The sequence below is a fragment of the Notolepis coatsorum genome (assembly GCF_963971535.1).
Source record: "Notolepis coatsorum genome assembly, chromosome: 1".
Taxonomy (NCBI): Eukaryota; Metazoa; Chordata; class Actinopteri; order Aulopiformes; family Paralepididae; genus Notolepis; species Notolepis coatsorum.
Window position 1 is genome coordinate 234,465,327 of NC_140165.1, and position 70,565 is coordinate 234,535,891.

At 44.7% G+C, this 70,565-nt stretch overlaps 2 protein-coding genes across 2 annotated transcripts in view; one reads left to right on the forward strand and one right to left on the reverse strand.

The window, feature by feature from the left end:
• sae1 (SUMO1 activating enzyme subunit 1) overlaps window positions 1-1,815 on the reverse strand; it is a 31,858-nt gene extending 30,043 nt beyond the window's left edge. Inside the window, exons 1-2 of the mRNA XM_084330932.1 lie at window positions 1,618-1,815; window positions 1,318-1,429 (exon numbers count right to left, since the gene is read on the reverse strand). Of these exons, the coding sequence (XP_084187058.1) occupies window positions 1,318-1,429; window positions 1,618-1,718 (213 nt within the window). The 5' untranslated portion in view covers window positions 1,719-1,815. The remainder of the gene's footprint in view (window positions 1-1,317; window positions 1,430-1,617) is intronic.
• Window positions 1,816-14,984: 13,169 nt separating this feature from the next.
• On the forward strand, window positions 14,985-54,914 carry zc3h4 (zinc finger CCCH-type containing 4). Its single transcript, XM_084309214.1, has 15 exons — window positions 14,985-15,269; window positions 26,891-27,269; window positions 27,382-27,495; window positions 32,624-32,663; window positions 32,706-32,954; window positions 33,156-33,337; window positions 34,195-34,288; window positions 37,900-38,057; window positions 38,928-39,065; window positions 39,674-39,785; window positions 40,885-40,994; window positions 41,140-41,615; window positions 43,453-43,784; window positions 45,309-45,548; window positions 52,958-54,914. Exons 1-15 carry the CDS (start codon window positions 15,190-15,192, stop codon window positions 54,679-54,681), a joined length of 4,428 nt encoding a protein of 1,475 aa, XP_084165340.1. The 5' UTR covers window positions 14,985-15,189; the 3' UTR covers window positions 54,682-54,914.
• The last annotated feature ends 15,651 nt before the right edge of the window (window positions 54,915-70,565 follow it).

Here is a 70,565-nt window from a genome sequence, read left to right on the forward strand (position 1 = left end):
TATATATATATATATATATATATATGACAATAAATTTGAATCTAATCTATTTGATCATAGTCAATTTGCACCCACTACCACACTGTGATTATTACATTATGATTATTGTATTGTAAATTAGTGCTATTTTTATCATCACTTATGGTGCTATTTCTTACACTATTTGTAGTGCTTCTTTCTTGTGCTACTTTATGTTGATGCTGCAGCTAATTTCACTCCTCTATGTGCTGTAACAGTAATGGAAGATGTGACAATAAGATCTGAATCAGGTAGTGTAGGAAACAGAGGGGGTTACAACTTGTGTGTGTAGCCTGCATATAATTCTTGATAGTCATTAAAAATATATATATAATATATAATAACGTTAGTCCAATTGTTAGTCAAATGTTTCATGGACTCACAATTTTCCCAAAATAAAAAACACAGAAAACATTGCAAATTGCAATAGTCACAAAATAAATAAAGTCAGATTTCTCAGATTTTTTTTTCTGAAACAGCTGAGAATGGAAGCTGAGAATTGCAGCTTTAGTTTTGATACTGTATCATCAGTATTAAAGTTCCAATATCAAAGATCTCCATTTCATTGTCTTTGGTGCCACCTATGGCGAAAAGCGGTAATATATACTTATTTGTACACATTGTACATTTTCGATACAATAATGTAAATATATGACTTATGGCTATAACGGAATACACATCGTCTTGTGTACCCTTTTCCCTGTGGTCTATTAGTACTTTATTTACATTTACATTTTATCTACTTTATTTATGATGAATTGAAAATGGGGGACCCTGATGTAAACAAGACGAAAGTCTTTCTCTGGTCTGCATCCCCTTAACAATTGTGTGTATTGAGCTGTACTGTATTGTACCCATTCTGCAATCTGTTAATAAAAATGTTCAATCAATCAATCAATACAGATTTTTTTGTTATATCTTTTCCAGGGAATGTCGCCACAGAAACCCAGTTCATAATACTTGGTAATGCTGCATAGGCAAGGGCTTTCATCAGTGGGTCATAGTCTCATTCACCATTGTGGGTGGCACATCATTCTGTGATAGACAATGACTTAAAGATGGGGGACCCTGATGTAAACAAGACGAAAGTCTTTCTCTGGTCTGCATCCCCTTAACTTAACAGTACAGTATTGAGCTGTACTGTATTGTACCCATTCTGCAATCTGTTAATAAAGTTTTCAATCAATCAAGACATTTATCTAATATGATCGTCGAGCCCTAGGGCCTAGTTAGTGTGATACATCCTTCAACAAACCATAGAGTTCTACAGAGTGCCTGTGTGTGTACTGTAGTGTGTACCTGTTCATGGTCCAGCAAGGTGATTCCCTTGACTCCAGCCAGGATTAGATTCTTGGCCACTTCAGCTCCCAGACCACCCAAGCCCACCAGCAGCACACGCGACCCTCGCAGTCTGGAACATAAACACAACAAGCACACAAAGGCAATGCAACTTCCCACTGCCCCATGTATGTGTGTGTACAGAGAGAGAGAAAGAGTATCGCATAGCCACCGGTCAGACAATGCAAGCTCGCTCACTGGGAGCAGACACAAGCTAAATTATGATAGATAGCTTAGCATGCTAGTTAGCTACCGACATACCTCTTTTGTGCATCCAGACCCCAGAGACGGATCTGCCGATCATATTGTGCCGCCTCTTCCTCGCTGATGATCGGGTCCTCCTTCTCAATCATATCTATCATTTCAGGTGAACTGTTGGATGATAACTGACGTGTAATGTATACGTTTATGGAGGTAACGTTAGTTTCAAATGCTGCAAGAGTCCCGCTGATATTGGTATTGAGGCGCTGAATGATGACGTAAACGGAATAGCCAAAACGGTCTCAGATCAGTTTGATTTTGGAAACAACTAATTAGGTAGTTAGGTTTGATTGATTGATTGATTGATTGAAAAGTTTATTAACAGATTGCAGAATGGGTACAGTACAGTACAGCTCAATACATACAATTGTTAAGAGGATGCAGACCTGAGAAAGACTTTCGTCTTGTTTCCATCAGGGTCCCCCATTTTCAATTCATCATATGACACACACAACATACAGATAGACAGTACTGCTACATCTATACATTTATGACATACCAAATTTTCAAATACAGTACTGTTTGTGATACTAAAAAAATCCAGAAAAAGAGTGTATATACATTTGACATAGAAACTGTGCATTGGAGGAGGTTGGGTAGGTGGGGTGGGGCTGTCCATTGGAGGTGGGGGTGGGGGGGGCACTGTACATTGGAATACTGACATACATTTGACATAGAAACTGTACATTGGAGGAGGGGGTTGGGTGGGGCTGTACATTGGAGGTGGGGGGGGGGGGGGTTGGGTAGGGGGGGGGCACTGTACATTGGAATACTGACAAAGCCATGTTTGGTCTTTATTGTACAACTGGGTTAGGACATTTGTATGGGCCAGTTTCGAATTGCAGTCTCCCGTAGGTGTTCTTTGAGAGTATTTTTGAAGGTGGGTAGTGATTCACATTCCTTTACAGCTTTGGGTAGGGCGTTCCATTGATGTGGCATAATTGCGAAACGTGTTTAGTCCCTTGTTTGAGCCGAATCTGGGTTTTACATGATTTGTGGAGCTCCCTCTGGTGTTGTGATCGTGGTATTCACTGACCTTTGGTTAGGTTAGGCTACCTCATTCCACATAATGTGTTTGTAAAGGTTGACGGTTACACATGTTCCATTTCCAAACTTCCCACGAAATTATCACAATTTTACCAGCAAGCTCTTCCCTCATGGAAGTTATGTTTTTTTTTATCTTTTTTATCACACTTCACTTTTCTCTCTAATGATGATGATGACTTTATTCCAGACTCAAGGTCCATTATACACATAAAAACAATACAAAAACAAGGACAATAACGTAGATTAAAATACATAAAGGCATCGATTCCAATGTTTCCACAAACCAGAGGAGTACCTTGTATCGCTTTGTTTGACATCAGTAATGGCACATATGATCCTGTTTTTTACTCTAATAGTCGACACATACATTTAAACATCAAGTTCCTCAGCAGAGCATGGAAGATGGGGACATTTTTTGTCACAAACATAATAGCTTGCACTAGTCCATCTTGGGAGCTTAATTAAGGAGGATCCTAAATGCATCTGCAACTTGTTCTTGTTCGCGGACGACTCAGCCTTGCTGGTCTCTGACAAGAACAAGTTACAGGTTGAAAAAACCCTCAGCTCAGAACTCGGCAGAATCTGCACCTGGCTCGCTGATAACAAACTATCATTACACCTGGGTAAAACAGAGTCCATTCTCTTCGGATCAAATAACAAACTCAGCAAGACAGACGGCTTCTCAGTTACAGTGGGTGACAATATTGTCACAAGTGAAGGAATCTATGTTTTTCAATGTGTATATAATGTATATCGGTGGGTGACAGCATCTACTCAGACGGATCTATAGATCTTAAAAGTATCCAGCAGACTAACAGCAGCAGATGAGGATTCGGGCTGTGCTGTTTAACATCAACAGCTGATAGCCACAGCATCAAGGTCACTCGATCTGTTGAAAATGCATTATCAAGCCACAGGCAGGTTTGGTCAGAGAGAACTAGGATAATATCAACATCGCCGTTGCTATAGTGATTTGGGTCAAAGAGCCGTTGACAGCGTGTCACGTAGTAACAAGAAGAGGGGGCGGGCCTGTTGTTAGGGGGAAGACGTTATGATGTGAGTTTATTCTGGGACAAGTTAGACTGAGATACGAAGCACAGATGAGCAGACGTGGATCAGAGACTTTCATCCCTCCCCACCCTCGCTGGGTGGGGGAAGAGAAATAGTGACACATCATTAGCTTCGGCTAACAGGAAATGGTGGTTGGCTACGACGAGAGAGAGAACCATTGGATTGAAGAGAATTAAGACTGAACAATGACAATACAGAATGGGTGTGAGGGCTGTGGGTGTGTGTGGGTCATGAGCAGATAATAGGGACTCTTAAAGTTATACGTAAAACGGATAACCACTAACTGCTTACGCAGGCATTTTAGGAGAAGGGGAAAAATAAACACAAAACAACCTTTACAGGTGGAAGCCTCAAAGTGAGTATTCAAGAAAATAAGTAATGTCCAAAAAAACAGGACGACACTCATTAAGGTATTGTAGAGAAAATAAATAAGCCACAAAGGCAACTCCTAAAAACAGAGTTTATATTGCAAACATAAAACAATAAACCTCCACCAAGGGAGTTTATGTGCAAAGGGCAGTTCCAAAAGAACAAAAGAAAACACTACCATAAAGGACTCAGCCTTTATAAAATAAAGTGTAAACTAAGCCAGTAGACAAAAACGAGTATAGCTACAAAAGAAGGCTAAATGCTGAATAGGGCAGCACTACACTTAAATATAAGAAGCCTGACCAAAAGTATAGCCAGCACAAGGAAATGAAAAAGCAGTTGACACTGCGATCTCCAAATTTAAATAGACTCCACATGGCCATAGGCACAGCTGCACTGCATCAGGTGCAATCAAGCCCACACACCTGGCGACCCATGAGGCAATTAACCACAGGGAACAGGGATTGATAGCTATCCCTCACAGAGAGGTGAAATAAAGCAAAAATAGACAGCTGTCCCTCACAGAAAGGTGAAATAAGGCAAAAACCATGACAATGGGTTACATCGGGTACGGACTACGGAGCTATGTTTATGAAAATAAACATGAGGATCTAAGAAGATCACGTTGCAGTGTCGTTTCTTATGACTAGCGGATGTACTAACAGGGGTTGAAAGAAAACACAACGCAGGACAGGGAGAGTCACGAAGGAAATGACCAGATGAGATTGGCTGATTACAGAAACATCTAACACAAGGAAAGATGAAATTACATACCTGGGTTCCATCCTAGAGGCAAATCTTTCCTGTGACAAAATGGCATCCAATGTAATCAAAAAAGTCAACCAACGAACTAGATTCTTGTACCGGATCTCCTCTCTGGTAAACAAGAATACCATGAAGACTCTGGCAGGAGCACTCATTCAAGGGTACTACGACTATGCTTGCACCTCATGGTACCAAAGCACCTCAAAGGCGGTAAAAACAAGATTACAAACATCACAAAACAAACTGGTCAGACTACTACTTGACCTTACTCCTAGAACCCACCTCACCCCGGCCCACTTTGACTACCTAGGATGGCTTAGAGTAGACGACAGAGTACAGCAACTTGCAATATGCCTGGTCTACATGGCATGTCAAAATACTTCCCAAAGGTCAGTGAATACCACGCCCACAACACCAGAGGGAGTTCCACAAATCATGTGCAACCCAGATTCGGCACAAACAAGGGAGTAAACACATGTCGCAATTATGCCACAACAATGTGGAACACCCTACCCACAGACGTAAAAAGATATGAATCCCTACCCACATTCAAAACCGCTCTTAAAGAGCACCTACGGGAGGCTGCAATTCGAAACTGGCCACCGTAAATGTCCAACCCCCACCCCCTCCTAATAGATAGTCTCCTCCCCACTGTATGTATATATTATTCTCTCCCCACTGTATGTATATTTTTTCTCCCACCCACCCACCCCCTCCTAATGTACAGTCTCCTCCCCATCATATGTATATATTCTCTGTTAGGATCTATGCGTAACAGTACTGTATATTTGTATATTGTATATGTCACAAATGTAACAGTATATACCTGTATGTCATGTATATCCCATGCCATAAACGTCATGTTGTCATGTATGTTGTGTATGTCATAAATGGCAATTGAAAATGGGGGACCCTGATGTAAACAAGACAAACGTCTTTCTCTGGTCTGCATCCCCTTAACAATTGTGTGTATTGAGCCGTACTGTATTGTACCCATTCTGCAATCTGTTAAATAAAGTTTTCATTCATTCATTCATTCATTCATTCATTCATTCATTCATTCATTCATTCATTCATTCATTCATTCATTCATTCATCATTACCTGCAGTTTTTTCATTTTTGCTGTGCTATAATTACACCAGAGGTGGGCAGTATAAAGCAGAGTACAATAGGCTTTGAACAGGCTTATTTTCACATTATCTGTACACATATAACATTTTCGTGCCAGCATATTGGCCGGTGCATACATTTTACAGCACTGGCGCTGCACATCAACATCATCACACAACACATGTCATCAGTGATATTGTGACCCAAATATTGCACCACATCTAGAACGCAGTCAGACAACAAGAAGGAGGGAAACTTTTGCTTCTGGTCCTCCTTAGTTTTCACAATCATAACTACACTCTTGTTAGGGTTGAATTTGATATCATGTTGTATACCATACACAGAGCAGACTTTAAGCAATTGCTGTAAACCAGCACTATAGGACAGTATGACTAAATAAATCATCATAAATCAGGTGATTGATAAGACTCTCCCCCACCATGCATCCAGTCTTACATTCTTTAAGTTTTGTGGAGAGATCATCCTCATCTAATGAATACTTCACCATTAAAAACAAATGTATCTTCCACATTGCAGAGAGAAGAACATTACATTAAGTCCATCTAACACCGTTATCAAATCCCTGTTAACCGTCTCCCATTCTTTCCTTTCATTTGCCCTAGGACATAAACTCTAGCTTTTTGCCCACAGCTCTTCTCTCTGACCGGCAGGCTGGCCTCAGTACCATCTACCTCGCCCCTCCTACAGTGCTTTCCCCCTCCTCCTCAGTGATAGGGTTACTGATATCCTGCAAGCTGTGGTTTATCTACCTGTCGCTGGACTTCAACCGACTGACGGTTCTCAAGAAGTATTGATCAATGCAGCCAACCTGCACCGCCTCTATAAAGTGCTTCTTGAGCACACACACACTCATGCTGCACACGCTCACACTATGGACACTTTACAGAAGGAAAGATCACTTTAAGAATAGTATAGCTTGAGATCGTATAATATAGCATTGTATAGCAGTGTACATAAAGACCCAATGCCTCATCCGTAGCTAACAGTGTACTGCACTGCCACAGGACCTGTGGCATGCTCTGTAAATAGCTCATGTACAGATACCGATATGCCTACTTTGTTTACTTGTTTATTGCACTATGTCGCTCTATTGGTTGGACTCTTATATTATTACTTGTATTATGCACATCGTTGCGGGCGAGACCCCCCGCATTTCACTGTATACCTGTATGCTGTGACAAATAAAACTCTTGTATCTTGTATCTTGTTTCCTTCCCTGATGTGTTGTATGTACTGAGGCCTTTCACTGATGTTAGTTTCTGCCACAAGGACAGATCTGGAGCTCCTCTCCCTCTACCGCTTGACCCCTGCCCTCCATTGATGCGTTCATCCGACTCATAGTTCTGTTCTCTATGGTTCTAGTTCTCATCATTCTAGTTCTCATCTCAACTGTACATAGCCATTTTTTTTATTCAATTTCATATAGTATATCTGATCTGCAATGCACACTTTTTAGAACTGTATATAGTAATCTTTATTTTAGTCATCTTATTTTATTATATGCTGAATTTATTGTATTGCACTGCACACTTTTTAGAACTGTATATAGTCATCTTTATTTTAGTCATCTTATTTTATTCTATGCTAAAATTATTGTATTTTATTATTGGAAGCTGCTATAGTCGAGGGACCACAATAAATAGTTTCACTCTTCTTGCTGTAAAGTACTGAAATAAGTGACAATAAAGGAATCTGAATCTGAATCATCCAACTCACAGTCTTGTGTAATCTGCCTGTGAGACATCTTTCACAGACTCTAGGGATATTTTCCCTGTATTTGTCATAGCTTTTTGGGTGCAGCGAAATTGTTTACAGTCTGTGCCACCACTGTAATGAGGTGCGAACCCATGCCAGCCCCGATGGTGTCCATTCCCTCCTCTGAGCCGTCTTTCCAAGCTGTCACATGGACTTTCCCTAGTTATCAGCTGCTCTATTCACAGCAGTCACTAGCTAGGCTAGATCTGAATTGATAATAAAACACAAGATATTTGTGCCCTAAGGATAAGTGCTCAATATGTAACTCTATCCCAAGTCTGCTTTGGTATATGTATACAGAACATACTGTAACTCTATTCTAAGTCTGCCTCAGTGCAAATGTGCATACCTCTATAACCTAAGTCTACCCCGATACAATATACCCAACTCCTCCTGGTACATATGGGGTGTAAAAAGTACCCAGAAATGATACTTAAGTGAAAGTATGGGTACCGTCTCAAAATCTGACTCAAGTAAAAGTCAAAGTATCTGGCTAAAAACACACTTGAGTAAAAGTAAAAAAGTCCTACTTTTAAATGTACTTTAAATGTACTTAAGTACTAAAAAAGTAAAAGTACTTATTTTTTTTAAAGGGATACACCAGGGGTCTCAAACTCATTCCATCGTGGGCCAAGTTTTCATTTTAACTATACATTGCACCAGGTGAGTTAGTTGAAGAGGTGAGCTAATTAGTGAAATCATCAGCTGGTGTTTAGGCAAGGCTGGAATGAAACCAAGTGTAGCAGGGTGGATTATCCCTGCTTCGTGGGAACTGTGGTACACGGTCACTAGGTAGCGAGACACGGTAGCACTCTGGCTTGCTGCACTTCCGGCTTTGGGGTCAGGAGCGTCAACTGGAGGCTGGCAGTGGGGTGTGTGAGGCCCAGGATTTACAAACCTAGTCCGGTACTCTGGTCTTCCTCCCTCTCTCTTGGGCAGTCAGCAGTACTCCCCAACACGCCCTCACTCTCCCCGATTGTCCCCTAGCACCCCCCCACACCTAATGACCAAATGGTAAATAAATAACTGGGTTCCCCCCGCAAGCAGTACCCTCCCTCAGTAACACCAGAAACCTTACAATGGGAAAAGGGGAGATTGAACAGGAAGGGGTTAATAATAGAGATATTACCCGCATCAAAGGATTAGAATCAGACTCAATAAAAGACACACACACCGTGCTCCCGTTCTGTCTGAGTGTTATTATACCATGGCCTAGTTACAACATTGCTACGTCTGGTGATTATTGCACCATGGGTATCATCACACAACGATTACAATCTGGTAATTATATAATTACACCTAGGCACCAAGTGCTCTCACGGTACCCGGACTAAGTACTGTCCACTGTACACAGACTAAGTGCTGCCCACGTCTGGGCTGGACACAGTATCCACCTTCCATAAGGGATTACATATACTGCTCCAGGTCGGTAATATGGGGAAGGAAAGGGGAACATAAGGGAGGAAATAGCAGGTTTCACCGAATGGGAATTATTAGGAAACACACATTTTATCACGCTCAAAGAAAAGGAACGAAAACAAAAGAGTGGGCCCACAAAATACCAGTAAGTCCTATCTTAATGCCGGCATATATTGTTTGGGGTACCCCTATGGAATGGTAGTAGCAACGTTACTTTCGCCCGCAGACTGCACCACACTGTGTACTGTATAATAATTCGGGAGCGTCAATGCTCATTTGTACTCATCCAAAATGGCCGCCTCGCCACTCCACTGTTGTCCGGGAGGCAAGATGGCGTCGAACGCTCTCGTTGAGGATGTTAGCAGGCGGAGCTGGGCAGAGAGGCAGCGCCGGCTGAGGGCGTGTGCTGAGCGATGACGACCCCTGCTGTAAGCTGTAGGCAGCCTGGTGCAGGTCTGATTGAAGTCAGCCGGAGCAGACTGATTGCAGGCAGCCGGGTGCAGATCTGGTTGAAGTCAGCCGGAGCAGACCGGTTGTTGGCCCACGCTCGTCCTGGGGCTCGCACTCTATACCGCACACAGTAACTACTATAACTCGATGGTTAAGCTTAAGGACTTGGATACTCAGTTAGCCGCACGTTACCTATACCGCACACAGTAACTATTATAACCCGATTGCTAGTGCCTGGCTCTGCACTAATTGTTCACACACTATCGCTGGTACTGCTAGGATATCGTGTCCACTAGCCAGTACTTCCTATCACCCGTGGCTATCTCACGGGGCCCTCTGGCATAACTTTAGCAACAGGGCTCTCCAGAGCCCCCGTTCGCTGCGACTGTTCGTTGTTCAAGTTCACTGCCGAAGAGAGCGTCTTCCGTTTCTCTCCTCCATTTATCTCCTCCAAACTCTCTCCGCCACTCTCTGCCTGCTACCGCCCCCTGCTGGTCCCGCCTGCCAGTCACAAGGGAAAAGCATGGTAGAATATGATCCAGTACTGTCGTTTATAATCCATATTCCAGTGCTCTTCGGAAGGGGACGCTTGTGTCATTGTTCGTGTGAATATCAATGATGTCTTTGTGTACAAAGGGAATATAAAACACCAGTCAGCAGTCCTGAATAATATACAATGTTTTCAGACTGCTACACAAGCATACACTCTGCCCACAATGGAATGTGTTCTGCGATAGACAATGCTGAAATGAAAGAACAGAGGACACTTTTTTTGCATTAAAATTATTTAATGCACTTCTCCATTGAAGGTAAACTAACATGGACGGCATTCCCATCACAGCATCACAATATTAAAGACAGAATACTTGAGTACCCAGAATATTATCACAATATTAAAGACAGAATACTGGAGTACCCTGAATAATATCACAATATTAACCACAGCATAATGCGGATCTGACTGTCTATTATTCTGATAGCAGGTGTTTAATCAAAGATCCCCGCTTTCTAGTGTTGCACAAGGACCAATCAGCATGGGTATGGGCGGGTTCATTTTCCATTGATGGGGATTTGATTGGCTGTTTACCTATGGTCGCAGGATTAATAACGTTAACGTTAGTTCGGCCAGATAAACAATTAAAATATACTAATTAAAATGGTTGGACCTGTGAGATTTGTACTTTGTACTTTGTAGGTCTGCATTTTAAATGTAAGGAGTAAAAAGTATGTTTTTTTTCTCTGAAATGTAATGGAGTAAAAGTACAAAGTATACAAACCTAATAATACTCGAGTAAAGTACAAATCACCCAAAACAGTACTTAAGTATTGTAACGAAGTACAATTACTCAAGTACTTTACACCCCATATATAACTAACCTAAGTCTATCCTGTGCAAATATACAGTACTCCATACTAAGTCTACCTTGGTATAAATAAACATAACTAGTCTCAGCCCATCAATAAATATAGATGTACACATACAAGTATGAATGAAAATGTGAATATATGAAGGGATTAGGCCTAATAATATATAACTCCATATGCAAAGTGCGCCAGAGTCCATGGGATTCAGTAGTCAAAAGACTATCAGTTCTTCAGCAGTTTGCCAAGTCAAGCCTTGCCCTTGGTTGTGTAGCCTGATGGCTACTGGCCAAGGCATTCCGTGGTGTGTCTGTGGAAGATGAGTCTATGGATGAACGTGCTCCTTATCTTCACTAGCTCATCATAGAGGGGATGGGTGGAGTTCTCTAGGATGGCGTCCCATCTTCTCCCTCATCCTTCCCTCCACAACTACCTCTAGACTGTCCAGTTTGGCTCCCACTACAGAGCAAGCCTTCTGAACCAGTTTGTTGGCATTCCTTGTGTTGATGTCACTGACAATGGAGGAGTCATTGGAGAACTTCCGTGGGTGGCAGGAGTATAACGGAATACAATGTGGTGGTGAAAGCAATTGCTAAGTTTATCTCATTTAATGAAATGTTGCATTTGTTTCAAAGAAACACTCAAATAAACAAAACTTTAAATTTATGTTATTGATCCACATAGATCCAAAATGCAGTAACAAACACACAAGACAGATTTTTCACCGAAATAAGAAAATCATTCCTATAGGGGTAGATGCTTTTGGAATTGGCTCTTACCTGTGGCAGAAAGCATGGTTAAACTTATTACCATTTTTAAAAAAGTCAGAGAAGTCCACCTCAAAGTGTAGCACGACATATTACCCCATAACAAGCATTGTTGTAACAACATAAATTGTGTTCATCGGTTTTATGCATGTGACCTCTCGCATAAACTATGGCTGACCTCAGGGATTTTCTGTATGTAAATTGAATGTCATATGTAAAAACCTTCCCCACTGTACCATAATGAATTTATAATGTATGTCACATCTTCCACTACTAGAGGAGTGAAATTCTTTTATTCTTGGCTCCTCTGCCAAACACACATTTCCACAAATGATCATACATTTTACCATTTATTTTTACATTTGTATAGATTAGCCACACACAGTATTGAATTTACACATTGTATTGAACTGTAAACGTATTAATGTCCTGGAGGTGCATTACTGGACCTTTTCATGGGTCAAGCAATTTCTTTATTTGGTTACGTCTCTACTCCTATCTGTTATAGTAGGGGCCCAGACTCCCAGTCATCTTTGTTGAGGCCTGGTGCGGCACAGTGGTGTAGTGGTTAACACTGACGCCTCACAGCTAGTCCAGGATTCGATTCCAGCTTGGGGACCAGGTTTCCGCGTTGCCAGGTACCCAGGTGGGGTATCTCCCAGGCCTTTCTGTGTGGTTTGCATGTTCTCCCCATAAGATAAACCCAATGGAAAAACATGCACAAGAGATCGCTAACGCTGTCGCGTCCCTGACGAAGACAGACAGGAGCACTTGGATTGGTCCCCGGGGCGCGGCCCCACGCCAAAGCCCCCATCTGCCCTTACATTTTATTTAATGCTATTCTGGGAGAAAATGTTACCTCTGGGTAGAAGGTAGGTAGGTAGGCTATATATCCAGCACAACAGTGTTTAGTTTAGTAAAGCTAGAAAGAGCTACCTGTATTTGAGCAGCGCATACAGACCCTGTTGGTAGTTCTTAAAGTTGTATTTTATAGTAGACCCCCAGGCCCTTCTAGATGTGGCATGGGATGTCACAGGTGTTCCTTTGTGCTATGTGACATCCATCTAAAATAAAAAATGTGTGTCTCGTGTCATGATGGCCCTCAGTCAGACTAGTCCAGCATAGACCAGATAATGTTTCCGTTCCTCTTGACTGGACCTTCAGAGATAACAAGGGTTCCTTCATGGCAAAGGACCCCCAAAATAGATAGCCGATACTTTAGGCCACACTCCCCATTTGAGAAGATTTTATTTGGAACTTCCAAGAAGAATTTTGCTGTTTGATATGATTTTGTACAAAATTGCATAAATACAGGCTAAACAATAGTCACTTCTAGCTTATAGGCTAGTAGTTAAATGTCTGTTTATAATTTTGTTGAGGAATCTCGGCTGTAGAATACATTTAAATATTGGAAATGGCTTGGTAGTTACAGGGGGGTCTCTCTCACACACAAACACTTTTTTTTTTTTTTTTTACAGTATGTCGCTTTGGATAAGAGTCAGCTAAATTAATTAATGTAAACGTATGTCGCTGTCAAAATTCCTCTGTGCTGAATTGTATTTACACAATTCTCGAAGACACTCTGACGTCACGAGATCGCCGCTGTCTATTCTCGAAGTCAACTTCCTGTCTGTTGTTGCTAGGCAACTGCAGCGTGGGGGGAAACTGCCCCGCCTGGTACATTGTGTACGCTTCATTTAGTGCAGAAACGGATCGTTAAAGCGTCAAATTAAAGACTATCAAGCTGAATTTTCTTCAGTCCTTCACAATGCCAAAGAGCTGCTGTGTTACGCGTTGTACTAATGACAAAAACAGAAATCCAAATCGCAAGTTTTATACCATCACGGAGGAAAAAGTGGCTGGTGGCTAACGTTCGGCTAACTCGCTCTGTGTTGTGGTCGTGGTAGCTACATGCTAAGCTAACGTTAATTACATAATATCAAACCGATAGGAGCTTATCTTATCTAATCTTACGTGGATGTTTGATCGGGTAGTGGCACACGTGGTACCACCACGTAAGATTAGATAAGATAAGCTCCTATCGGTTCGATATTATGTAATTAACGTTAGCTTAGCATGTAGCTACCATGACCACAACACAGTGCGAGTTAGCCGAACGTTATAGCCACCAGCCACTTTTTCCTCCGTGATGCATCAGCTGGTATTATATAAAACTTGCGATTTGGATTTCTGTGTTTGTTATTAGTACAAAACGTAACACAGCAGCTTCAATTTGGGTATTCGAGAGATGGCCATGTCTGCAGGTGTTTTGTATGGATATTATGTCAAGTCAATCAGGGGGAGATCTTTGACTCATATCTCGCCTTAGAATCACCAGAAAGGCTTTCGAAATAGTGAAATGCCATGTTGGCCTCAATATTTTCAAAACAAATCGTATGAAAATGTTATGAAATGAACAAGAATGTGATAAAACATGTAATAAAAACGGACCTCAACGCATGCATTTGATGGTAGAAGTCCGTATGGTCCCCCTATACCAAGATGGCGGCGGTCTCGTGACATCAGTGTCTTATGTCGTGTATGTCATATTATGTTATGATGAATTGAAAATGGGGGACCCTAATGTAAACAAGATGAAATCTTTGGTCTGCATCCCCTTAACAATTGTGTGTATTGAGCTGTACTGTACCCATTCTGCAATCTGTTAATAAAGTTTTCAATCAATCAATCTTGGTATTGGGAAACAAAACGGATTTCTACGATCAAATGTATGCGTTGAGCTCCGTTTTTATTACATATTTTTTATCACATTCTTGTTCATTTCATAACCTTTTCACATCATTTGTTTTGAAAATATTGATGTCAACATGGCATTTCACTATTTCGAAAGCCTTTCTGGTGATTCTAAGTGCATGTTTCGCCCCAAGCCATAGACATGCACTTAGACAGAAAGTTAAAAAGACAGGAAGTTGACTTCGAGAATGCCTATGGTCCTTGTTTCCATCATTTCAAAATCTGTGAATGAAAAGCTTTTTTAATTATCAAAAGAAAGGGGGGAAATACGTTTTATACATAAAGTTGTTGGTTTAATGATCGCAGAAGAACAAAAGTCAACAAAGAACGTTCCAACAAACGTCAATAAGATGGTCTCGATCATTTCCGTCAGCGTACGAGAACGTCGTGCGTTATGACGTCACTCTCGGAGAAATCCGCCTTTTCTCTTTGGAGAAGACGGTCAGCCATTTTAAGTCAATAGTCTTCATTTCACATCGCTACTGTAGGACGGAGAACGTCAGGACCCAATTTCATCATATTTCTCTTACAACTGTTAGTTGGGAATTGGCGGCTATGATGAACTGAAACTCTTCCTTAAGCCAAATAGCCAGTAGATCCAAGTGAAGTGACGCATAAGCCAGTAGAATCCAGTGGTCGAGTTGTAATTTTTTGCACCTCAATGTACGTTAGCTAGAGGAAATGGCTGTGGAAAGCATGACTGTCCATCCAAACTCCCCAACCAACAACCACGAACACAACAGTCTTCTCACTGACGAAAGGTCGAGTAATTCTACAATCATACTTAAAATGAAACTCATTGATTTCTCCTGTGCTTTTTAAGACAAAAAAGCCTGGGTTTCCTTTTTCATTTTTTTTTCTTTCAAAGGGATTAAACGCCTTTTTCTTGGAAACAAGTAACAGAGGTAACGAGCGCCATGTTGAAACGCAACAACGCAAACTGGGAGGTCAAATAGAACATGGGACGACATTCCCTGTCTTTTTATTCACTTTACTTTAATCCGCGGTCAATCGAAGCGGGTGAACTTGTCCGAAGAAAACAAGACAAACAAGCAAAGTTTCATCAACATAATTCGCCAATTGAACTAATACAGCGCCACCAGTTAGCTGCTCGCCCATTGTTACCCAGCAGCTAACCAGCTCCATGTGAGCGTTAGCTACTTTAATCACCTTGGTGGAGGTAACGTTAATAACACAGTGATTATGGCACATTGGTGAAGGTAACGTTAATAACCAGGTGATTATGGCACATGTGCGACATTTCAGTAATTGGCAACTGACTGCGAACATATTGTCCAGCTAGCTAACTTAGCCAGTTTAGCTCGTTGGCTAATAGCAAACAACTGGACCATTTGCAAAAGAGACAAGCTATGCTAATATAAAGTTAGCTAAACTAATTTACGGACACTTGTCGGATTTATAGCCCGTTCAAGCGAATTAAGTCCAATCGACATATTTAGATCAACTTTAATACTGTCATTTAGCGAACGGTGAGTGGTAAGTAACGTTAGCAACAAATGCCCACAACCCGTTCAGACGTAGCTAGGCCACAGCTAGTTAGCGCTCATAGCTAGTTCAGTACGGAGTGGAACCTTAACGTTAGCTAAGTAACGTTGGTCAAATCATAACCTTTCAGCATTTTTGGCCGCAATCAATGTGCAATTTAACCTTACCGTTAGCTACATCATACATTGAATTATTGGCGTTGAAAATGATCTAACCAAATCAAGTTTTAAGGCCATAACTTCGCTTAAAACGTTATTCAATTGAAAATGTCTTTCAATTCACAGTTGTGCCCATTTTTTTTCCACTGACTTGCCCAAAACCCCCACCAAAGTCCCCGAAATGTGTTAAAAGCAAACGTTTGCAAAGCATCCCAGAAGTGCTTTTAAAGTCAAAACACAAAGTTTCCCTTTCTGATGTCCCCGTTTTGGAAAATTCTTCAATGTTCCCCTTCTCTTAACAGTTGACCCCACTTCAAGTCCCCATAAGCCCTCTTGTGTGTCCCTAGAATTTAGGGGAAACCCTTTTCACAATGGTTTTGAATGCAAAATGTGAAGAAACCCTCTCACAGTAAGTATTCCCCATCATTTTAATAATGGCCCTTTGCTTGTAGCTTTAATAATTAATGGCTCATCCTTTCAGTTTGTATTGTAGCATAATGCACGGTAAATATTGGCACAGTTGTACTTGGTAATAGACAAAATTATTTGTTCTTGAGAGTTGCCTACTTTAACTGTTGATTCTTAGTAGGGTGTGTCCAAGGTACGTAGAGTCATTTTTATTACCCCTCAACTTGGCATGATCATATTTTTGAAGGGTGGCTCACAGAAGTTACTTCTATAGGTTGTGTTGATACAGGCCCCTTGAAAGTAATCTGTTGTGTTAGTGCATACAAAATGATCATTACAAGTGTTTTGTCAAGGTTTGGGGTGCATGACTTCCTAACTTCCATTCACACAAGTGTCACATAAGTGTCCTATTTAATCTCTACACCTGAGATTAGAATGCTCAATTAAGTGTGGTTAGAGTTTGTTTGGTCATTGGAGTGTGGCACACGCGTAGGTTCAGGTTGGCACGGTGTAGGTCCATAGGGTGTGTGTGTGTGGCACCCCAACAGGCTAGAGAGAGGCCAGCAGTCAGCTGTGTCAGTAGAGTCTTTGTTCCCATAGTGAGTCCCAGCCGCTCCCCTCCCACAGCGGCTTCGTTCCATATAGCCCCCCATGCAGTGACAGAAAGCTCTCCACTTTATAATGAAAGGATTCCTTGTGTCTAGTGAAGGACAGACCAGTAGGTGCACTATTGGACTGCACTAATACTGAGTTTGCGAGGGGACTTGGCAAGCTAGGCAACATTCCTGAGTTTGTTTGGTTCGAGGGCAGGTACTACTAGGTATCAATCTATTTTGGACACTTGACAAGGAGAGCATGTTTTGGAAAGCGAAAAGATGACTGTTTCAGAAAGAAACTGTTTTGGAAAAACGATACTTCGTTAAAATAGCTGAACTGGAATAGGCTAATTGCTTTTTCGCATTGAAATTCTTAAATCCATAATCGATGGAATGATTAAGCTCTGAGTCATCGATTCCTGAAATCAGTCCTAGAGAATGTCACGTCCCAATAAGCAATAGTGAAATCGATCAATAAAGAATCAAATTGATTAGCAGAATCGATAACAGAACTGGAATTAATCAAATCCTAGCTGTGCTCACCCTTAGTGGATTTAGTACCAAAGTGAGTGAGTACAAAATATTTTGTAAATCCTTGATTAACAAACATTCAGACTAACTAACTTGCCTAGACATTTGAGTTTTCACTTAACAGTGATTTATGAAAGAGTTCAGAGCAACACAGAGAAAGAAATGGGTAAAAAGGTGTGATGTTTGTTTTCAGTCACTGTCATTGGTTGATGGAGGTATAAGTAGAGGAAAAAGTAGAAAGTAATACTGAGATTGATAACTTTGCAAATTTGTCTATTTTAACTTGCTAATGTCAACCAGCAACCTATAGCCCTTAACAAAACACCTGGGGCTATTTTTTAACACCTAAATAGCAATGTTCAGTTTTGAGTCATGGCTAACCCGCATAACCCTAGGCCGCGTGTATGCTTTCTACAACGCAGTTCGGCGATTTACGAATCTGATTGGCCACTGACCACGTTTCTGGTCATGTGACATGTGCGCCCAATAGCGTGACGAGCTGTGTCTTTGCCCATTTCCGTGTCGAACAGCCTGCAAAGCACCTGGCGTTCTATCGCCATGCTCTAAGACAAAAACTCTAACCTTAACCAACTCCGAAAGAGTGCCTAAGCTTAACCGTCGAAAGAAGGCCAGGCGTTCTATCGCCATGCTCTAAGACAAACTCTAACCTTAACCAACTTCGAAAGAGCGCCTAAGCTTAACCAGTGTAGACACTTGCGGTCCCACGATTGGGCGTACGCGTCACATGACCAGAAATGACCTGGCCAATCAGATTAGCAAATCGCCGAACTGCGTTGTAGAAAGCATACAAGCCCCTAGGCCGCATACTGGTATTAGACCATGCAACACATTATCCCAACACTGGGAACACCTGTTTTGTTCATAATGGGGGGCTATGAAAGAGCAGTTAAAAGTGTGTATTGCCTCCACCAGTGGAAGGTTGACTGAACCTAAATCACCAACTGCTGCAGTGGTAGATGGAGGCGAGACCCTTTTTTGTCATCTTGTTGGCAAAACTCTGCTCCTGTTTCCAAATTGTGCAGGCATCTTTTGGGGAGGGAGTCTAGGAACATTCTGGTGACTAGGTGACAGTAACAATGTGAGGGTTTCTTCCAGACTCCCTGGAGACTAATGTGAAAACGAATTGTGCACACATCCCAAAATGCCGTCATTGTTTACCAACAGTAAAGGTCTCTATTGCCGGTTGCCAAATATCTTGAGGTTGTGATCACCTTATGCGTGATGGCATTTCTCCCTTTAGTAGATTATGTAAGGCCCTCTTAACAAGATTCATACCAAGCCCAAACGTTGGGCAGTTTTCGCATAATCTAGTCTGTAACACTTAAGTCATTCAATATTAGAGGAATAGTTCCTGTGGCTCTGCCTGCTCCTTCAGAACAATCCTAAGCTCCATGAAAGTTCACCAAGAACAGCTCTCCTCCTTAAGTACTAAAATGCTCTGTGAATAACTCTTATCTTTAGTGGGAAGAATAAATCACCTTGATCGTTGAGGGGAAATTCTGAGAAGACATCCATCATTTTGAGAATTTGTTCAGAATATCACCACTTGACAAAAACATTTGGTGCCAGGAAGGTTTGTGAATACCGACCCTGGTTGTCTTTCCTCTGCAGATTCTGTCTGAGAGACGACTCTTGATGAGATAGTTGTTACGAAGGAAGTCTGTTTCAGGATGTGGTGTAGAAACTAGTGAAATTAAAATCGCAGCAGTTTCCCCGTCGCCACCAGCAGGCCTACCACGTACCTACCAGGTTACTATTGTGTGTTCTGCTTGGGTTACAAAACCAGTCTGTTTGAATAATCAAATACAGTAACGGAATCGTAATTGTCACCGCCCCAAGATTCTCAGCCTTGCCCGATTTGCCTGTATTATTCCGGTAGAGCAGGTGTTTTAGGCCAATATGCTATTCTAAAACAATGTTGACGGGAAGACCGTTCACATCAACTGACATCCTTTTTTTCCCTTTCAGATTGCAGTTGTAAGCCTATTTTAGTGATATGCCTGTGTTTAGAAGGCTAGGACCTAGTCCTTCACATAATTTTAGAATACTTTTGTATTTGCCCCGCCTATTATAGAGACCTGCACTGAGATCTACTGCAAATTGTTTCACTTAACCCTTTCACTACCACACTACAGACTGTTAACCGTCTGTAGTGTGGTAGTGAAAGGTTAACCTTCTGTAGGGTGGTTGTGAAAGGGTTAACCTGTATTGTCGCAGTGAAAGGGTTAACAATTTGGTCGTGTGGTAGTGAAAGGGTTAAGCTTCACCTCTTATCTCCTGTCAATGGAAAAGCGCAGACAAAACAGTAACTACGCCCACTGTGGCAATAGCATCTTTATGATGTGTTTTGCCATTAAGTGTGTCGCAATGTCACAGCTCATTAGCCACGTTGTCATCTAATGATAATCACCTGCTATTTGGTTACAATAACATGTTTACGACCAAGATGTCTGCGATCAAATAATATGAATAGACTGTCTTATATCGTATCTTATCAAATGCCTGGCCTATTCAGTCATTTTCTATTCCATCTGATGAGCTTGTTGTAATGATGTCATGTTTGCTTAAGTTAAGCCACACCTTCCCTCTTCTTATTGCGCCCCCTCCCCCCCTTCCCTATCTGTACACACAGTAATGGAACTACCCAATCCCCACAGTCCCCCGTCTGCCAGATGCTCTTGGCTTACATGTGATCCACGTCAATTAGGATCCTGTGATTTTGCTCACATTGCTTCTTATGAATCCATTGCCTTAGCTTGGCCACAGTAAACAGCACATTATTTACTCCCTGCTGTGCAGTCTGTCCCTGAAGCACTCGAGTAACAAGTAGGTTTCGTCAGTACTGGACAATGTTGTGGTTCGACATTCGGAAACTATTCTAGACTTATTGATTGACTACAGATGGAACTGGTTTTTGTATGGCCACATGAGGCATATATGGTGGTAGTTGTGTGTCTCTGCGCTTAATGTTTGACCAGTGGCGGTTAGACACGCGAACAGCTGTGTGAAACGGTCCTGTGTAAACACGGCTGACTGAATGATCCTTAGAACCCCCTACTGCCAAACAAACAGTATTCACACATATTTTCACCACCCTTTCTGTGAAGTCATTGAAACCATAATTTAAAGGGCCACTCTGCCGATTTTCAACCTTAACCCTGTTGTGATGAGGAAATGGGATAATTGGACATAAACTTACCAACGTGTTCTGTTGTTCTGTATTGGCCCCTGATAAGCTCAGCCCGATGACCTCACGTCAGGAATAAGGTTAACACTTTAATCGCCGGAGACGCCGAAACTCGTCTTTCCCCGCCATGCTCATTCTGCCGAAGACGCCGTAACACGTCTTTGATATCAATATTTCAAAAATCTGTGATCGAAATCATATTTCTCCCCCGGGGACCTGAGATATACTGCTGAGCTCCACTCAACTCTCTAACGGTTCAAGAGCGCCATCTGGTGGCCGATCGCCCAGGGGAGAAACAGGATGTAGAAGCTGGTGCTCATTTCAATTCGGTCCGATCACTCGCTATAGGTCCCGGGACTCGAGCTCGACACAATACATAGCGATCCGTTGCCAGTAACTCGATGAACAACATGATTTGGACGTATATACTATTATACAACCTGGAAATGGATCGGGTATTTCTCCATCCCATAATAGAAAAAATTCTGTTCCACGCTCATCTGCCAACGGCGCGAGGAAGCTACGGTGAGTTTCAGCGTTATTCTAATGTCCTCTATACTAACTGCTCTAATGATCATATCACCCACACTAGATGAATGATATAACGTTGCCCACGGAATTATAAACGACCCCCCGCCCATCCGGTCAACATCAGATGATAAGTAGTAACTTCTAGAAGCACGTCTATTTGAAATTTTTTATCTGGCACCGATCGCTATCAAACTGTATTTGATCATCAATATAATGCATTTAGGGCTATAAATCAAGTTCTGGAGAAAGCTGCAGAAAACGATAAAAACATACTTATACTTTAGACCGTATTTTAGTATGAATATGTGAATAAAAAAGTATAACGTTGCTACACCCTGAACAATAGATATAGGACATTGAATGGGCCATAATAATGTCAATTTAGCAATACAATTTAAAAAGTTATAGCCCTGCAAAGAAGGGGAACTTCTCCATAGACAAATAGAGCTGGCTAGGGATGGTAAATTATGAATTATGAAGTGTTAAAAAAGAGCAAAATGCACCATAACCTGTTAAGCCCTATTTTCTGAAAATCTGCCTAAAATGGAAGATTGCTCCACTTCTACAAGGACCATTTGCATGTTCTTGGTATCTAGGGACATCTATGGATATCATGGAATGTATTCCCAGTGTCAGAAATATTGTGTCTGTTACTAGGCTTGAGTAAATTGTGATGAAACAAAGGAGAATATGAATTATGATTTTTCTTTGCATCTTTGACAGTGAATAACTCCATGCTAAAAATGACCAACTGCCACTGAGCTCATTCAGCACCTTCTTGAGATCACGTGTACAAAAAGATCTAAGCAAATGAATAAAGGGAAGATGATTAAACAGAAGGTTTTGTAGATACAGTACTGAATTCTTCCATCTGGACACATGTAATTTGAAATATTATTATAGAATACCAGGCCTATAAATTACCTTATTATAGCCAACTCGCACATCTATGGATCGGGCCAAATCTCTTTCAAATGGCAGAGTTCAATTTGGATTTAGTATCTCCAGGCGTGCACTGAAGAACCGTGAATGAAATCTACTGTATGTACAGTTTCATTCTAATAATGGATATGGCTCCGCCATTTTGAATCCGTTTGCAACGCGGATTGTTGCTAAATGTTCACAGAAGGTAGACACACTAACTGCTCTCCAATCTATGCCAATAACGTTCAGTTTTGTGGTAGAGAATCCCGAGAAATAAGAGAAATATAAAAAGAAAATCATACACAAGTCATTGCTTGCAGGAAGCTAGAATCGTCTGGGTACTGTAGTTTTTTCTAAATTTCAACGCTCATTGAGAGCTCTGGATGCCCTATGCTCATGAATACAACTGGCGATGTTTCGCTACTTCAAAATGGCGGATATTAGCTAAATTATAAACACATTCCATAAACTAAAATCTCACTAATAACACTTAAACCTCTTAACCTGCGCCCCCAAAAGTGGCTATTTTAGTTTTCATTTTTGAGGACTGCACATTTTTTTTGTCATAAATCAATCTCCAAAAAATTATCGTTTTTATTTTTCAAACGTATTAAAGTATAAACATCATAACCATGTCACAACATCAGTTATAATGTATATTATCATCAATACGTTAGTTTACCAATAGGTTAAAGTGTTATTGGATAGATTTTCGTTTTCCTTTGGGTGTTTAGTTCGCGAAAGTTGACCATTTTGGAAAATTTGAACGTTGGGAATTGTAGTTTTTTTGCGGCCATTTTGTAGAGGACACAGAGCTTTCGATGAGCGCTGGATTTTTTCCGAATGACACTTCCCAAAGGCCTCTGATGGTTCAAGCAAATTAGTTCTGTATGAATTTTTTTAATATATCTTATTACTCGGGATAATAAACCACAAAACTTAACGTTATTGGTATATATTCAAGCTCAGTTAGTTTCTCTTCCCTATTTTTAGCATGTAGCAACAATTAGATTTGAAATTAGTTTCAAAATGGTCCCACCCTGGCAAAAATAAAAAAGCTACTGTACATACAGTAGATTTCATTATCTGTTTTTTATGCACGCCTGGTTATACTAAATCCAAATTGAACTCGGGCATTTGAAATATAAGATTTGGCACAATCCATAAATGTGCAAATTGGCTATAATAAGGTAATTTATAAGCCTGCTATTCTATATTCTATAATAATATTTCAAATTGCATTGGTCCGGATGGGAGAATTCAGTACTGTATCCAGGGGAGGAAATTAGGCCATTTGACTCGCCAAATGCGAGTATTCTTTATGTTTGGCGAGTGATTCATGAAGAACACTCGCCACACTGGCGAGTAGTAAACGAAACAAAAAAAATCATTCTGCAATCTGCTGATTCGCTCACTGGCACAACCCGAACTCTGACTCTCCCCTTATGATAATAATCCATAACCAATGAACATCATTGTTGCGCTCTAAGCTCCTCCAATGAACACTTGTTTTCTAGAAGATGCCGCCCATCTAGGGGAAGTGGATGAATGAATGAATGAAAACTTTATTTAACAGATTGCAGAATGGGTACAATACAGTACGGCTCAATACACACAATTGTTAAGGGGATGCAGACCAGAGAAAGACGTTTGTCTTGTTTACATCAGGGTCCCCCATTTTCAATTCATATAGACATTTATGACATACTCAACATACATGACATTTATGGCATAGGGACATACAGGTATTTAGTACTGTTACATTTGTGACATATACGATATTCAAATATACAGTACTGTTACCCATAGATCCTGACAGAGTATATACATATGATGGGGAGGGGACTGTACATTAGGAGGGGGTGGGTGGGTGGGAGAGAAATATACATACGGCGGGGAGAGAATATATACATGCGGTGGGGAGGAGACTGTCTATTAGGAGGGGGTGGGGGGTTTGGACATTTACGGTGGCCAGTTTCTAATTGCAGCCTCCCGTAGGTGCTCTTTAAGAGCGGTTTTGAATGTGGGTAGGGATTCACATTCCTTTACAGCTTTGGGTAGGGCGTTCCACATTGATGTGGCATAATTGCGAAACGTGTTTAGTCCCTTGTTTGAGCCGAATCTGGGTTTAACATGATTTGTTGAGCTTCCTCTGGTGTTGTGGTCGTGGTATTCACTGACCTTTGGGAAGTATTTTGACATGTACATGGGTATCTTAGTCGTATAGTGTATCTTGTAGACCAGGCCCATTGCAAGTTGCTGTACTCTGTTGTCTACTCTAAGCCATCCTAGGTTGTCAAAGTGGGCAGGGGTGAGGTGGGTTCTAGGGGTAAGGTCAAGTAGAAGTCTGACCAGTTTGTTTTGTGATGTTTGTAATCTTGTTTTTAGCGCCTTTGAGGTGCTTTGGTACCATGAGGTGCAAGCATAGTCGTAGTACCCTTGAATGAGTGCTCCTGCCAGAGTCTTCAGGGTATTCTTGTTTACCAGAGAGGAGATCCGGTACAAGAATCGAGTTCGTTGGTTGACTTTTTTTTATTACATTGGATGCCATTTTGTCACAGGAAAGATTTGCCTCTAGGATGGAACCCAGGTAGGTAATTTCATCTTTCCTTGTGACAATATTGTCACCCACTGTAACTGACAGATCACTGCGCGCGGACCTACAGACTCCTGTCACCGGCTTGACAACGTAGACAAACTTAGACAAAAACACATCGTGGATGAAAATAATTGCATGTAGAGTCGTTGCTTTCGGATATAAGTGCGGTCTGTCTGACATGGGGGCGAACAACAGCATGCGACGCGTCTCCTTCGAGTCGGATGAGAATGACAAGTGGGCGTGAGGCTCACTCAAGTCAACCAGCATTAGCCGGCTAGCTACCTAGCATGTAACAAGCTACCATAACGCGCGTTCAACATAGTGGACTATACTGAGCGGCTTTGCTTAAATGCAGCCGAGTGACATTTTATTATTACGGAATTATTATTTCCCCCCATATTACCACTCGCCCATATGCCCTTCACAACGGTGATGGTGTCATACTTGTCATTCAGAATACACCTGCTGAACCCCTAGTGTTGACATGAGATTCGATTCCAATGTATTGTCATCATACAGCACAAGTACAGTACAACCAGAATACGTTTGGCATCCAACCAGAGTGCAAATGTAACAAGTCAAGTTCAAGTTTTATTTAGCTATTACATTACAGTGAAATGCTTGGTTCTTTCACTGCCCAGCCCAGTCCAGCCCAACCCAGTCCAACCTAGACCAGCCCAACATTCCCTGCCCAACCCAGCATCTTTCACTGCCCAGTTCAGCCCAACCCAGTTCAGAATAGTTCCCTCTTTCACGTTAATATGTGATATCCTAATATTTTGAAGAGTAGAGACGGTGTGATTAATATATGTTTTATGCTAATATTGTGAAGAGTAGAGACACTTATTAATGTTTTTATGGTAATAAATATTTTAAAGAGTAGAGACACGGTGTGATTATTACTATGATTGAAAATCAATTTAGACGAAGACATACAAAGAAGTGGGGCGCCCCAGTGGCGAACCACATAGCGCGCTCAGCCGCGACACGGCCGACCCGGGTTCGACTCCCGAACCCGTCGTTATTTGCCGAATGTCTTCCCCCCACTCTGTCTCCCATTCCTCCTCTGTCTCTCTCTACTGGACTGCCCAGTAGAAATAAAGCAATAAAAACGCCCAAAAAAAAAAAAAAAACATACAAAGAAGTAATTATCACAATTAGCGATTTATTTATGGCTGGTAAAAAATCAGTTTGGCTGGTAAACAAAATCATATACTCGCCAGTTGGCTGGTAAGCCAAAAAGTTAGTTCCCTCCCCTGACTATCTACAAATCCTTCTGTTTAATCATCTTCCCTTTATTCATTTGGTTAGATTTTTTGTACACTTGATCTCAAGAATGTGCTGAATGAGCTCAGTGAGCGAAATCAGAAGCACCTCAATGTTTCCATGGTGTTATTCACCGGCAAAGATGCAAAACAAAATCATAATTTATATTCTCACAATTTACTCAAGCCTAGTAACAGACACAATATTTCTGACACTGGGAATACATACCCCCAGGTCCCTAGATGTTCCTAGATATTAAGAACATGCTAATTGACCTTGTAGAAGTGGAGCAACCTTCCATTTACTTAGGTATGTATTTTAGGCGGATTTTCTGAAAATAGGGCTACAGGTTAAGAAGAAAAAACGTCATCTCCAAATCAGAGTGGGCCGTGGGTGTTGGATTTAAACAAATCACGTACTGACCGATATTAATAAATGCACGCCTCTGTATTGCTTCCTGGAGAGAGAGGCTCATGGCTGATCAATGAACATGGACTGCTTTTGAATCCCAGGCCTATCCCCATAGCTGTATCTGGTAATGGAACAGAGCGGCCCAGTGACTGCTCTTTCCGACCCTCAGTGAATATGACCCAGAACTCCACTGGCTCAGTATGTGGTCGTATCGTTTACTGACGTATCCCATCTCCCCCTACAGAAGAGAGGATGGAGAGTTGGAGGAGGGCGAGCTGGAGGACGATGGGGGGGAGATCGAGGAGGAGGAGGTGGGCACGGGTGCAGCCGTATCAGGTGGTGGTGGAGGAGGAGGAGGAGGAGAGGGAGATGAAGAAGAAGGAGAAGGAGGAGGAGGTGGTGAAACAGGAGGAGGAGGAGAAGCAGCAGCAGGAGCAGCAGGAGCAGCAGTAGCAGTGGAAGAAGGTGGCGAGAAGCCGCGTCACAGCAGGGAACGCCACAACAGCACCGCGTCTGACGACGAGAAGTCCCACCGGCGCAAGAGGAAGAGGAAGAAAGAGAGAGAGAGGGAGAGAGAGAAGGAGAAGAAGAGGGCCAAGAAGAGACGGAGGTCTAAACACAAAGTAAGTGTGTGTGTGTGTGTTTGCGCCTACCTCTCCCAGTCCCACCCCCACCCCACGCTCTCGGCCGCCTCTTCCCCTCCATCTCTCATTAACTTCTCTCTGTCTGTTCCAGCGCCACGCGTCCTCCAGTGACGACCATACAGACTTCAGTAATGATTCAGACTACAGTCCCAGCGAGAAGAGGAAGAGAGAGTATAGAGAGTACAGTCCTCAGTACCCTCCTACTGTGAGTCCCAACAACATACCTGTATCTATACTAAACACTATAGAGTACAGTCCTCAGTACCCTCCTACTGTGAGTCCCAACAACATACCTGTATCTATACTAAACACTATAGAGTACAGTAGAGCTGCCGCGATTACCGCATTACCGCGGTATCGCTGTTACATCACGGCCACCGCAGAGTAGGCTGAATACCGCGTCACCGCTGTTTTTTATAATAATAATAATAAATTATCCTCCTCTCGTTGGGCTTGCGGCTCTGCAGATATACCCTACTCCTCTCTCGAGGTTCCAAGCGACCCTATTGGGTACCAGAAAAGTCACGTGAAACATTGCAGACCACTGATTGGTCAGAAGAGAGTCGCGTCACACGTTGTAGCGTCATGCAGCTACAACGGCAAGCGAGTATTAGGTTTTTACTTCCTGAATGTCAGATCATCACAACACGGCTAATAACGTTAGCTTTAACTCTCCGCCGGAGTGGACTACGATCGCTCCTAAGGAGTACTAAACGAGACATAATGATTTTACTGTCTGCAACGAATGTTATAATAAAAGCCCTTCGTTCTATACACTTGTCTGATTGAAAACTTTATTAACAGACCGCAGAATGGGACAACTCGGCACGCTCTGAGCAAAGAAAGGAACTGAGATATGAATAGAGTATTGCTTGCCTTGCTATTGTCCGGTAAATACGCTGATGTTATTGAACGTATAACTATATAATGTTAATGCCACAAAACGAATGCCTTTATTATAAAGTAGTAACTTTATAGTAATAATAATAAGAAAGGGTCGGGGGGGTTAGGGGTAACCACCCCTGCCCGCGACACCGAGTGAACGGCGCACGACCAGAGGGTAAACTTCGAATCCGTGTTTCACTTTCAATAACTAATGCGTGCTTGCCGAATCCCAAACAATATTCATGCTGCAAAGTCATCCTCTAAAAATAGACATTTAGACTAGAGGCAGGCTATATGCTATAAAGAGTAGACTACTACTAAAAAAAAAATGCATTCAAACTTTTTTTTTAAATTTTTTGTGTGCATGCGGTAATAACCGCGGCGGTAGGAAATATTTTGCAAATTTGTGCGGTAAGGAAATAATCAATACCGCGGCAGCTCTAGAGTACAGTCCTCAGTACCCTCCTACTGTGAGTCCAAACAACATACCTGTATCTATACTAAACACTATAGAGTACAGTCCTCAGTACCCTCCTACTGTGAGTCCCAACAACATACCTGTATCTATACTAAACACTATAGAGTACAGTCTTCAGTACCCTCCTACTGTGAGTCCCAACAACATACCTGTATCTATACTAAACACTATAGAGTACAGTCCTCAGTACCCTCCTACTGTGAGTCCCAACAACATACCTGTATCTATACTAAACACTGTATAGAGTACAGTCTTCAGTACCCTCCTACTGTGAGTCCCAACAACATACCTGAATCTATACTAAACACTATAGAGTACAGTCCTCAGTACCCTCCTACTGTGAGTCCAAACAACATACCTGTATCTATACTAAACACAGGGCTGTACGTAAACTTTTTTTACACATAGCACTGGTGCTACAGAGGTTGATAGTTTTGTAGTACAGGCCAAAATCTTGTAGCACAAGTATAAAACGTGTTATATTTGTAACAGTCACAAATGTGCCTATTGTATTTGTGTTATTTAGTTGCAGTGCCATGTTTGGCTGTCATTTTCATGCTGACAAGTTGACGTCACACAGCCAGACACGTTACGTGTAAGGAATTATGGGATTTGGTGTTGGGTGTATGGACTCTACTAGGGGTGGGAATCACCAGTTTCATCACGATACGATATAGATTCTTTGGACAACGATACGATATTTGCCGATATCTGCCACGATACGATACAATGCAGGTGCCTGCAATCGATATGCGATGATATCATAAGCCCATTTAACACAATCAGTAACATTTAGATCAACTCAAAAAAGGTAACGAATCGGTCAGGTGGCGTAGCGGAGATTGCGCTCTTCACCAATGCAAGAGGCTGCGGTCTCGACTCCCGGAGTCAGCATTGCCCTGCGGCTTGGGCTGATCGCTATACTAACTCGTTTGGCTGAGTTAGGGGGGAGGGAAGCCGTGGGTGGGAAACTGGCGTTGTGGACAGCGACGCCTACAGGTCAGGTCTGGGCGCTTGCTCAGCGGAGGCAGGACTTGAGGAAGGCAGCGTCACCTCCCACGCGTTACACTTCACCAATGAGAGCCCTTGTTGCCAGGTGAGAAGAGAGCCACTGGCTGTCGCCGCACGTGTCGGAGAAAGCGTGCGGATACTTCAGGGTTCCCTTGTACCGACCAGTAGGAGAACATGCGCACAACAACCAGGTAGGGGAGGGGGGGGGGGAATTGGCACAACGACTAAGGCTGCGGTTACACCTTTCGTATCATTTCGTATTGTTTTCTTATACGTATCGCCGCGTATCGCCGCGACGTCATGCGCCTCGAGTCACACTTTCGTTTTTTTTTTCGTTTTTGTCAGCCGAGCACACTGATGTAGTACACTGCCAAAGCAGTAGGTGGCAGTAGGTGGCAAACATGAAGGCAATTTCAACCAATCAGAACGAATGTGCCAATACACTTCCTGGTGGAAGCTCCAGCAAAGAAAATGTCAATAAGGCAGGCGCCTATGCCGCGCCACCATCTTGCTTTACTCAATGCAGCAATAATTTTTCAGCAAAGCCTAATAAAAGTGCAATAAACAAAACGGATACATTCACTGTGTGTTCTGCCTGTCATTTGTTGATGAAACAAAACTAACATCAACACAAGTGACCACCAAGAGCGGATAGTTTAGTCTAAAAAACGCTCGGTAGCATTGTTAGCTGCATGCTAACGTCAATGGAGTATGCCATTATAACAATATAGCATTGTGGCTAGAAGCTAACGTTAGCTCACGCTACTTAGCCAGCAACAAAACTGATGATATCGCGAGCTATCAGTAGTTAGATAACATTAGAGACAACGCTGTGTGTATTAAACAAAGGTGAATAGATGACTGGGCCATTTTGTTTAATGCTTGTTAAGTTGAAAGAGGAACTCTGAGCTAACAGGGTCTGAATCCTGATAGCTCACGTTAGCCAGCTGCTCATGCAATCGGTAATGCTAGCAGAATGAATGGATGTAAACTTTATTTAACATATTGCATATGGGTACAATACAATACGGCTCAATACAAACAATTGTTAAGGGAATGCAGACTGTTGTAGCTTGGACTGGGGTCCTTATAACAATAACTTGACAACACATGGTAGCTGAAGCTATTTGGGACATGGAGCTCTGTCCCAAACACACACACTGTACACAGGAAGGGCACGCAGATGGTATCTACTGCGCATGGGCGTTTTCGCAACAACTGCTCCGTGCTGACTACACGCTGTTGTCGAAGCGTTTTTTTTGCGTATCTCCAAACGCAAACACAATTTTGCGTTTCAGCCGTATCCACAAAAAAACGCCAAAAAACGCATTTCTGTGTAGATAGGACATGAAACGTCGTCAAAAACGTATAAAAAAACGCCAGGAATACACTAGTCTAACCATAGCCTAAATTGGGACGGGGAGAAAACAAAGAAAAATAGGAGAAAGAGAGATTCAAAAAAAAAAGTAACAAATATTATTTGACTATTTTTTTAAGCTCTTCCAGACATTTAAATGAAAAACTATTTATTGTTTTTAATACAAATAGACCTCCTGTTCACTATAAAGTGCCACGTTTTGATATATTGAGCTTTAAACTTTAAGAATTTTTTTTTGGAACACGCAACCAAAAACCCCTTCCTCTCCCAAACCGTTCCTGCAATTGTTTTATGTTGCATGATGATCATGAATACATTTATTATGTATTGTATTTTTTATGTTTAAATATCAACATTATCTGTCCACCCTCAGTACATTTACTATCAATATAATATACTCATCTGACTTCGTCATATCATTTCAAACGCACACACACAGAAGGGAGAATGCCCCCCCCTCCTTCCCAGTCCCCACTCTGCTGTTCTCTCTATCACTCTGAACAGGGTTTTAGCTTGTTGTTAGCTTACGCTAACGTAACGTTAATTCCCATCTTAAACACAACGTTGTCATAAAGGAATGGCGAGGATTGCAAAGCATGTTAGATGCATTTGACCCGTTGCGGAATAAAACAGCAGGGATTTGTTTTGGGTGGCGAAATAGGCACACTAGCCTTGCTATGTTGCAATGTGCGTGTTCCAGACACTACTGCTACTACTGAGACGAGTACTGCTGTCTGTGTTGTGAGCCGAGCGGATATGAGTCACGACACCACGGGATTTTCAAAATAAGAGTATCGATATGAACTGAGCGTTGCTAGCTGCCGGAGCCATTAGTTATTATAGCTGGAGCTGCACTTAGGCGGAAATGAGACCCGCCACAGGATTTTCAAAATAAGAGTATCGATATGAACCGAATGCCTATCGCACCAGTGCTACTGAAGTAAATCCATTCATCGCACAGACCGATGTTGCTGTAGCACGTGCAACATATATCTCTCACTGTACAGCCCTGCACTATAGAGTACAGTCCTCAGTACCCTCCTACTGTGAGTCCCAACAACATACCTGTATCTATACTAAACACTATAGAGTACAGTCCTCAGTACCCTCCTACTGTGAGTCCCAACAACATACCTGTATCTATACTAAACACTATAGAGTACAGTCCTCACTACCCTCCTACTGTGAGTCCAAACAACATACCTGTATCTATACTAAACACTATAGAGTACAGTCCTCACTACCCTCCTACTGTGAGTCCAAACAACATACCTGTATCTATACTAAACACTATAGAGTACAGTCCTCAGTACCCTCCTACTGTGAGTCCAAACAACATACCTGTATCTATACTAAACACTATAGAGTACAGTCCTCACTACCCTCCTACTGTGAGTCCAAACAACATACCTGTATCTATACTAAACACTATAGAGTACAGTCCTCAGTACCCTCCTACTGTGAGTCCAAACAACATACCTGTGTATCTATACTGAACTCCATGTAGCAAGTGTTTTAAAGTGGTTCATCCATTAGTACATTAGCAGAGAGTGACTTTCTGTGCCTTCTCTCCTCCTCCAGGCTCACGGAGGCAGTGGCGGCGGTGGTGGTGGTGGCGGCGGTGGTGGTGGTGGTGGTGGTGGTGGCGGGGGCGGGGGCGGGGGGGGCGGGGGCGAGGACTACAGGCGCTCTAAAAAGGGCAGCTACATGAAGATGGACAAGCAGGGGTACGGAGGCTACAACGACTACGAGGAAGATAACTTCGAGGGAGAGGAGGACGAGGAAATGGGGGAAGAAGAGTACGGCGACGACTTCACCAAGGAGCTCAACCAATATCGCAAGGCCAAGGAGGGAGGGGGCGGTGGTGGTGGCAGCGGCAACAGGGGCCGAGGTATCAAATCTAGAGCCAGAGGTGATTCATTGGCTCTCAATAGATTACATCACCCTCTTCGGGGTCATACATGTTTGTTGTCTGATCAGATAGTTTGAATTTTGTTTTGATTTGAGCTTTAATGCTCTCGTGGAAATTATTTGTTAATTAGATTCATTAATACATTTTGGGATTCTTATTAGCCATAGATTACTGACGGGGTGTTTCCTCCTTTTCTTGCAGGGGGTAAAGGTCGTATGAAGAACCAGAGAGGCCGCGGGGCGAGAGGAGGGATGAGGGGAGGGAGAGGGGGAAGAGGAGGAGGGGGTGGAGGTAGAGGAGGAGGGGGTGGAGGAAGAGGGGGGCGAGGAGGAAAAACGGGAGGAGAGAATGATGACGGAGAAGGATATGGTGAAGAAATGGAGGTAAGAACACGTTCCAGAATGTCTACAAGCATCTGTTAACACTTTGAGTGCCGCGCGTATCGCTTATCTTTACCGCTAGATTGCCAGCTTGATAGTCGTTTCCACGGTGTTTTAACTCAAAACTGTGATCGTGTTTGCAGAGCATGTTTTTCATCCGGTGAAACACATAACTGTGATTGTTAGAAAAACACATTTCAGATTCGGTCAAATAGACATAGAATATACCTTACCTTAGCCAGAAGGTATTCCAAGAAGAATAATTCCAAGTGATCGCATCGCCATCGCGATTACCAGTGTATATGTCTATACACGTTTCGATGGTAAAATACGCTTAGGCAACAGAATTTTGCGGCGATCAATGTGAATCTATGTTCAAGCAGGAGGAGGTGCCCCTACCAAGAAAAAAAAAAGAGGAGGCCGCGTATCAACACCAAGCCATTCCAGTTCAGACACAGACGATACTGCCACCTGGTGATAGTCGATCAGCATTGCAGTTCTAATGTATGTGAATGTGCCACAGTGATGCAGATCGCTCCGGGCAAGTCTGTAGAGCGGGGATCAAAGTAAAAAGATCAAACGATCCAAAAACGTAATCTCTTGTTTTTGGCACTCAACGCTTGTCGAGCAAACACGTAATTTTCCGTTTTTGGCACTGAATGTGTTGAGACCTGCCTGATAAGAGATATCATTGGATTATTCATTATTGGATTGGATCATCTCCCTCTCCATATCGCATGCAGTGTAACAGACGAACACTATCACGCTCCACAGTATTGTCCTCAGTCTGTTGCAGAGGTCTGTTGCTTCCATGTGGTATGTTTCGTCAAACTCACGTCATTGGTTTCTGTCTGTTCCAGTTTGGCGAAGAGGACTACGAGAACATGGGAGAAGAGGAATACGAGGACTATAAAGACGTCAACCAGTATAGGAAGTCCAAAGACAGAGGCAGAGGTCAGCTTCCACCTCGGATCATTAACACTTTGAGTGCCGGCCACGACATATGTCGTTATTTCATGCCCCCCGCTGAGTGCCGACGACGCGAATTGTTGTTTTTTTTTTTTTTATTAGCGATCTGAATTCATATTTCATCAACCGAGTCTCCCGTTGGTACAGCAGCCCCTCTAGGAGCTCCGATGGGAAAATACCGCCCCCTATCGTCTATCCCTGTGTAACTGCAGGCCATTCGATTATACTGGTGGATCTGTGGGGGGGGGGCCAACTCGCTCCACTATGCTGGCGAGGGATCTGATGTAGAGGGAAGTGACCGCGAGATGGAAAGCAGCCTGCAATATATATTTACAGCAGCCAATAATCAATCAATAAACGCGATATTCGATCGATATTTGGAATGGCGATCAGGAATTGGAATAATCTTTTTGGAGAACATCTGATCTAAGGTAAGGAGTCTATGTTACCAGTTTTAGGATAATCAGAGCTGTATTCACTGAGATAACAAGCGTGTCCCGTATGTGTGTGTGTGTATCAGGGTTTCCGTTAGAATTTTTTTTTGCAGGTCTGAGTGTCTACCGGACAAATGGGATAAATTCCGGTCAGAGTTTATTGAGCTTAAAAACAATTGATAGGCCTATATAAAGAATGACATCAGCAAGGCATTTATAATATTTTAACTTAAAACTAGGCTACTTTTGCGTATATACAGTCATTAATATATTCCAAATAAAATAAGTCCCTCGAGACTTCGTGCTGCTGCCGACTTGAGGTGTCGGTGGGCAGTCTGCCCGACCTTAATAAACAGCAGTCCTGTTATAATCACATTTTTATGAGCTAACGAATTCCGTTATATTGGACATTTGTATTAACTATATCAAGCGAAGAACTGAGAAATTTGGCAGAGAGAGACGGCAACATTATCGTGGGTTTGCGTGATGTATATCTCCACCTCCCAACGACTTGGTGCTGGTCATAATGTCCTGTGAAAATAATTCCCTCTAAACACAATTTGATTATTTGAATTGTATTAAAATAGGCTAAAATTAAATAGCCTATGCGATGAACGAAACAATCATTTGTTTCATCGTTGCTTCACCAAGCAGCCGGTCTAATAATGACATCCTGTTGTCAGCGCGAGCTGGCTGCTGATATATTTACGTGAAGCATGGAGCAGCAGTGTTTTTAGGTCCGGTCTGGAAACCGCTCAGCAGCGCCCCCACCCAACAGCTGAATTGCCAATGGCTGAATTGGAGTACTACACCCTGCCGGCCGGCAGATGGATGCTTCTCGCAAATATATCAGCAGCCAGCTCGCGCTGACAACAGGATGTCATTATTAGACCGGCTGCTTGGTGAAGCAACGATGAAACAAATGTAATGATTGTTTGTTTCGTTCATCGCATAGGCTATTTAATTTTAGCCTATTTTAATACAATTCAAATAAGAATTATTTTCACCAGACATTATGACCGGAGAGATTAAATATGTCGGACTTCAACAGATTTTGCCGGTCAAATACCGGTAATTACCGGCTAACGGAAACGCTGGTGTGTATGTGTGATGTTGAGGAAATGAGGTAATCGATTTCTCAGCTCGCTTCTATAGCGTGCATAAGTACACATATACTATCGATAATCTAGCGTTTATTTGAACGATTCATAAATAGGCTGACAAATGACAACGTGTCTAGTGTATTCGAGAATATTCCAATAAATGCCGTTTAGGAGGGAATCTTTCTATTTTCCGGAAATTTTCGAGAAAACTATAGCTTTTCGAAATGCTATAAAAAGGATATGAACCGATTAAGAAAACAATCCGTTTTGACAATGTTGACTGCAAACAAGTCATTGATAAGCGTCGGGCAGATTAGACACATAGCCATAATTTAAAACATAGATTATGTGTTTTTAACGCTATCATTGAAGTGGATGCTGGCATCCAAGGACATTAATCAACGTTATGGCTGGCACTGAAAGTGTTAACAGTAGTGCAATAAAATAGCTCTCATTTACAATTAGCAATAATCATAAAAATAGATATAAAATGATCATAAAATAGACAGAATAAAATAGTTGCAATAGTGCAGTGCAATAAAATAGCATTTACAGTACAATATTCATAGTCTGGATGTAATGAGTAAGTAGCAGCATGTATTAAAAGGCTAAGCTGAAGATGTTTTAGCTGCGTTTGGATGTCAAAACATGAAAACTACAGTATATGAGTTCATCATCAGTCTAGTTATTAGTCTATTGTATTGTTATTTTTAGGGATGCCCCGATCACGTTTTTTTGTCACCGATCGTCTATGAGCCATATCGGCCGATACGCTGCCGATACCGATCGTTTTTGGTTTTGTTATAGCAGCTGGCAGTATTATACTGTAGGTCTAACACAGGCATTCTCAAAGTCTGGACTCCGGTCCAGATCCGGGCCGAACCACAACTGTCTCTGGACTCTGAGCAAATTATACTTTTCATATGCATTATCTGTATTATCTACGAGACAGCTCCAACACGCAACAAGTCAAAATTCTCCGCTATCTCAACTGCAAGCAGCGTCTCTGTCTGCTCCACTGTCTGTGTGTGTCTGTCTACTCTGCTTTGGTCCAATCACATTCCCCCACCCACAGTCTGCGAATTAGAGGCAGAGTAGGGCGGGTCATCACGGAATGCTTGTTGTCTCTCAGCGACCTGGGGCAGTGTATTGTATGGGTTAGCGAGGCTCAATGTGTGAGTAGTCTGTCGTCTCGACCATAGATATATATCTATGGTCACGACTACACTTACTCCCTCTCATGCTTGCTCGCACACGCACGCACGCTCTCTCTCACACACACTCGCTCTCTCATTCCAACTCCGCTGAGAATTGGATCATGTTTTTTGCGCGCATCATCGATCGGTTTTCGCAATCGGCGACAAGAAAGCATTATCGGAATTTCCTAATCTCATATTCATACTGAATATCGGCCGATACCGATCGCTGCCCGATCGAACGGGGCATCCCTAGTTATTTTGACTTATTCTGTTTCTTGAAGTGGCATTCCTTTTAGAGTGACGTTTTAACATTGAAGTGAAAGGTCTCTAGTATTTAAAAAAAAAAATTAACAACAGATGTATGTTTATTTTGCAGCAATTCTTTGTTGTTGCCGCCATCTTTAGTGTTACAGCCCCTCACAAACCATTGCACATGTGACCCGCGACTGGAGACTAGCTCTGCTAGCACACATAGCCTACTGTGTACAGACTGTTTCAAACTGTATTTTAAATTAGAAAGCAAACTAAATAAATGGACGAGAAAAAGGAATCTCAATTTGGTCAGTATTGTCATTTGGACAAGCAAATCCATTACTTTAGTTGCAGGCAAGAAAGACAAGTCTGTCCACTGTCTCTGGTTTTAAAACTGCCCTGTTGTATTTTTTTTAATTATCAATCGATATCGATTATTAAAATATATCGCGATAATTATCGTTATCGTTTTATCGCCCAGCCTTACGTGTAAATAAGGTGAACGCCACACCGTTGATCTCGGCTGTGGTTTGTGACCTGCCTCCTGCACAGATTCACGCTCTCTTCCCCTCTGATCTCTGTCTCTCTGTCGTCTCTCTCTCCGCCAGGCGGTAAAGGTGGCCGTGGTCGTGGGAGAGGTAAAGGAGGACGTGGTATGAACCGTGGAGGGAGGGGCCGTAACCGAGGGAGAGGAAGAGGCGGTGGTAACGATGGTGGTAACGATGGTGGTAACGATGAAGACAACAATGGAGACATGGACCTTGGGGTGAGGCTTGTTAACGTCACGAAATGGACTAAAAACGGCTGGGAATTTGGGAAAAGTGGAATACAAAGACATTGGCATCACATCATTGTTCCTGATGTGAGCTAGACAAGGTCCACTCCTGTATTTTCATTTTCATCATAGTTCAACATAAGTTGAATCCGTAACCCAGGAAGCCAGCAAAAAGCTACAAGTGTCCAAACTGTTAAGTGTGTCTGATTCTTAACCACCAAAACCTGCACGGACTACAATGTATGACGTATATCATGCCAGTTACGGTACCTTGTGTATACTGCACCTTGTGTATACTGTTTACTTTTACTCTTACTCATAGTTTATTTAGATTCAAATTCTTTATAGGCTCTATCTATTGTAACATATAATATAACCGACAGGGCACACAGACCCTCATCTGCACCTTTGTTTACACTGTTTATTTTTCTCATATTCGGAGTTGATTATATTGTTTACACTGTTTATTTATAAAAAATATATAATATATTCAGATATAATTTTATTGCCTATGTTTATGTCTTTCTACTACTACCCTTCCCATACCTGTACCTCCCCCTCCCCTTCCCCCATGCTGCTATGATGCCTGAAATTCCCCAAGGGGATCAATGAAGGAATATCTTATCTTATCTTATCTTAACTTCTGCAGCGAAATCGGACAAAATGTCCACATTTTGAGAAAGGAGCACATGCTGCTCTGACAAGAGCTGAAACACCGCTAGGAATTTGCCCTCCACTTCTAAATAGATTAAAAACAGCTAGGAATTTTCCCTCCCCTTCTGAGAATCTAAATCTGCTCGCCTTCTCTTGTGTTTTGCTTTAGTTGACACTTTGCTCTTTCTCTGTGTGTTTGTGGTTCAGGATGGTGGTGGAGAAGGAGGAGGAGGAGGAGGAGGAGGAGGAGGAGGAGGCGGCGGGAGGAGGAATCAGCACGATAAGCACCAGGATAAAAAAGGAAAGGCCATCTGCAAGTACTACATCGAGGGGCGCTGCACCTGGGTAAGACTTAATAACCACTAACTATTTACTTCTCAGCAGGACATCATGTCCCACACAGTGAAGGAGCTACAATATGTTGCCTCACATTTATTTTAGATTAGATTAGACTTGAATGTATTGTCATCATACAACGAAAAGATGTTTGGCATCCAACCAGAGTGCAAATGTAGCAGTAAAGTGGAATAGAAATATACAATGTACAGGTGATTAAACTGGGTATAAAATATATAAATAAGTACTACTGAGTATAGTGCTAATCAGATGTATGTATAGAGTTGTAGTATTCATATGTATAGTGATATGGGTATAACTATATTCATACTGGCCAGCAAATATATACAGCATTATTGTACATGCTATCATACAGAGTTATATGGGTTATGTGCAGGTGGGTGTATAAGTAGGTATATAGAAGGATTATATGCAGGTATATTCAGACAGATATGGATATATATGCGGTAAATATAAATATATAAATGTATATGAAACATGAAGTCACATGCTCCATGTGACTTCCTCTTCGTATTGTTTACAAATGCCAATGTTATTCCCTTGTGATGCGAATATGTTGTGGTCTCATTATTGTTGTTACCTCTTTTGGCCACCAGGGGGACCACTGTAACTTCAGCCATGACATTGAGCTGCCCAAGAAGATGGAGCTGTGCAAGTTCTACATCACTGGCTTCTGTGCCCGGGCTGACAATTGTACCTACATGCATGATATCCTTTGCTGCATCGCAGGCACGTTTACTTCAACAGTTATTGTAGCGACTATCCTGATGGCGTGTGGCTTTATGACAGGTCATGAGTGCAAGAATGTGACAATTTGACCATGTGACCGCGGCAACGCGGGAGAGCGGCAGTGCGGAAATAGGCTGTCTCTAAGACAAACTCTAACCTTAACCAGCTCCTTAACAGCGCCTAAACTTAACCGTTCTAACCTTAACCAACTCCGAAACAATGCCTAACCTTAACCTTAACCATGCCTAACCTTAACCATAGAAAGATTATTGCCATTCTCTTTGACAAACTCTAACCTTAACCAGCTCCTTAACAGCGCCTAAACTTAACCGTTCTAACCTTAACCAACTCCGAAACAATGCCTAACCTTAACCTTAACCTTAACCATGCCTAACCTTAACCGGCGAAAGAATACACGTTAAAAAAAAAATCACGTTAAAAAAAGAAAAATCATGGGATTCGAACTCGTCAACAACGAACCGCAGGACCGCGGACCGCTGCTATGCCAGGTGAGCTGAAGCGCTGAATGAAAATCATGGCGGATTCCTGCGGCGGTTACCTAATTCCGCTCGCGCTCTGCCGCTCTGCTCTGCGGTTGCCGCGCCTGCCGCGGGGCATGGCGCAGCCAATCAGGGAAAACGCGGAAGCAAAAGCAGCACTACTGACCTGTCATTAAGGAATAGGCATCCTGATGTCCTGGTAGGCGCTCGGCTGGGTGCGGGAAATCGCCTTTGACGCGCAATTAAAATAAAAGTAATGTCCAGTCGGTGTCACTTGCCGTTGGGTGAAGTTCCCATTTAATTCAAATATTTAACTTAATACATGGTTGCTGAGCCAAACAATAGTTATATTAATAATAGTGAAAACGAGCGAGGGTACCTCTCCGTCACCCATACCTTGATTGCAATAGCCTACACCTGTGCCTTTATCCAAAACCCATGCGCTCCGCGCTGCCACCCAGTGATGAACTTAACAAACTACAAAAACAATCAAATAGCTCCTACAGTTATCATAAATCACCTTTTGTAACTGAGTCAGTGAATTATGTTCAGCATGTGATCCTTGACCCTCCGGCTACGCGACTTCCCCTGTAAGCTGTTCCACACCACAGGGAGCTGCGTCAACGGAGACGAGTGTATGTTCTCCCACGACGCGCTCTCCGACGCCACTCAGGAGCTCCTCAACAAGGTAGGATCCTCTCCTTTTCCCTGTTCCTCTCTTTCTTACTCCTCCTGTGCTCTTTCATAACCACACTCACTCTGATGGACTGTTTTCGATCAGATTAATTGACTCTCACGTCTTTCTTTCTCTTTGCGTCTCCCCACTTGTCTAGATGTTGGCTGAGGACGCAGAGGCGGGAGCAGAGGACGAGAAGGAGGTGGAGGAGTTGAAGAAACAAGGGATCAACCCTCTCCCTAAACCCCCTCCTGGCGTAGGCCTCCTCCCCACCCCTCCTCGACCCGGTCCGTCAGACGGCACGTGTCCCGGTGGGGAGTTCGGTGAGCCGCTTGGGGGTGACTTTGGAGGTCCCCCCGGGCCCAACCAGGGCCCCCCGGTCAACAAAGTTCCCCCAGGACCAGGGCCTATGCCTGGGCCTGGTCCCTGTTCAGGTCCCCCTCCCTCTTGCCCTGATGGAGGTCCCTATCCAGGAGGTCCCCCGAACCCCAATGGCCTTTCACCCTCAATGGGCCCCCCACCTCCCTGTGGTGGAGGAGGAGGAGGAGGAGGTGGTGGAGGGAAGAAGATCCCCTCGTTGTTTGAGATCAAAGTCCAGCCGACAGGACAGCTGGCTCAGAAACTGGCTGTCAGGTGAGCGATAGAAAAAACATTTAAACACTGGTGGACTCTCCCTGTATTGATTGTTTGTGTTCTGTGATGTGTGATCCCAGACTATCCCAAAGCATCTGAAACACTGACACACTCACTGTTAGCCTCTAGTGGTGGTTCATAGGCACTTCATGTTCAGAGAGTCAAGCACAGTATGTAGTATCTTGTATGGTGATAACATTTCTTATGAAGTGAAAAATGTGATCCCATGGATTTTAAAAGCACAGAGAGGAGGGTGTATTCCAGCTGTGTGCTGGTGACTGAAGGGTGGCTGGTATTACATCTATGGTACTACCCACCATCTCTGCCTAAGTGTCCTTGAGCAAGGCACTGAACCCCCAAACTGCTTCAGGGGTGCTGTACTGCGGTCAACCCTGTGCTCTAACCTCTGATGAAATTTGTATGTGTTAGGCGTGTAAAGGTACACGTATCCGTACCAAACCGAACTCTTTCAGTGTGTACCGTACCGGCTGTGTAGTGTACCGAACGAATACAACGGTATGTTAACCACTAACGCTGTTTTTTTCACAATCTAATATAATTATTATAATTTGTTTAATTTTTTTTACAAGTCTATTATTAATTTCAATATAGAATATTCGTTGACAAGGCGGCCGAGTGGCGCAGTGGGCAATGCGCTCGCCACTAACGCAGGAGATGCTGGTATTGAGCCCAGCTCTCGGCGTTGCTACCAGCTTGGCCGGCCGTCATACTAACACAATTGGCAGTGTTAGGGGTGGGAAAGCCGGTGGGTGGGTATTGGACGTTGTGGACAGCGACTCCTACAGGTCGGTTGGGTGATGCCGGTGCGGCAGAAACAGGAAGTATCGGGGGCAGCGTGAGCCTCCCACGGCGCTACTCCTCGCCACTGAGAGTTCAAACTGCTGCGGTGAAAAGTTGCGACAGGCTGCCTCCTCGTGTACCGGAGGGGACGCCTATATTCTAATACCAACGCAGTTGTGCGTTTTGCGAATCTGATTGGCCACTGACGTTTCTGGTCATGTGACATGTGCACCAATCGTGTGACGGCAAGTTCTTTTCGACGGTTAAGCTTAGGCACTCTTTCGAAGTTGGTTAAGGTTAGAGTTTGTCTTAGAGCATGGCGATAGAACGCCAGGTAGTTTGCAGGCTGTTCGACGCGGAAATGGGCAAAGACACCGCTCGTCTCGCGATTGCGCGCACATGTCACATGACCAGAAACGTCAGTGGCCAATCAGATTCGCAAATCGCACAACTGCGTTGGTATTCGCATAGACGCGGAGGGGACACATGATGCAAGGCTTCTATCCTCACTACAGCCGACCAGTGGGAGGCATAGTCTAGCAACGTTCAAGACAGGGGAGGGAAGAATTGGAAATACGAAATTGGGATGGGAGAAAAATAGAAAATGACTTGTAAAGAAAATAAAAAAAAATTATATTAGATTGTGAAAAAAAGTCATTAGTGGTTAACATACCGTTGTATTCGTTGGTGCACAGTCGTTCGATACGGTATGGTACACACTGAAACGGTTCGGTACGGATACGTGTACCTTTACACCCCTAATGTATGGTGAATTTATGTGTACATGAAACTAGGAGGGATGTTTCGAAAAGACAAATTTGCCTTGTATAAATTGACAATAAAGTAATCTTAATATGGAAAGTCCCTCCCAGTGCTATGTCCGGAACAACCTGTTTGATTCAGAAACACGTCAAATCATGCAAGCGACATGTGATACATACTGTTATCTCATGGTGACTTCAAGAATGATAGTATCATCCGTGTGTTACGTAATAGAGGGTGACTATAAGAATGCTAACCTACATTCTCTCTCTAGAAGTCAGGCTCCCAATGCAAACCCGGGCCAGGCTGGATCCCCTGGGCCCCAAGGGGCCCCTGGTGGGCCACCGAACCGCTTCCCCGGCCCTCCAGGACACCCGGGCATGATGTCCCCTGACATGCAGAACATGGGCCCCGGCCCTGGGATTAACCAGGGGCCTCCCAACATGGGCCCCGGGGGACCCTCTATGATGGGAGGCTTTGGCCCAGGCGACGGGCCTCCTCACGGGGGCATGATGCCGCCAGGACCCCCTCCCAGTGGAGGACACTTCTTTGATAACTTCTTCAACCAGCAGCAGGGCATGAAGATGGAGGGTGTGATGGAGGAAGGTGAGAATACATTGAATGGAAAGGAATTGATGGGAGGATGGCTCAATTAATTAATGAATGAGCTGCAGCAATGGAGCCAGGAAACCTGTTTCTAGGACAGGTTGGAAAGTGTCAAAGCATTTGCATATTTACATTCCTGTTGAAGGAGAGTGGACACAGAAAAAAATAATATAGACACCAGTTTGTCCACAAAAATGAAAGTTGCTCAATTGGCAAATGGTAATTTCAAATAGGACGTGGCAAGGGCACCGCTAAGCCTTTATTATTTCCAATGCCTTGTTGCACCACTCAACCACTGCTTCTTCCTGCGCTGTGCAAAGCGTCGACGAGCTTGTGCCCAAAGTGCAGCCAGCCAGACTACTTTCCCCCAGAACCAGGGACATGTTCAGGAACCAGGGACTTGTTCAGGAACCAGGGACATGTTCAGGAACCAGGGACTTGTTCAGGAACCAGGGACTTGTTCAGGAACCAGGGACTTGTTCAGGAACCAGGGACTTGTTCAGGAACCAGGGACTTGTTCAGGAACCAGGGACTTGTTCAGGAACCAGGGACTTGTTCAGGAACCAGGGACTTGTTCAGGAACCAGGGACTTGTTCAGGAACCAGGGACTTGTTCAGGAACCAGGGACTTGTTCAGGAACCAGGGACTTGTTCAGGAACCAGGGACTTGTTCAGGAACCAGGGACTTGTTCAGGAACCAGGGACTTGTTCAGGAACCAGGGACTTGTTCAGGAACTAGGGACTTGTTCAGGAACTCAGGGCATTTGCACGGCGGGGACCAGGCGAGTTCCCAGAGATAATTTTACCCCCCATAAGTCCCTGCTCAGTCCAGGAACTTTGGGGGCTGCGGCACTAAACATTCTGAATGATTGAATACTCACAGCATTTAAGTTCAACCGACATTTCCAAAAACCTGCAACACAAACAAATTTCTTTATTTGCAGCTCAAGTATTTAACCTCTTATAAGCCCGAGCGGTCTGGTGGTGGACCGCAAATGACATCACGCCATAAATCCATCTCTACAGACTGTATTAATGTTGCGTTTTTTTCAAATGTAGCCAAGATTAAAGACCCTAACCCTGTCAAAACAGCAGTCAAAGTGTATATTTTCGTAAAAAATATATATATATTTCCTTTGGTTCATTACAATTTACTCAAACCTAGTAATAGACACAGTATTTCTGACACTGGGAATACATTCCCTGAGATCCATAGATGTCCCTAGATACCAAGAACATACAAATGGACCTTGTAGAAGTGGAGCAATCTTTTTTTAGGCGGATTTTCAGAAAATAGGGCTAGGGCTTAAGAGGTTAAAGTAGGCAATTTGGGGAGTGCCTCTTTTGGGAATAGCCATGTCACCGATTTGCCTAATCTTCATGGACCAAATGCCGTTCTTGGCAATTCAAGTTCCTGGTATTTTCGGTTGCAGGCACGGCTTAACCCTTTGTGTGGCAGTGAAAGGGTTAACCTTCTGTGTTGTCGCAGTGAAAGGGTTAACTGAACCTTCTCTGTCTCTCCCAGGTGACAACTTCCACGGCTTTGGAGGAATGGATGAGAGAGGAGGAGGGAAGTTCGGCGACCAATCGGGCTGCGCCGACGGTCCTACCAATAGTGGCTCCGCCAATCAGGGAGGGATGAATGTACCGGACTTCCTGCCTCCGACCCAGCGCGTCCTGTTTATGAGGATCCAACAGAAGCAGCAGGAGGAGGAGGCGAGGGCACGCAGGCTGGCTGAGGGAGGAGCAGAGAGAGACAATGAAGGTATATATGGAGAGACATGCACACTGAAACACAGCATAGGGAAAGATAAGATATTCCTTTATTGATCCCCTTTTGGGAAATTCAGGTGTCATAGCAGGAAGGGGGAGGGGAGGTACTGGTATGGGCAGGGTAATAAAGGGTAAACGGTGCATTTATATAGCGCTTTTATCCAAAGCTCTTTACAATTTTGTTCCTCACATTCACACATTCACTCACACATTCGCACACCGACGGCGGAGGTGACCATGCAAGGTGCCAACCTGCTCATCGGGAGCAATTAGGGGTTAAGTGTCTTGCTCAAGGACACTTCGACACACTGCCCAGGAGGAGTGGGAATCGAACCGGGAACCTTCCAATTACCAGACGACCGCTCTACCTCCTGAGAAAGACATCATCATCAACCTTTATTCATACTCGAAAAGACAATTGAGGTCACCCTCATTTTCAATGTCGTCGATACTTTACAGACATTTCAATGCACACATTTCTACAATATAACAATAAATATGAACAACTATCTATATAGTATAAAATGAACATTGCCTAATGCCTATACATAAATATAGGCAATAAAATTTGGTCTGAATATAAACATATGAGGAAAAATAAACTGTGTAAACAAGGGTACAGATGAGGGTCTGTATGCCCTATCGGTTATATTATACGTTAAAATACATATAGGCAATAAAGAATTTTAATCTGAATGTATTCTATGAGTAGGAGTAAAAGTAAAAGTAAATGGTACACAACGTGCAGGCTCACATACTCATAGTAAACTGAATGTATACTATGAGTAGCAGTAAAAGTAAACGGTACACAACGTGCAGGCTCACATACTCATAGTAAACTGAATGTATACTATGAGTAGCAGTAAAAGTAAACAGTCTACACAACGTGCAGGCTCACATACTCATAGTAAACTGAATGTATACTATGAGTAGCAGTAAAAGTAAACAGTCTACACAACGTGCAGGCTCACATACTCATAGTAAACTGAATGTATACTATGAGTAGCAGTAAAAGTAAACAGTCTACACAACGTGCAGGCTCACATACTCATAGTAAACTGAATGTATACTATGAGTAGCAGTAATAGTAAACAGTCTACACAACGTGCAGGCTCACATACTCATAGTAAACTGAATGTATACTATGAGTAGCAGTAATAGTAAACAGTCTACACAACGTGCAGGCTCACATACTCATAGTAAACTGAATGTATACTATGAGTAGCAGTAAAAGTAAACAGTCTACACAACGTGCAGGCTCACATACTCATAGTAAACTGAATGTATACTATGAGTAGCAGTAAAAGTAAACAGTCTACACAACGTGCAGGCTTACATACTCATAGTACAGTACACAACGTGCAGGCTTACATACTCATAGTACTCTGAATGTATGTGTAGGAGAAAAAGTAAACAGTCTAGTCTATACAACGTGCAGGCACACATACTCATAGTAGATGAACCACAGTCTGAGCAACTGGAACATGAACGTGGTGAGGGTTTCGAGACATAGACACAACACGAGCAGTGGTCACACTCGGGACAATCCTGGTATGTTGTGGTGGAACTCTGCCAGGCAGGCACCACGCTGAAGCATCTAGAGGGGAAACTCTCATTTCCACAGTGTCAACACGGCGGGGCCAAGACAAATACGCTCAGGCCAGAATCTATTGATGCAGACGCCATGACAACTCCATACGGGGAGCCTAGTTTAGGCAGGTATTTCTCAGCCCTCGGTCCGGTCTGTGCTTTAATATGACCAAATCTGTACCGCAACTTTCCAGTCTTATGTAACGCCGAGTGGTAAAAGGAAAGGATTGTGGAATTTTTCTTTTTATTGTCTGATTTTATTCACTATCAAATGACCTGTGGAAATAGCTGTGTGCATTTGTTGCGTGAGCAGTTATGGCCTCACTGAGAGGAGCGCTGGCCACAATGTGACTCCATACAACAAACGCATGATTCCAACTGTTACACTACACAGGGATGCATGGGCTCTTTCTGACATATTAGCTAATGGTCTTAACCCTTTCAGGCCTCCAGTCTCATTGGAATCCTTTATTTGACATATAGCTAGCCAGTATATAGCCAGTATATAGCCAGTATACAGCCAGTATATAGCCAGTAGGGCTGTCTTAAATACTTCGAAGCTTCGAAGCTTCGTTCGATGGGCATGGGATTCGAATATGAAAATAAAATTCGATTACCGGTATTACATTTATTTTTTTGCAAAATCAACTCTGCCTCTCTTTGTTAACACTTTGATCGCCATGGTTCAAATTCATAATTTACCATCCCTAGCCAGCTCTATTTGTCTATGGAGAAGGTCCCCTTCTTTGCAGGGCTATAACTTTTTAAATTCTATTGCTAAATTGCCATTATTATGGCCCATTCAATGTCCTATATCCATTGTTCAGGGTGTAGCAACGATATACTTTTTCATTCACATATTCATACTAAAATGGTCTAACGTATAAGTATGTTTTTACCGTTTTCTGCAGCTTTCTCCAGAACTTGATTTATAGCTCCAAATGCATTATATTGATGATCAAATACAGTTTGGTAGCGATCGTTGCCAGATGAAACATTTCAATTGGAGGTACTTCTAGAAGTTACTACGTATCATCTGATATTGACCGGATGGGCGAGGGGGCGTTTATAATTCCGTGGGCAACGTTATACCATTCATCTAGTGTGGGTCATATGATCATCAGATCAGTTAGTATAGAATACGTTAGAAAATAACGCTGGATCTTACCATATCTTCCTCGCGCCGTTGGACGATCAGCGTGGAGTAGACAGTTTTCGATTATGGGATGTTGATCCTGATGAACCATTTCCAGGTTGTATAATAATATATACGTCCAAATAACGTTGTTTATTGAGTTAGGGCGAGCGATTGATTATCCAGTGTGTTGAGATGGAGTCCGGCTACCGATCGTGAGTGCCCGGACGGATTATGGATGAGCACTTCCTGTTTGGCGCGCCCCTCCCTCTTGGCCGATCGGCCACCAGATGGCGCTCTCGAACCGTTAGACAGTTGAGTGGAGCTCACCAGTACATCTCATGTCTCCGGAGGAGAAATATGATTTCGATCACAGATTTTTGAATTATTGATATCAAAGACGAGTTACGGCGTCTTCGGCAGAATGAGCATGGCGAGGAATGACGTCTAAACACGTCATCAGCGATTAAAGTGTTAACTACAACAAGCAATGCTGTTTGTTATTTAAGATGAGGTCGGACTCTGCACTGACAGATGTGTTCATTGTGCTGCTTTTATAAAGCCTCAAATGACGGCTTACAATATTTCATGAAAGCATGAAAGTGTTTTGTTTGTCTAAGATTTTAAAAGGTTTAAACTTTACAGCACTGACAAAGTTGAACAAAGTGCTGTACAAGTCCCACAACATAAAAAAATATATATATATATTTATAATTTTTTATTTAATTTTTTTAATCTCGAAGCTTCGAATTAAAATCGAATCTCGGTCCCGAAGCTTTGAATTCTAAAAAAAAATTCAAAGGTCAGCCCTAATAGCCAGTATATAGCCAGTAGACATTATAGCAGCATCATTAGAATGTTGATTTCTCAAATATTCTAATCTCATATGCGAGATTGTACACCTGAAGGGATTAACACATTGGTCGCCAAAAACGGCATAAGTCCTTATTGCCCGCCATGCGTTGAACGCCAACAACGGCGTAAATCGTTTTTGGGATCAATATTACATTTTTTCGCCATGGCATTCATAATTCATCCAGCCTCCCTCCGGACTGCAGCGGCACCGTGTCTGAGAAAACCGGAAGTGGCGATCGGTGCGTCGAGGAAATCCCTCCGGCAGTCATATCTTGTTATGTGGATCCAGACAAACACTCTAGTGCATTTGGATCGCTTTCGAAACGCAATAATCGATATGATTTCGGCGTTTATTGCGCCATACAAACCGGAAATGGATCTAGGAGATCGGCGTCAAATAATTGGGATCTTTTTCCTCCAGTCTCATCTGCGAACGGTAAGAGGACAGTAACGTTATTTTCAGCCCGATTGTCCATTTCCTTGTTTGCAATCAGTCTGATCAATATATCAACCCATACTAAATAAAGCCGTTACTGACTATCAAGGAATTATAAACGACCCCCCCCCCTTTCCTTCACGCATGATGAAGCATAATGTATACCGATCATATACATTTAAATTTTTTAAAGGGGAACTATTTTACTATTTCTTTCACTATTTGGGCACTTTTACACAATTCCTGTGAGTCTATGGAACACCTCTGTAATATATATATTTTTTTTATTCATTGTTTTGTATTTCTAATCAAGTCCTCAAAAACAGCATTTTTCTACCTCAAGATTTCGAGCTGTTTTGAGCCTGGGCTCCTAAACCACTGCGGGTTCTGGTTCTCCTTGCACATTAACATGCAGCAGTGACTATATGACATCACATATAGGCACATTTTCAAACGACTCAGTTCAGTGAGGGTGAATATTGTGAGAGGAGAATTGGAAGAATGCGCCAATATGAGAATTTTGAGACATAGATCATATTAATATAAGTTCACATAGCTAGGAAACAATGCTAAACACTCAAAAAGGCCATTTATAAGATAGTTCCCCTTTAATATAGCGTGTATAGGAAAGAAACGCCAATCTATCATATGCGTCAGGGCCTATAACTAGCGTTTTTGGAATTACAGCAGAAAAGCTTAAAACATACTTATATTCTCGAAGGTATTAACACAACAATGTATGAATGAAAAAATATAACGTTCCCACATCCGGAACGATAGATAATCGATGTTGAATGGGCCATAGTAATGTCAATATAGCAATACAATTTAAAAGGTTATAGCCCTGCAAAGAAGGTAAACATCTCCATAGGCTTTCAACGGTGGCAGACTGGGTACAATGATGGGCACAACCCCCAATGTGTATATATATATATATACTAGGGATGCTCGATATTGGCTTTTTTACCGATATTCCGATATTGTCCAACTCTTAATTTCCGATACCGATATCAACCGATACCGATATATGAAGGGTTTCCCCGTCCAAAAAACGGAATAATTTCAGGTAACTAATAATTTCACTGGATATATATATAACAAATATTGTTATTGTTTTTGTTTTTTTTAACCGATACCGATATTTTCCGATATCACATTTTACTGCTGATATCGGCCGATAATATCGGACATCCCTAATATATACATACATATATACATTTGTGTATTTGCGCATAATACACTGTTGGGCCATAGATAATTCTGTGTGTGTGTGGCTGCTCATGGTTCTGCTGTAAATCTATACATATCCCCCTGGTAGCAGGAACTGTGTGTATGACATGGCTGTGACCCTGGAGCTGACTTTCTTGAGTGTAAACATCCTGGGTTCTGGTTGTGTAACTCTCCCAGACATCACGGAACTGACTCCTTTCACCCATACTTATTGTAGACTAATGCCAGGTGTTGGTGTCGAGTTACTGTAGAACTCTGTGGCGTTTCGTTCTGAAAAGCTGTGCTGGGTTCTCACAGTGTCACCGCACAAGAAGGGCTCCATTTGGATTGGAATTGTGCAACAGTGCAGAGAACGGTAGCGACTCAAATCCATTGGAACGTTATTGAGGTTTTGTAGAGTCCTCCTGATCTGCCCAATGATGCAAAGCCAGGAACGCTCCTCTTTGGTGGTCACCCACCATCAGCCAGCCCCACGTCTCTGTCCATATCGCTGCTGTTAAGAATGTTTTAGAGTCTTAGTCTTAAGCACGGACCACACATATTTCACTAACCAGGGGAGGCGCTAATTAAGGAAATGCTGATTACTGAGTGACTACGTACTACTTAGTAGCTTGTGTCTTAGACTGCCTTGCTAATTAACGTTAGCTGGCTCTGTGTTACTGCCAAAGAGGTGTACTCTTTAGATTGTGGATATTGTGGAACATGGGAGCTGGCATGGAGTGGGGTGGTTCTGGGACACTGGAACTAACTGTTGAGCCTTTTCCTGGTGATATGCTGCTCTCGCTGCCTATCTATCTAGTACACTTGATAACCCTGGTGATATGCTGCTCTCGCTGCCTATCTATCTAGTACACTTGATAACCCTGGTGATATGCTGCTCTCGCTGCCTATCTATCTAGTACACTTGATAACCCTGGTGATATGCTGCTCTCGCTGCCTATCTATCTACACTTGATAACCCTGGTGATATGCTGCTCTCGCTGCCTATCTATCTAGTACACTTGATAACCCTGGTGATATGCTGCTCTCGCTGCCTATCTATCTACACTTGATAACCCTGGTGATATGCTGCTCTCACTGCCTATCTATCTACACTTGATAACCCTGGTGATATGCTGCTCTTGCTGCCTATCTATCTACACTTGATAACCCTGGTGATATGCTGCTCTCGCTGCCTATCTATCTACACTTGATAACCCTGGTGATATGCTGCTCTCGCTGCCTATCTATCTACACTTGATAACCCTGGTGATATGCTGCTCTCGCTGCCTATCTATCTACACTTGATAACCCTGGTGATATGCTGCTCTCGCTGCCTATCTATCTACACTTGATAACCCTGGTGATATGCTGCTCTCGCTGCCTATCTATCTACACTTGATAACCCTGGTGATATGCTGCTCTCGCTGCCTATCTATCTACACTTGATAACCCTGGTGATGTGCTGCTCTCGCTGCCTATCTATCTACACTTGATAACCCTGGTGATATGCTGCTCTTGCTGCCTATCTATCTACACTTGATAACCCTGGTGATATGCTGCTCTCGCTGCCTATCTATCTACACTTGATAACCCTGGTGATATGCTGCTCTCGCTGCCTATCTATCTACACTTGATAACCCTGGTGATATGCTGCTCTCGCTGCCTATCTATCTACACTTTATAACCCTGGTGATATGCTGCTCTCGCTGCCTATCTACAAGTTGGGATGTGGTGGTCATTAGAGTCCATGTGGTAGGGTTATGTAGCATGGGCAATGTCAATATCTGGAGCATGGAGTTTGCAATGCTGTTTGGGGGCCATTATGGGCCACGTAATACAGTTGTAGTGTATAATTTCATAGTAAGTATTTATAGGCATGTTAGACTTTCTTTTGGCAATAGGAGTGGGTTTCTTCCTTATCATTAGGGCTTTAGGGACAAATATCTTGTGTTTTATTATTAAAAAAAACACTACAAGTTGCATTGTAGGGAGGATTAGGAGGACATCACAGCGGTTTTATGAATCCCCACCATTGTAATGCCCCAGAGTCTGCCTGTTGATGTGATCTGTCCACCAGTCTGCCTGTTGATGTGATCTGTCCACCAGTCTGCCTGTTGATGTGATCTGCCCACCAGAGTCCCTGACCTCTGACCCCTCTCTCCATCTCTGCCAGGTGACTCAGGGAACTGGTACTCCAGTGAGGACGAGGACGGTGGAGGCAGCGTGACCTCCATCCTGAAGACACTCCGCCAGCAGACCCAAGGCCCCCCCAAACCTGACGGCCCTCAGCATGACCCCCGCCTTCAGAAGGGCTCGCCCGCCCACCCGCCTCCTCGCCCCGCTGACCCCCGCTTGGCCCGGGACCCACGCCTGGCCCGCGCCTCCGACTCGAGTCAAAGTTCGGACTCGGCGCACTCGGGTCCCGCCGCGTCTTCCTCCGGACCGCCGGCGGACCCCAGACTAGCTCGGCTAGCGGCCGCCTCGGCCGGGTCCTCCGCCTCGACGCCCGCCGCTCCCAAAGCGGAGACACCCCTGCTGGTCTACAAGCCCCCCCCGCTCACGGCCCCCGCGGTGGAGGAGGAGGAGACGGAGCGGGTCATACGGGACAAGCCGGTGCCCATCCCCCTGGACCCCCTGATGGGCATGGCCCTGAGGGACCCCCGCTCCCGGCTGAAGCAGTTCAGCCACATCAAGAAGGACATCGTCCTCCACGTGCCGCCCTTCGCCAAGACCATCACCTGGTCCCCCGAGGACCTCCTGCCCCTCCCCATGCCCAAGCAGGACCTCCTGCCGCTCCCCCCGGGCATCCCCCCCGTCTCCTCCCTCGACCCCCGGCTGTCGCGCGCCCAGCAGCAGCTTCACACGGCGTTCCCTCCTCCCAGCCATCCTCCCCCCATCCTCGCCGCCCCCCCCACGCTCGCTCCTGCTGCTCCCCCTGGCCCCTCCTCCTCCTCCCTCCCAGACTTTGAGCTACTCTCTCGCATCCTGAAGACCGTCAACTCCAGCCCGTCCCAGACCTCCTCCCCTCCTCTCCTCCCCACTCCTCCTGCTCCCATATCCTTACTCGGTCCTCCTCCCGCCATGCCTCCCATCCTCGTGGAGAAGCCCGTAGACCCCCGTATGGCCCGCAAGAGCCTCGCGGACCCCCGTCTCCAGCCCCAGAAGTCGTCTCTGAAGCAGCCCTCTGAGCCCGCGCCGCCTCCTCTCTCCTCCGCCCCTCCGGCTTCCACTTCCAGCTCCTCCTCCACTACGATCGCCCCCTATGACCCTAGGTTGCTCTCCGCGGGCGGTGCAGGCCGCAGCTTGGGGTCCGGGCTGCCGGGCGGCGCCAGCGTGCTGAGCGGTATCAGTCTCTATGACCCACGGACTAACAAACCTGGAAGTCCCAGTACCAGTAACGGTTCCAGTAACACCCCTAGTGCAGCCGGCGACTCCAAGGCCAGCGAGTCCTCGACGACCACCACCACCACCACGACCACGACGAGTAAACCCAAGTCCAAGGAGCCGCTCTTTGTCCGGAAGTCGGCGCTGGATCTGGATCAACCAGAGCCGGAGAAGAGCGGGGAGCCGGACCGGTACAACAGCTACAACAGGCCCCGGCCCAAGCCTGCACCGTCGCCCAACATCGCGGCCGTCGCGGCCAGTGCGGCTGCCGCCGGGGGCCAGGGTCTCCTCGGGGCCGGCGGGGACCAGGCGCCGCTCCCCGGGGTCCACAACCTGCCCGTATCGTCCCTGTTCAGCCTGGTGAAACAGGCGGCCAAGCCCAGCGGGTCGGGGAGCCCGTTCGGAGGCAACAGCCCGGCCCAGACGGACGCGACGACCACGGAACAGGACAATGCCTCGCTGAAGGACGTTTTCAAGGGCTTCGACCCCACGGCCTCGCCCTTCTGCCAGTGACTCCCCCCCCCTAACCCCGTCCACGCGGTCGGCCTTTCGGCCTGTTGTTTTAGAACCTCTGAACGCTGAACACCTCTGTGAGGAGGAGGAGGAGCGCACTGAGGAGACTTCCTGTGGGACTGGTCGAGGCAGGACTTGTGAACGTTTCGTTGACGTCACTCGCTTCAAAGACACGACATACACAAGACACACTGACCACACCCGACCACTTTGTTGCAAATTAGATTCTATAAGGGACCTGGGGGTTGGGGTGGCGATGGGGTGGGGTGGGGGGGAGGGTTGTAAGTTAAATCTCTATTTTAAATCAAACAGAAAGATGTATAAACAGATATATTCACCCCCAGCTCATCTCCATGCTTCATGAGGACAACTATACATTCAGAAGGAATGCATTTCAATGAACTCTGCTTCGTCTGTCGCTTCACTTCATCTTTGTCTTCGTCGCTCCCCATCCCGGCCTTCGTCACGTCTCTCGTTTTCTGTCCCTTTTTCTTCCCCTTCCTCGTCCAAACAGACGATCTACGGATACGACGGACATGCACTGCCGCTCTCCATTAGCCTGTAGACGTAACAATGACACCTGCCAGCATAAGAACAACTTGACTCGATTCTGCTTGATTTTATTTCATTTTATTTTATTTACGTTGTTTTTTTTATTTAACTCCTAATTTGCGCTGTGGGTCAGTCTGTGTCCTCTGACGACTGTCATGGGTCTAATTCACGTTTTAATGGTTGTGGGCCTTTCAGCTGTTTCTTTCCCAGTTCCCCCAGTGTGACCTTTGACCTCAATCTGGAGGAGGCAGTGACGGTCTCTTGTTTTATCAGTGTGTGAAAACAAGTACACTCTTTAAGTCACTAGACTGCACTTATACAGCGTTTTAATCCAAAGCGCTTTACAACTTAATGCCTCACATACAGACATTCACTCACACATTGGCACACCGACGGGGCAGAGGCGACCATGAGAGGTGCCGACCGGGAGCAGTCGGGGATAAGTGTCTCGCTCGAGGACGCTTCGACACGCTGCCCGGGGAGGAACCGGAATCGAACCGGGAACCTTCCGATTACCAGACTACCGCTCTACCTCCTGAGCCACTGTCGCCCTTCAGGCACGAGTGAGGGAGGGAGGTAACTGGGAGTGGTTCTCGATACCTTTCAGGATGAGTGGAAGAGGTTAAAAAGACTTATCGTCGGTCTCTGATTCATGCATCATATTGTAGGGGTTATAATTTCACGAACCCACTCTCAACACCGATTTGTCCCGTAGGTTGAAACTGTACAGCGGAACACATACAACTGTCTGTTCCATTACTGTCTGGCTGTGTCTCATGCGAAATGTTGATCATTTTAATTTATTTTTTATACGTGACATGTCTCTTCCCTTGACATTTAGAATTTAATCATTTTATATTATAGAATTATGTTATTATAGCCGCTCACCTCAGTGTAATGCTGGCAGCCTGTAACAGTGTACGGAGAGGAGGACACTTATGTATTTTTTTTTTTTTATTATTATTATTATTGGCTTTGTTCATAAAAGGTTCAAACTAACTCAATCGATTCTTGACTCCCGGTAAAGCCTTGCAAATGGCTGGAAGTGAAGTCAAGTCTCTCTGCTACCGAAACATTAAGATTATTGTTTGTTTGTTTTATTGGTTTTGCCCCGTGCGGAAAAAGGACTGCTTTGTAAATGTGATCAGTATCCCGTCTCTGGAGGGAGGACGTTATCTAACCGTTCACTGTAGGTGAGGAAAGTATTTGAATAAAGGTGATACGTGATCAACCAGTTACGGTTCTGTCATGTGGTCTTTCCTGTATTAATGGCCGTCTATAGACTTAGAGGAATGAGAAGGAGAGATAAGGAAGTAGCATTAAAGGAACACGCCAACATTATGGGAAATGTGCTTAAATTCTTCTCCAGAGTCGGACAAGAAGATGGATAGTAGATACCAATTCCCCCCCTCTGCGTTCAGTAGAAAGCTGTCCCGCTGCAAGCTAGTTTAGCTTGGCACAAATGAATTAAAGCGGATACGGACCAGCTAGCCTAGCTGTTGGCCAAAAACACCTCTCCCGGAGTTTTAAGCTAGGCTAGTGGTCCGTATCCAATTCCATTCATTTGTGCTAAACTAGGCTAGCTTCCTACTGAATGCACAGAGAGGAAATTGGTATGTATCTTGTTGTTTGACTGGCACATTGCAAAAATACATTGCAAAATTGATTGGTTGATAGAAATCTACTTCTGGAAGCATGAGTTTGGAAGGTGCACTGGGCCATGAAGAGAGACCTTAGAGGAGACAACGCTGTTTGACAACGCAGTGTGAAATACAGCCATTTTACCTGGAAGTCCATTAGTCTTACTTATCGTGGATCTCTACAAAAACCAGTATTGTTTCATCAGCAATAGAATGGTTTATTTAAACTAGAACATGGAGGGAAACATTCCAAAACGTTCTAAATGCACTGCTTGGTTTTCAGACCTTTATTTCAGTCCCCTTTCAGATGTGTTTTTAGAATTCTACCACCCGATAGCTTTCACTGGCCAGTAAGCTGCCCTGATTAGAATGTTAATCATTAGAATGTTACATTGTCAAAAGATTCTAATCAAACTGTTGTGATCTTGCATCTGAAAGGGTTAACCAAACTTACTTTCAACATATTGTCCTGGAGCCATTTTGCATTTTCTTTGTTTACCAGTTAAGAAAATCCAGCTGGGAGATATATGGCAAATATTTCCCTTCGGTCAGTTAATCTCTAGTCATTAACATGAACATTTAGAACTATTCATAAGCCATCTTGATCTTGGCCACCATTAGCAGATCCACTTACTAGGGGCAAAGTAAGTAGTTTACTATTAGGATTAAATGATTAAATAATATGGAACACCTAGAAAAGCCTTTCACAAAGTAAAAGAAAAAAGGTAGCAAGAAATTCATGAACGTTCTACTTCCATGTTAGGTTATGTATGACAGACAACTATTCTAGACGTCTTGGGTTACATTCAGACTGGAGGAGAAGGGCCCAAATCAGACTTTTTTATTTCCTCAATCATTATATGACTCATCTGTTTTTTCCATGACGGCACAAATCACATGGAATCTCATCTTTTCAATTAAGAGATTTCTTTTGCCACTTTCATATGTGGTCCTAAATCAGATACAGATCTGATTTCTTTGCATTGCGACCTCAGTCTGAACAGTCATATGACTTTTACGTCACTCTTGACTGACATTTGTCACTTTGTGCAATGCATGCAAGTCAATTCAGGAGGGGGACCAGTTCACTGGATATTGGTAGAGATGTTCCGATACAATTTTTTCCTTTCCGATCCGATTCCGATACCTGAGATTTGGGTATCGGCCGATACCGAGTACTGATCCGATACCAGTGCATAAAAAGAATATTATGGATTATAAAACTTTTATTTAATGATTTTTTTTTACATATACTGTTTTTTTAGTGTCAGGTCCTGGAGAAAGGATAGGCGATCATCTGATTTGATGTAACGTTAAAGCAGATGTTGTTCCAACTAGCTAGCTTTTCAGCTAATGCTATAATAACACCAGCAAGCGAAACATCTGATCTCCCCGTCACACCGCTCTGTCGGCACAATGGAATTTAAGAAAGTGTATCTGCTGTTAAAATGACAAACAGCATTGACACTTTAATTCATAAAAACACGTTAATTTTATAATCCTCACTCTCCGCAGGAGATAAATGACGTATGGGATCGGAGGCTAGACTTGACGCTTACTCGCCGATACCGATTCCAGAATTTTAGGCTGTATCGGAGGCATTTCCGATACTGGTATCGGTATCAGAACAACTCTAGATATTGGCCACATTTAAATAATAACGTGAACAGCCAAACAAAAATCAGATCAAGTCAAGAGTCAAGTCAAGAGTTTTATTTGTCACGGCATACAAGTATACAGTGAAATGCGGGGAGTCTTGCCCGCAACGATTGTGCAATAATACAATAAGAATAGGATGAGGATAAGACATTTGTGCAATAATACAAGTAATAAGATGAGACATAACGGGTATATGTACATAAAAGCAATATAATATATATAATATAATCTGAGCAATAAATGAGAATTGAGCACTAAGGCTTGCAGTGTGAATGTAGCCTTAGTTAGATAGATACACATGAATAGAAGTTAAAACCACCAAACATCCTACTTTCCCTATTGGATCCAATTCTGCAGCCAGGTAAGATTGCTGCCATACGGTTCCTCACCAGCAGTTAATCAATGGCATGTCGTCTCTGATGAGTTATGTAATGTTTATATGGCGCTGAACTAGGCTACCGTGTCTTGTTCTATTACCAGTAGTAAACTTACAAACTCTTGGCACTGAAATGGAATTGCTTTCGCTTCTTGGAAATAGGCTATTGTTCTGAGCTTGTTGCACATTTGAGGGTTTTTGCGATGAGGGTAATTATAAAGGCCTAATCAGTGATCCACATGTAAACAAAGGGGTTGGCTCACTGCCAAAGAAAACAAATGGGAATGGAGACATGTTTTCATTCCATAATTGATTGATTGAGCTCTTGATACGAGGACTAACTAACGCTAGACAATAGGTAAGGATATGGGTTTCTCATTGTATTTGTTGTATTTTGTGACTAAAGGGTTTGTTGATGTTGGACATGTTTGTAAAGACGAAGAAGAACAGACCTATATTGTAATTATATTATCTACATATCAAACTCTTCCAATATTTTGTGTGAATATACAGCATATCCAACAGGCTTGTAGTTGACGAGGAGCTCAGCGGGGGATTCTGTGGAAGGGGATGAATCTCAAAATGTCATCATCCACGGGACCTTTTCTCTCTTTAGGAGCCAGGTTTCTTCAGTGACTAACTTCCTGACCACCTCCCATCCTGTCATGCTGGCTCCAGGAAGACCAGTCATCCAGCTAACACTTCAATAGATACCTATATATACACACGCACGCACACACACCCTTCTTAATCAGCTGATCCTAGACATGCATAGGCAAGGCTCAGTGAAATAGTGGATTTCACACAGCTCTTGGTTGTGTGGGGGTGTGTTTGTTTCAGGTTGAGTTGTAGCAGACAGTCATACATGACACGGCAACATGTGGTCGTTCCCCTGACTCAGAAAAACAACAGTGTTGGACTTGAGACGACAGCAGCCACCACAAGTGTCTGGGTCAGTGATTCCAGACTATATTGGGGAATACTTCAGCAGCAACCTGTGTTCTTTTTACACTCAGTGTAAATACTTAACGAAGCACTTCACCCAAAAAAAACTGCTGTTTTATTTTGCACATAGTCCCACATGCATCCAAAAACAGTTCACGGTCTGTGGGATGGACACATTGGCTGTATTTTATTTTATATAAAAGACTGGCTTGGGATGTGTGGAGGGGGCAGGGGGTGTTGATGTTCGATACTGTTTAAAACCTAATTGTATTGACTGAAGTAGACACTGATAAAATTGCTAGATTGACCATGTGCTCCAGAATCTTGATTCCGATTTTTTTTATTATTATTATTGTGTCGGTGAAGGGGCACTTCACTAAAAAACTGCTGATTTATTTTGCACATAATCTCACTCATTCAAAAATTATTTTGCACACATACATTTTGTTTTAATATGGACAACAGTGATGTCATCAGGTACATTGAATCCTTGTGTTGTGTTAATTACAGCTCCATTAAATGATTTGGATGACAAAATAGCAACACCTCTGCTACCTTATCATTTCATTTAATTTCACTGGGCTGTAATTAACACAACGCAACGATCCAATGTCCCCGATGACATCACTGGTGGTCATATTCAAACTCGTTTGTTCTCAATAACTGTCAAACTAAATTAATGTGTGCAGAACTGTTTTAGAGTTTTTCGATGTATGTGAGATTATGTGCAAAATCAATCAGCATTGTTTTTTGATGAAGTGCCCTTGGGCTTGACTGTGACTGAGCTTGAGTAGAGAGGATGTGTGCGTGCCAGCGTGCGTGCGTGTGTGTGTGTGTGTGTGTGTGGGGAGGATATCGGATATCCCTCCTCCCAGCACCCATTGTGTAGAGACTATATCACCGGTTGGGCAGCTTTCCTCAGCAGGCTGGGTCCAAGAGGGGCTTGCCAGACCAGAACCAGCCCAACATGTTCACAACACCGGCTCAAACACACCATTCCTTCATTTGACCTGAGATCCCAGGGGTTAAGTCATCTCTGTTGACCCTGTAGTGGAAGTCAGCGGAGGACGGTGTGGCTCTATCTTTTTGATCAGTAATCCTCTTATCTCCATAGTACTGGAGGTACCTGTAGAGAGAGAGTATATATAGAAGACCTAATCTTCTTAGAGGTTGGAATAGGCTGGGATTTGAAGACGGACGCAGCACCTGCAGTACCGACTCTGGACAGGTGGGGGCTCCCTGTGGTGAATTCTGAAGATGCTGACTAGCTTGATGGATTGATTGATTGATTGAAAATGTTATTAACATATTGCAGAATGGGTACAATATAGTACAGATCAATACACACAATTGTTAAGGGGATGCAGACCAGAGAAATACTTTCGTCTTGTTTACATCAGGGTCCCCCATTTTCAATTCATCACAACATGACATACATGACATACAGATAGACAGTACTGCTACATCTATTGGGGGTTGGGTTAGGACATTTACAGGGGCCAGTTTCGAATTGCAGTCTCATGGATAGTTCTCTCATGCACACATTTTTACGTCTCAGGTCTCTGTCTCTCTCTGTCTCCCCCCCCCCCTCTCTCTCTCTCACTCGCTCTCTCTCTGTCTCTTTCTCTAGAGAGATTACCTGATAGAGACTTGAGATCATACTCTCTCTCCCTTAGGCAGTGTATCAGTATCACCTATAATATGATTACAGTCTATATCAATATAGCTATAAGTTACGTTGTACTTTGTTACTCCCTGCATTTGACCCGTTCTAACCACTGAGGAGCAGTGGCCAGCTACAGACATGGGCCTGGGGACCGACTCCAGTTGTAATGTCAGAACATTTACATTTACATGTTGTCATTTAGCTGAACGCTTTTATCCAAAGCGACTTACAAGGTCTGTACAACTCTTTCAGCTGAGTAACAATGTTCATCAAACAGTGTTGCAATGTGGGTGCTGCAGTGTTGAGTGCATAGTAGTAGAGACATGTTAGTATAGTAGGTAGTAATATAGGCAAGGAAGATTATTTAGTGGGAAAGTGCATGATAGTAGAAGACAGTACGAAGGTTATTTCTTTCCTTTTTCTCTCTCCTCCAGTAGGCCACCATGGTCAAGGGCGCTGGCAGGAGTATGTACTGGACCTGACACGTGTCCTTGTGTGGGAGGAAACCGGAGCACCCAGAGGAAACCCACGCAAACACGGGGAGGACATGCAGACTTCACACAGAAAGGCTCTCCATTGGGTTCGAACCCAGGAGGCAACGGTACAAGCCACCGCGCCACTGTGGCTGAGTGGTATCAGTAAGTCACGTATCAAGGCTCCACCAGTAGAGTCTTTGTTTCCATTTGCCGTCTTCCGCAGGAACAGTGTGTGCCAGGCTGACCTGTTATTGTGTCAAATACCAGCCATCATAATCATCATGTTATGGCGCTATCAACCTTGTGACCTTGTGGCTTGTGACTGCAACTTGTTCCTGTTTGCGGACGACTCAGCCCTGCTGGTCTCTGACAAGAACAAGTTACAGGTTGAAAAAAACCCTCAGCTCAGAACTAGGCAAAATCTGCATATGGCTCGCTGATAACAAACTATCACTACACATGGGCAAAACAGAGTCCATTCTCTTCGGTTCAAATAACAAACTCAGCAAGACCGACGGCTTCTCAGTTACAGTGGGTGACAATATTGTCACAAGGAAAGATGAAATTACCTACCTGGGTTCCATCCTAGAGGCTAATCTTTCCTGTGACAAAATGGCATCCAATGTAATAAAAAAAGTCAACCAACGAACTCGATTCTTGTACTGGATCTCCTCTCTGGTAAACAAGAATACCCTGAAGACTCTGGCAGGAGCACTCATTCAAGGGTACTATGACTATGCTTGCACCTCATGGTACCAAAGCACCTCAAAGGCGCTAAAAACAAAATTACAAACATCTCAAAACAAACTGGTCAGACTACTGCTTGACCTTACTCCTAGAACCCATCTCACCCCTGCCCACTTTGACAACCTAGGATGGCTTAGAGTAGACGACAGAGTACAGCAACTTGCAATGGGCCTGGTCTACAAGATACACTACACGACCAAGGTACCCATGTACATGTCAAAATACTTCCCAAAGGTCAGTGAATACCACGATCACAACACCAGAGGGAGCTCCACAAATCATGTTAAACCCAGATTCGGCTCAAACAAGGGACTAAACACGTTTCGCAATTATGCCACATCAATGTGGAACGCCCTACCCAAAGCTGTAAAGGAATGTGAATCACTACCCACTTTCAAAACCACTCTCAAAGAACACCTACGGGAGACTGCAATTCGAAACTGGCCCCTGTAAATGTCCTAACCCAACCCCCTCCAATGTACAGTAAATTACCTAGTATGGTTTTGTCAATATTCTAATGTACAGTTTTGCTTGAACAGTTGTACAGTGTCCCCCCCCCCCCCCCCCCCCCAACTCCACCCAACCTCCTCCAATGTACAGTTTTTACGTCAAATGTATATACTCGCTTTTCTGGACTATTTTTGTATCACAAACAGTACTGTATTTGCAAATCTGGTATGTCATAAATGTTTTTTTTTTATCTACCTTTTTCTCCCATTTTCTATTTTTCTCCCATCCCAATTTCGTATCGTCCAATTCTACCCTCCCCTGTCTCGAACGCTGTTAGGCCATGCCTCCCACAAGCCGGCTGCAATGTGGACGAAGCCTTACATCACGTGTCCCCTCCGGTACTCGAGGAAGCAGCCGTCACATCTTTTCACCTGCACAGCGCAATCTCTCAGCGGCGGGGGTCTGCGTGGGAGGGACACGCCTCCCCCGTCGCTTCCTGATTCTGCTGCACAGGCGCACCAACCGACCTGTAGGAGTCGCTGTCCACAACGTCCGATCCCCACCCATCAGCTTTCCCACCCCTAACACTGCCAATTGTGTTAGTATGAACGACCAGCCAAGCTGATAGCAATGCGGAGAGCTGGGCTCGAACCCAGCGTCTCCTGCATTGGTGGCGAGCGCCTTGCCCACTACACCACCTAGCCGCCCGGTATGTCATAAATGTATAGATGTAGCAGTACTGTCTATCTGTATGTCATGTATGTCATATGTCCTGATTAATTGAAAATGGGGGACCCTGATGTAAACAAGACGAAAGTCTTTCTCTGGTCTGCATCCCCTTAACAATTGGGTGTATTGAGCTGTACTGTATTGTACCCATTCTGCAATCTGTTAATAAAGTTTTCAATCAATCAATCAATTCAATCAATCAATCAATGGTCCCTTTGAGACTTCAGGGTCAAGATAAGGCATTCCTTTATTCATCCCCTTTGGGGAAATTCGGGCGTCATAGGAGCTTGGGGGAGGGGGTTACAGGTATGGGCAGGGTAATAGTAGAAAGACGTAAATATAGGCAATGAAATTGTATCTGAATATAAAAATATGAGAAGAAAATGAACAGTGTAAACAATATAATTAACTCTGAATCAAAAAAAATTGAATTAATTAAGAATCAGTAAGAGTAAACAAAAACAGTCTACACAAAGTAAATTGTTATAGAAGAAAATCGAAGAAATGCTTTTTTTATTGACTTCATCCAGATTAACCATGTAATCCACCAGGGGTGTGTTCAGAGAATATCAATCACCGTCGCTATTAAACCTATTAAAATACTACGAGAAGAAATGACACAGTCACTAGTGCACAAATTTGAGTTTCCCCACCTTGCATGGAATTGATGGTGAATAGAGCCAACAGTGTTTGCTCAGGCCTTGGACTGTTACATTACTGATGAATAGATGTGCAGATGACCAAACTGACATCACTGTGTTGGTATGTATCTGCTCTATATGTGACAGGGGCCTTTGTGGTGTTCACAAGCTTGTGGTGTGTGTGTGTGTGTGTGTGTGTGTGTGTGTGTGTGTGTCAGTCCAGTGGTCATGTCTCTGGACAATGGAAGCCCACAGATCTCTGATCATTCATATCCATAACAATGTAACAGAGCCTGAGTCCAGCTTGAGTCAACTGACTGACTGACTGACTGACTGACTGACTTGACGAATGCATGGGAATGCTGACGCACATGGGGTCAATTATGTCCAATTGTGTGTGTGTGTGTGTGTGTGTGTGTGTGTGCATGCGTGCATGTTTGTGTAAGTGGGTGTGTGTGTGTGTGTGCGTGTGTGTGTATGTATGGGGGGACCTTTAATGTTCTTTCTGTACAGTGTGTAGTGTACCCTTCGATGTGTTGTGCCAAATGCCTGGGATTGTCACATTTGCTATTCCCATGTGGCCTTGACTATAGCAATCCCAGAAAGACACACACACACACACAGACATGTACACACACACACACACACACACACACACACACGCGCACACATACACACACACACACACACACACACACACACACACACACTACAACCCCCTCCGCCCCCATTTCCTGTCCCTGTTGAAAGAATTCCACCCATCACTGCTTGTTTTCCTGGGAAGACTCCACTCCTCCGTCACTCCTTCTTGCCCCCCCCCCCCCGCCATCTTGTTCGCCTCCCCCCTCCATCCCCTGTTCTCTCTCCTCCTCTCTCCTCCTGTTCTCTCTCCTCCTCCTCTCCTCCTGTTCTCTCTCCTCCTCCTCTCCTCCTGTTCTCTCTCCTCCTCCTCTCCTCCTGTTCTCTCTCCTCCTCTTCTCCTCCTCTCTCCTCCTGTTCTCTCTCCTCTCTCCTCCTGTTCTCTCTCCTCCTCCTCTCCTCCTGTTCTCTCTCCTCCTCCTCTCCTCCTGTTCTCTCTCCTCTCTCCCCCTGTTCTCTCTCCTCCTCTCTCTCCCTGTTCTCTCGCCCCCTCTCTCCCCCTGTTCGCTCTCCTCCTCTCTCCCCCTGTTCTCTCTCCTCCTCCTCTCTTCCTGTTCTCTCTCCTCCTCTCTCCCCCTGTTCTCTCTCCTCCTCCTCTCCTCCTGTTCTCTCTCATCCTCTCTCCCCCTGTTCTCTCTCCTCCTCCTCTCTCCCTGTTCTCTCTCCTCCTCTCTCCCCCTGTTCTCTCTCCTCCCCCTCTCCTCCTGTTCTCTCTCCTCCTGTTCTCTCTCCTTCTCTCTCCCCCTGTTCTCTCTCCTCCTCTCTCCCCCTGTTCTCTCTCCTCCTCTCCTCCTGTTCTCTCTCCTCCTCTCTCCCCCTGTTCTCTCTCCTCCTCCTCTCCTCCTGTTCTCTCTCCTCCTCTCTCCCCCTGTTCTCTCTCCTCCTCCTCTCTCCCTGTTCTCTCTCCTCCTCTCTCCCCCTGTTCTCTCTCCTCCCCCTCTCCTCCTGTTCTCTCTCCTTCTCTCTCCCCCTGTTCTCTCTCCTCCTCTCTCCCCCTGTTCTCTCTCCTCCTCCTCTCTCCCTGTTCTCTCTCCTCCTCTCTCCCCCTGTTCTCTCTCCTCCCCCTCTCCTCCTGTTCTCTCTCCTTCTCTCTCCCCCTGTTCTCTCTCCTCCTCTCTCCCCCTGTTCTCTCTCCTCCTCTCCTCCTGTTCTCTCTCCTCCTCTCTCCTCCTGTTCTCTCTCCTCCTCCTCTCCTCCTGTTCTCTCTCCTCCTCTCTCCCCCTGTTCTCTCTCCTCCTCTCTCCCCCTGTTCTCTCTCCTCCTCTCTCCCCCTGTTCTCTCTCCTCCTCCTCTCCTCCTGTTCTCTCTCCTCCTCTCTCTCCTGTTCTCTCTCCTCCTCTCTCCCCCTGTTCTCTCTCCTCCTCTCCTCCTGTTCTCTCTCCCCCTCTCTCCTCCTGTTCTCTCTCCTCCTCTCTCCCCCTGTTCTCTCTCCTCCTCCTCTCCTCCTGTTCTCTCTCCTCCTCTCTCCCCCTGTTCTCTCTCCTCCTCTCTCCCCCTGTTCTCTCTCCTCCTCTCTCCTCCTGTTCTCTCTCCTCCTCTCTCCCCCTGTTCTCTCTCCTCCTCTCTCCCCCTGTTCTCTCTCCTCCTCCTCTCCTCCCGTTCTCTCTCCTCCTCTCTCCCCCTGTTCTCTCTCCTCCTCTCTCCCCCTGTTCTCTCTCCTCCTGTTCTCTCTCCTCCTCTCTCCCCCTGTTCCCTCTCCCCCTGTTCTCTCTCCTCCTCCTCTCTCCCCCTGTTCTCTCTCCTCCTCTCTCCTCCTGTTCTCTCTCCTCCTCTCTCCCCCTGTTCTCTCTCCTCCTCTCTCCCCCTGTTCTCTCTCCTCCTCCTCTCTCCCCCTGTTCTCTCTCCTCTCTCCTCCTGTTCTCTCTTCCTCCTCTCTTTCCCTGTTCTCTCTCCTCCTCTCTCCTCCTGTTCTCTCCTCCTCCTCTCTCCCCCTGTTCTCTCCTCCTCCCCTCTCCTCCTGTTCTCTCCTCCTCCTCCTCTCCTCCTGTTCTCTCATCCTCCTCTCTCCTCCTGTTCTCTCTCCTCCTCTCTCCCCCTGTTCTCTCTCCTCCTCTCCCCCTGTTCTCTCATCCTCCTCTCTCCTCCTGTTCTCTCTCCTCCTGTTCTCTCCTCCTCCTCTCCCCCTGTTCTCTCTCCTCCTCTCTCCCCCTGTTCTCTCTCCTCCTCTCTCCTCCTGTTCTCTCCTCCTCCTCCTCTCTCCCCTGTTCTCTCTCCTCCTCTCTCCCCCTGTTCTCTCTCCTCCTCTCTCCTCCTGTTCTCTCCTCCTCTCCCCCTGTTCTCTCTCCTCCTCTCTCCCCCTGTTCTCTCTCCTCCTCCTCTCCTCCTGTTCTCTCCTCCTCTCTCCCCCTGTTCTCTCCTCCTCCTCTCCTCCTGTTCTCTCCTCCTCCTCTCTCCTCCTGTTCTCTCTCCTCCTCTCTCCTCCTGTTCTCTCCTCCTCCTCTCCTCCTGTTCTCTCTCCTCCTCTCTCCTCCTGTTCTCTCCTTTTCCTCTCCCCCTGTTCTCTCTCCTCCTCTCTCCCCCTGTTCTCTCTCCTCCTCCTGTTCTCTCCTCCTCTCTCCCCCTGTTCTCTCTCCTCCTCTCCTCCTGTTCTCTCTCCTCCTCTCTCCTCCTGTTCTCTCCTCCTCTCCCCCTGTTCTCTCTCCTCCTCCTCTCTCGCCCTGTTCTCTCTCCTCCTCTCTCCTCCTGTTCTCTCTCCTCCTCTCTCCCCCTGTTCTCTCTCCTCCTCCTCTCCTCCTGTTCTCTCCTCCTCTCTCCTCCTGTTCTCTCCTCCTCCTCTCTCCCCCTGTTCTCTCTCCTCCTCCTCTCCCCCTGTTCTCTCTCCTCCTCTCTCCCCCGGTTCTCTCTCCTCCTCTCTCCTCCTGTTCTCTCCTCCTCTCTCCTCCTGTTCTCTCCTCCTCCTCTCTCCCCCTGTTCTCTCTCCTCCTCCTCTCCTCCTGTTCTCTCTCCTCCTCTCTCCCCCTGTTCTCTCTCCTCCTCTCTCCCCCTGTTCTCTCTCCTCCTCTCTCCCCCTGTTCTCTCTCCTCCTCTCCCCCTGTTCTCTCTCTTCCTCCTCTCCTCCTGTTCTCTCTCCTCCTCTCTCCCCCTGTTCTCTCTCCTCCTCTCTCCCCCTGTTCTCTCCTCCTCTCCCCCCCTGTTCTCTCTCCTCCTCTCCCCCTGTTCTCTCTCTTCCCCCTCTCCTCCTGTTCTCTCTCCTTCTCTCTCCCCCTGTTCTCTCTCCTCCTCTCTCCCCCTGTTCTCTCTCCTCCTCTCCTCCTGTTATCTCTCCTCCTCTCTCCCCCTGTTCTCTCTCCTCCTCTCTCCCCCTGTTCTCTCTCCTCCTCTCCTCCTGTTCTCTCATCATCCTCTCTCCTCCTGTTCTCTCTCCTCCTCCTCTCCTCCTGTTCTCTCTCCTCCTCTCTCCCCCTGTTCTCTCTCCTCCTCTCTCCCCCTGTTCTCTCTCCTCCTCCTCTCCCCCTGTTCTCTCTCCTCCTCTCCTCCTGTTCTCTCTCCCCCTCTCTCCCCCTGTTCTCTCTCCTCCTCTCTCCCCCTGTTCTCTCTCCTCCCCCTCTCCTCCTGTTCTCTCTCCTCCTCTCTCCCCCTGTTCTCTCTCCTCCTCTCTCCCCCTGTTCTCTCTCCTCCTCCTCTCCTCCTGTTCTCTCTCCTCCTCTCTCCCCCTGTTCTCTCTCCTCCTCTCTCCCCCTGTTCTCTCTCCTCCTGTTCTCTCTCCTCCTCTCTCCCCCTGTTCCCTCTCCCCCCTGTTCTCTCTCCTCCTCCTCTCTCCCCCTGTTCTCTCTCCTCCTCTCTCCTCCTGTTCTCTCTCCTCCTCTCTCCCCCTGTTTTCTCTCCTCCTCCTCTCTCCCCCTGTTCTCTCTCCTCTCTCCTCCTGTTCTCTCTTCCTCCTCTCTCCCCCTGTTCTCTCTCCTCCTCTCTCCTCCTGTTCTCTCCTCCTCCTCTCTCCCCCTGTTCTCTCCTCCTCCCCTCTCCTCCTGTTCTCTCCTCCTCTCTCCTCCTGTTCTCTCTCCTCCTCCTCTCCTCCTGTTCTCTCATCCTCCTCTCTCCTCCTGTTCTCTCTCCTCCTCTCTCCCCCTGTTCTCTCTCCTCCTCTCCCCCTGTTCTCTCATCCTCCTCTCTCCTCCTGTTCTCTCTCCTCCTCTCCCCCTGTTCTCTCTCCTCCTCTCTCCCCCTGTTCTCTCTCCTCCTCTCTCCTCCTGTTCTCTCCTCCTCCTCCTCTCTCCCCCTGTTCTCTCTCCTCCTCTCTCCCCCTGTTCTCTCTCCTCCTCCTCTCCTCCTGTTCTCTCTCCTCCTCTCTCCCCCTGTTCTCTCTCCTCCTCTCTCCTCCTGTTCTCTCTCCTCCTCTCTCCCCCTGTTCTCTCTCCTCCTCTCTCCTCCTGTTCTCTCTCCTCCTCTCTCCTCCTGTTCTCTCTCCTCCTCCTCTCCTCCTGTTCTCTCATCCTCCTCTCTCCTCCTGTTCTCTCTCCTCCTCTCTCCTCCTGTTCTCTCCTCCTCTCCTCCTGTTCTCTCTCCTCCTCTCTCCTCCTGTTCTCTCTCCTCCTCTCTCCCCCTGTTCTCTCTCCTCCTCTCTCCTCCTGTTCTCTCTCCTCCTCTCTCCCCCTGTTCTCTCTCCTCCTCTCTCCTCCTGTTCTCTCTCCTCCTCCTCTCCTCCTGTTCTCTCCTCCTCCTCTCTCCTCCTGTTCTCTCATCCTCCTCTCTCCTCCTGTTCTCTCTCCTCCTCTCTCCCCCTGTTCTCTCTCCTCCTCCTGTTCTCTCCTCCTCTCTCTCCCCTGTTCTCTCTCCTCCTCTCCTCCTGTTCTCTCTCCTCCTCTCTCCTCCTGTTCTCTCCTCCTCTCCCCTGTTCTCTCTCCTCCTCCTCTCCCCCTGTTCTCTCTCCTCCTCCTCTCTCGCCCTGTTCTCTCTCCTCCTCTCTCCTCCTGTTCTCTCTCCTCCTCTCTCCCCCTGTTCTCTCTCCTCCTCCTCTCCTCCTGTTCTCCTCCTCCTCTCTCCTCCTGTTCTCTCTCCTCCTCTCTCCTCCTGTTCTCTCTCCTCCTCTCAACCCCTGTTCTCTCTCCTCCTCTCTCCCCCTGTTCTCTCTCCTCCTCTCTCCTCCTGTTCTCTCTCCTCCTCTCTCCCCTGTTCTCTCTCCTCCTCCTCTCCTCCTGTTCTCTCCTCCTCTCCTCCTGTTCTCTCTCCTCCTCCTCTCCTCCTGTTTCTCTCCTCCTCTCCTCCTGTTCTCTCCTCCTCCTCTCTCCCCCTGTTCTCTCTCCTCCTCTCTCCTCCTGTTCTCTCCTCCTCCTCCTCCTCTCTCCCCCTGTTCTCTCTCCTCCTCTCTCCTCCTGTTCTCTCTCCTCCTCTCCTCCTGTTCTCTCCTCCTCCTTTCTCCCCCTGTTC

What these genes read in the sequence shown, in the direction of transcription:
- zc3h4 (XM_084309214.1), top strand. Translation starts at nt 15,190, where the DNA reads ATGGCTGTGGAAAGCATGACTGTCCATCCAAACTCCCCAACCAACAAC. An exon ending in GACGGAGGTCTAAACACAAA is followed by an intron (nt 27,270 to 27,381) that starts GTAAGTGTGTGT and finishes TGTCTGTTCCAG; the next exon opens with CGCCACGCGTCCTCCAGTGA. An exon ending in CTCAGGAGCTCCTCAACAAG is followed by an intron (nt 40,995 to 41,139) that starts GTAGGATCCTCT and finishes CCACTTGTCTAG; the next exon opens with ATGTTGGCTGAGGACGCAGA.